At 38.9% G+C, this 72089-nt stretch overlaps 1 protein-coding gene across 1 annotated transcript; it reads right to left on the bottom strand.

The window, feature by feature from the left end:
- Positions 1-20508: 20508 nt before the first annotated feature.
- LOC120226015 (succinate--CoA ligase [GDP-forming] subunit beta, mitochondrial-like) lies at positions 20509-51523 on the bottom strand. Its single transcript, XM_039224206.1, has 3 exons — positions 51504-51523; positions 39073-39193; positions 20509-20816 (listed from the first exon to the last, which is right to left on the bottom strand). Exons 1-3 carry the CDS (start codon positions 51504-51506, stop codon positions 20701-20703), a joined length of 240 nt encoding a protein of 79 aa, XP_039080137.1. The 5' UTR covers positions 51507-51523; the 3' UTR covers positions 20509-20700.
- Between the last annotated feature and the right edge of the window lie 20566 nt (positions 51524-72089).

The raw sequence follows: 72089 nt of genomic DNA, 5'->3' as shown, positions 1-72089 counted from the left end.
CTGTCCCATCAGATTCACCAGTCATGTCCATACTCGAGGGGAGAAGATTACAAAGGCTATGTGCACTAGAAGGTGGAAATCATAGGGGCCATCTTAGAATTCTGCCTGTCATATTTTGCTCTCTGATTCATAACGATTTACAACCTTCCCAAATACAACATTCACTCACCCTTCCAAGACTCCCCAAGTCTCATCTCATTAGAGAATCGGCTCATAGTACAGCAATAGGCAGAAAAATAAATAAATACATACACAAACTTTTCAACTGAAAAGGAGAAATAAAACTAATAAATTTTAAACATGATAAAAAGATATAAAATACTGTAGAAAGAAATACAAGTAAACCAATTACCGTAATAAATATAAATAAATAAAATGTTTAAAATGAGGAAAAAACCCCAAATAATCTAGGCCTATGTTTTTATACAACAGACAAACTAAAATAAAACATCAAAAAGTGAAAAGTAAGGAAATGAAAAAGCTATGCCAGTAAAATGTAATGCCCCGAATCTGGGGCTATAGTTTAGACAAAATAGAACCTAAGTTCAAAAATAAAGCATTACTAGAAATAAAGAGTACTATCAATGATTACACAAAGAATAACTCCCCCAAAGATATAACAATCATTAATTTATACATATCTAACAATAATACCCAAAAATATATAAAGACACATTTAAACTGAAAAGTTTTAACATAGCTCTAGATCAAGCTAAGAAAAACTTAAGGATAGCGAAGACCTGAAAACAAAATGATTACTTAATAGCGATATACTGAATTCTGTACCACTATATTCTTTTCAAACACAAATGTGCCATTTATAATAATTGACTATGTCATAAAAATATCAAGTGACTTCAAGCCTTCACTAGTACAAAGTTCTCTGATAGTAATTAAACTAGATATCAAGAATCAAAAGATAGCTAAAAAGACCACACATTTAGAACATTAAAAAATTTACTCTTATGTAATTAATGAGCCAAAAGGAAAACTACAGTGAGAGAATTATAAGATATTTAGGACAGAAAACCAATGAAAAGGCAATATAAACTAATGGAATACAGATTTTTTAAAAACTTAACTATTGAGAACAAACTGGTAGTTACCAGAGGGGAGGTGAATGGAGGGATGGGTTAAATAGGTGATGAGGGCACTTGTGATGGGCACCAGGTACTGTATGCAAGTGTGGAATCACTGATTTGTACACGTGAAGTTAATATTACACTGTATGTTAACTAACTGGAATTAAAATTAAAAACTTAAAAATAAAAATACTTAGAGATATGTTTAAATTCATAAAATCATATCAAAAATGCTAAATATAAATGAATTAAGTATTTACACAGAAGATATAGAAAAACATTTTAGAAAACAACCCCCAAATTTGAGAAGAAAAAGAATAGTAAACATTATCACAAGAAATGAATAAAATAGAAAACAAAAATATAGTAGGAAGGATTACAAAAGCAAATACTGACTCTTGGAAAAAGTGAAAAACCTCTAGAAAGGCTAATAAAAAAATAAAAGAATGCATAAACAAAGGATAAGAATAAGAAAAAGGAGACATATGACAGATATCAAAAATTTATTAATCTGAGGATTAATATAATTCTATTCCCTTTGCGAGTGGTTGAGGTAGGGAAAGACATATGACAATTCCTTGTGAAAAGGATGAGAAAGGGGAAATTTCACTATAGTTCCTCCAGGAAAAGTCCCCCCACCGCCAGCCCCACCCCGGGACCTGTCACACAAGAAACTTCTCCATCTTGTCTCTGGACACTGGTGTCTGAAGAAGTGACAGCACACATTGGTGCTGTGGCAGCCATACTAGGACATGAGGACAAAACCAAGGGGATCAGAGGAGCTAACAAGAATATTGCTGAGTCCCCAAAGAAACCAACACCAGAATTAACTTCAGATTCTTGACATGTGAAATAAATACATTACTTATTGTTGAATTAGCTCTTATAATAGTATTGTATGAGTTGAAGCCAAAAACATTGTGATGGACATAGCATTCTGAAAGCAGTTTCTTAATCTTATTTACAAAATGGGAATTCAATGCAAAAGCCACAACTTTTCTTCCCAAACAGAATGGAAGAACCTGAAGGGCCTTCTTTCTTCAACAGCAACTGCACTCTAGGAGCCAGGCATGGAGAGAAGCTGCTACAGAATCAAGGCTGTAGAAGCTTCTTAACTCTCTGCCTCCTTCTCAGCTCAGTCTGAACAACGACCAGGATTTACAAGAGATGTCACATAAGATGTCTAAAGAGAAAGGACCAATGGCCTAATCTCCATCTTATTAAGAAGCCAACACTCTTGGAAAATCTGGTCATAGTCTTTGACTACACTTTCTCTTCCTTCCCATGGTTCTTCAAACGCCTAAATCAAAAAAGTACATTCATTCCACAAATTTCCTACCTAGACACAATCCTAAATATTCTTAGGAAACTGAATAAGTATAATCCATGCTCTTCAACTTTCCAATTACTTTACCAGGTAGTTGAACTTAAGCGTTAAAAAATTTTTTTTACAATAGTCATTTATTTATGAAAGCAATTTTAGCAAAGGTTTCCTAGCAAAATTAACCATTAACATAAAAAGATGCCCAATGGCACACTTGTTCAGATTTTGTTGAGTGACATGCTCTTGAAAAGCAATTACATTCTCATCTGAGTTTTCTGCTTCTTGCTCTAAGTACATACAGCTTCCTTGTTTTTCATAACAGTATTTGAAATTAGAACCATAGATTCTTATGACTTTTTCTTGCAGTATATTTAGACATACAAGATTATGGGATTTATAATGCCCTGTTTCTCCCACTCATTGATGGAATATAATATTTTGCTGGCTCTTCTCTTGCTGGAGAAACATGGTATGAAGACCACACTTTTTCCCCGTCTCTCCTTTATTTGTTAGGAAAACAACTCCATAGTCCCCTCAGATTGCTGACATTTATTTATTTAAAAATTTTTTTTAATGTTTTATTTATTTCTAGGAGAGAGAGAGAGAGACAGCATGAGCAGGGGAGGGTCAGAGAGAGAGGGAGTCACAGACTGAAATAGGCTCCAGGCTCCGAGCTGGCAGTCAGCACAGAGCCCGACGCGGGGCCCGAACCCACAAACCGCGAGATCATGACCTAAGCGAAAGTCAGACACTTAACCGACTAAGCCACCCAGGCACCCCAGACTGCTGACATTTAGATAAGGCAGCATGAAACAGATGAATTTTCTTATCTCCAGACAGAAGTAGAAACTATATACAAGACTTTCTTTAAAAAATAGAATAGAGTGACTGTAATATAGCCTAGACTGGAAGACAGGGCTCTTGAGTCCAACTGTTCAGTCGTAGACTTATGAGATACTAGGGGGAAAATATCACTCAAGAACCTCTTGGTACCTCTCTGGGCTGCACCTATAAATGGTAATTATGCTTTTCTATTATAGAGCTCTCTAACATCTATTGTGATACATAACTATCTCAAAGGAGTAGTTGACAGCTTAGTTAATGCATGGAGTATAAATCACTTTGAGCTTCTGAGAGGAATGCAAAATGTACATTCAACTCCAAATCAAGTGGTACAGGAAAGGAAAAAGAAACCATGAATCATGAACAAGGAAGGCATGGACAGATGTCTTAGGATAGGGATTCTGTGCAGTAAATACAACTGCAGCTTATAGCTGAAAAAGGAAAATGATGCAATTGATGGCATGGATTAATTCCTAAGACAGAACTGAGGAGATAAAGAGGTCAAACTTCTGCTACAGATTTGCAAATGGGCTATTGTGTGGGCTATAGCAACCGTAATACAGATTGTAAGGTCCAAGATGGTCTGGCCACTGCCCGCTTCTCTATTACTCGATTGATTCCATTAATGACCCAATTCTTCATGCTTTCCTGTATCTATTCCTTTTGTTCATGGGGTTTGAAGCAACTCCCATCAAGAAGTGGAGTTTATTTATAGTATCCATAGAGTCTGACTTGGGTCCTGTGACTTGCTTTGGCCAATGGGGTGTTAGCAGTTGTGATGCAAACAGATGCTTAAAAACTGCTTGAATATTTTTTGGTTTTCCTCTTGCTCTTCTGTGATTGTGAGGAGGATATGCCCCAGTAAGGACGCTGAAGGATGAGACACATGGAACAAAGCCAATCTGCCCAGGTGTCCCAGCCAAAGTCAACCTAGATCACCCATCAGCCAGCTTTTTCCTAGACACATGAATGAGCCAAATCAGCAAGAGTACAATCTAAATTACTGACTCGGCTCAGGAGCAAAATCTATGCCTATTATTTTAAGCCATGGAGTTTTGAGATGATTTGTTATACAGCAATCTTGTGGCAAGTGACTGGGTAGAGTCAGCAACACTTCCCCTTCTCACTGAACTTCAGCAACATAAGACTTACCTATTGAAGAGAATGTGTGAGCATAGAGTCCTTGCAAACACTGTTCCCTCTGTACCTAGAACTGTCTCCTGTGCTTCTCTCCCTCATCCTTTACCGTAGTCAGTTTCTTAGTTGAGTATATTTATTCATCAGTTCTTGGCTTAAAAGCCTTTCCTTGCACCCCCGGGGTAAGTAAGGTTTCTTTACAATATATTCATGTTACTTTATATCGGAGCACTTTTTACTTATATGCCTTCTGCTTATCATTACACACAGACTTTTGTGATATTGATAAGTCTGTCATCTACACTAGATTGCAAAGTCCAGGAGTTTAGTGGACACAACTGTTATTTGGTTCTCAAGTGTGCACTAATGCAGTGGACAATACCAAATACTGTGACTTTGCACTAGTTTTTATGAAATAAAGAAGCTGTAGAAGATGCACCTATCTTCACCTTCTGTGGGTGGTGACAATTAACTAACATCTGTATCCTTCTCCAGAGGAATGGCCTTGAGTGACAGGAGTTACTTCATTCAGAGATACCTTAGTGACTGCCCAAACCAGCCTCAGGAGAAGCCAAGAACCAGTGACTGACCAATGCAGGTACTGAATACTCTAGCCTGCTCCCTTCTGGGTGAGACAATCTCTGTGGTGCAATTTATTATGCTCTAGAGCTCCCATGAGACCATGCTAAGCTAGGCTTCCCCTGACACACATCTTTGTCTAGTCCCTTCCTTTATACTACGCCACTCCTCTCAGTGCCCTTATCCTTCTCTGGAGAACCTGACCTCAATAAATCACTTGCAAAAGAATCTTTGTGTCAGGTTCTATTTCCAATCAAATCCAACCAAAGACAGGAATTCAAATTGAATATTTCTTGCCCATCCAAGAAGGAAAGCTAAGTTAGAACCCTGAAATATTATCCACTGGGATAAATTTTTGGATAGAGGAAAGTTAAGAGCTCACTTTTCTCCAAGGATCCAGAAATTCACAAATGTCTAATTAATGTCAGGGTGCATTAGAGCCTCCATAGTCATTAATACTGACTTCTTCAAATATAAGATTTTTGGGGGTGCATAGGTGGCTCGGCTGGTTAGGTGTCCGACTTCAGCTCCTGTCATAATCTCGCAGTTTGTGGCTTCGAGTCCCACGTCAGATTCTTGCTGACAGCTCAGAGCCTGGAGAGTGTTTCAGATTCTGTGTCTCCCTCTCCCTCTGCCCCTCTCCTCTCCTCACACACACACACTCTCTCTCTCTCTCGAAAATGACTAACATTAAAAAAAATTCAAATATAAGATTTTATTGAGTAAATAAATGTATGAATGTATATAATGCTTTATTCTTTCCTGGAAATGTATATTCCCTTTACCATACCACTAATAATAAATGTATTTCTCCGTAGAACTAGCCAGGTAGAGAGCATGCTCTACATCTGATGAATAGGAGTTTTGTCTCACTTCTATAGGTGAATTGCTACTTGCAAAAGGTAATTAAAGAAGAGGTGATGGTGGCTACAAAAATGCTCATAATATAATGTTAAAAGAAAAATGACACAAAGCTACACATAGTAAAATCCTAAATAGTAAAACAAATCTATTTCCCTAGACATTGAAAAACTAATGAAAGGAAGCATGCCAAGATGTAAATATTAGCAGGAGAATTACAAAAGATTTTAATCTTTTTACATTTTTTTTAAATTTCAAGTTTTTACTATGAGTGATATAATGGGCAATCTGGAAGAAATGGACAAATTCCTAGAAACATATAAACTACAAAAAATGAAAGAGGAAGAAATAGAAAATTTGAGGAGACTCATAACTGGTAAAGAAATCAAGTTAGTAATCAAAAATCTCCCAAAAAAACAGGAGTCCAGGGCCAGATGGCTTTCCATGGGAATTCTTCCAAATATTTAAGGAAGAGTTAACACCTACTATTTTGAAGCTGTTAAAAAAAATGGAAGGAAAACTTCCAAACTCTTTCTATAAAGCCAGCATTACCCTGATTCCAAAACCAGACAGCCTCCACTAAAAAGAAGAACTACAGAACAATTTCCCTGAAGAACACAGATGCAAAAATCCTCAACAAGATATTAGCCAACCAGATCCAACAACAATACATTAAAAAAAAGTCATTCACCACAAACAAGTGGGATTTATACCTAGGATGCAGGGCTGGCTCAAATTGTGCAAAACAATCAATGTGATTTAGCACATCAATAAAAGAAAGGACAAGAACCACATGATCCTCTCAATAGATGCAGAGAAACAATTTGACAAAATACAGCATCCTTTCTTGATTAAAAAAATCTCAGGAAAGTAGGGATAGAAGGATCATACCTCGAGATCATAAAAGCCATATATGAAAGACCCAATGCTAATATCATCCGCAATTGCGAAAAACTGAGAGATTCCCCCTAAGGTCAGGAATAAGACAGGGATGTCCACTCTTGCCACTGTTATTCAACATTGCATTGGAGGTCTTAGCCTCAGCAATTAGACAACACAAAGAAATAAAAGGTATCCAAATCGGCTAGAAGGTCAAACTTCACTATTCACAGATGACATGATACTCTTATGTAGAAAACCCAAAAGATTCCACCAAAAAACTGCTAGAACTGATCCATGAATTCAGCACAGTTGCAGGATACAAAACCATGCACAGAAATCGGTTGCATTTCTACATACCAACAATGAAGTAACAGAAAGAGAAATCAAGGAATCGATCCCATTTACAATTGCACCAAAAATCATAAAATACCTAGGAAAAACTCTAACCAAAGAGGTGAAAAATCTATACACTGAAAACTATAGAAGGCTTATGAAAGAAATTGAAGAGGACAAAAAAAAAAAAAAAAAAAAAAAAAAAAAAAAAAAAAAAAAAAGCTCCTGGATAGGAAGAACAAATATTGTTAAAATGTCAATACTTCCCAAAGCAATGTATAATATTCAGTGTAATCCGTATCAAAATAACACCAGCATTCTTCACAGAGATAGAATAAACAATCCTAAAATTTTTTTTTAATATTTTTATTTATTTCTAGGAGAGAGAGAGACAGCGTGAGCAGGGGAGGGTCAGAGAGAGAGGGAGTCACAGACTGAAACAGGCTACAGGCTCTGAGCTGGCAGTCAGCACAGAGCGCGACACGGGGCTCGAACCCACGGACCGCGAGATCATGACCTAAGCGAAAGTCGGACGCTTAACCGACTAAGCCACCCAGGCGCCCCTAAACAATCCTAAAATTTGTATGGAACCACAAAAGACCCCGAATAGCCAAAGCAATCTTGAAAAAGAAAACCAAAGCAGGAGGCCCCACAATCCCGGATCTGAAGCTGTAATCATCAAGACATCAAGTATGGTACTGGCACAAAAACAGACACATAGATCAATGGAAGAGAATAGAGAACCCAGAAATGGGCCCACAAATGTATGACCAACTAATCTTTGACAAAGCAGGAAAGAATATCCAGTAGAATAAAGACAGCCTCTTCAGCAAGTGATGCTGGGAAAACTGGACAGCGAATGCAGAAAAATGAACCTGGACCCCTTTCTTACACCAGACACAAAAAGAAACTCAAAATGGATAAATGACCTAAATGTAAGACAGGAAGCCATCAAAATCCTCGAGGAGAAACCAGGCAAAAACCTCTCTGACCTTGGCCGAGCAACTTCTTACTCAATACAACTCTGGAGGCAAGGGAAACAAAAGCAAAGATGAAGTATTGGGACCTTACCAAATAAAAACCTTCTGCACAGCAAAGGAAACAATCAGCAAAACTAAAAGGCAACTGATGGAATAGGAGAAGACATCTGCAAAAGACATATCAGACAAAGAGTTAGTATCCAAAATCTATAAAGAACTTATCAAATTCAACACTCAAAAAACAAATAATCCAGTGAAGAAATGGGCAAAATACATGAATAGACACTTATCCAGAGAAGACATCCAGATGGCCAACCAACACATGAAAAACTGCTCAACATCACTCATCATCAGGGAAATACAAATCAAAACCACAATGATATATCACCTCACACCTGTCAGGATGGCTAACATTAACAACTCAGGCAACAAGAGATGTTGGTGAGGATGCAGAGAAAGAGGATCTCTTTTGCACTGCTAGTGGGAATGCAAACTGGGGCAGCCACTCTGGAAAATAGTATGGAGGTTCCTCAAAAAATTAAAAATAGAACTACCCTATGACCCAGCTATTGTATTACTATGTGTTTATCCAAAGGATACAGGTATGCTGTTTTGAAGGGGCACATGCACCCCAATGTTTATAGCAACACTATCAACAATAGCCAAAGTATGGTAAAGCCAAATGTCTATCAATGGATGAACGGATAAAGAAGATATGGTATATACATATGATGGAGTATTACTCAGCAATCAAAAAGAATGAAATCTTGCCATTTGCAACTATGTGGATGGAACTAGAGGGTATTATGCTAAGCAAAATTAGAGAAAAACAAATATATGACTTCACTCCTATGAGGACTTTAAGATACAAAATAGATGAAGATAAGGGAAGGGAAGCAAAAATAATATAAAAACAGGGAGGGGCACAAAACATAAGAGACTCTTAAATATGGAGAACAAACAGAGGGTCACTAGAGGGGATGTGGGAGGGGGCATGGCTCAACGGGTACGAAGCATTAAGGAATCTACTCCTGAAATCATTGTTGCACTAAATGCTAACTAACGTGGATACAAATTTAAAAAAGAAAAAAAAAGCTCCTCAAAAACAATTTCAAATTTTTAACAAAGCATGACTGAAATTTATTTTAATGGTTAAAAAAACCCCAAATGAGTAACTTAGCAAAAAATCATAGAGAACAATGGCATTTTTTATTCCCCTAAATGAACTCAGTTCAAACATGTAAGAAGGGGGTCTTCTACTTGTGAAGTAAATGGAGTAGATGCATGTTCCTCTTTTTCTCCCAATAATTACAACTATAAACCTTTCACATTATGTATTAAACAAACATAAGGTGATTCTTACAGGTGACAATAAGGAGATCTTCTAGAGATCTCAGGAAATGAAGAGCAAAAAGGTAGTGAGTTTCCTGGAGAATTTTGCCCCCCATATTCTAAACTTGGAGCTGGTGAAGCTGGCAACCTGGAAATTGCCAGTGACAAGAAGCAACAGTCGTCTGTTCTCCCCAGAGAAAGGACAAGAAAAAGAGTAGCCTACCAAGTCACAAAACAGTCAAGACAAAACAACAGTGCCACTTGTTGACTTCAGCCAAACACCACAGAAATATTCTGTGACCGACCCCCAACCAAGGCAGCAAAGGCTGAGCACCCTTACAATGACCTCCACCTTCACGAGGCTGTACAGAAGTGTCTCACCCTCCTGTGCCCAGGCTGAAGCGACTAGCTATTACAACTGTAGCTAACACAAAAAGAGTCAGAGGTAAGCAGAGAAATATTTAAGACACTCAAATGTTCAATACTTTTGTGTAAAATGTGGTGTTTTGTGCACTCATCATGTGTAAGAGATGTTTACATTAAGAGGTCAGCATCATGTTTCCAAACTAAGATGTGTGAGGGAACACTTGAAAAATACACAAGATTTTACATTGAAATCTTACTAAGTATACAAACAATATGAGCACATTTTCGATAATTTAAGAATGACTATTTTTAACTTTATTAGATTAAGGGAATTACTTTAAGTAGTTGGGATGGCCTGTTGCAAAATTGAGAACACTCAAAAATAAAATCATATATATTAAATTTGCACAGTTTGCAGGTTTAAAAGAATCTAAGTTTAAAAACAGATTGAAGCATAAATCAAGTACCCATTAAAAGTGAATTGGATATATTAAATTGGATAGATTTAGAAACAGAACAAGAAGATCTATAACTTTAGTTAGCAGGCTTTTAAAATTTATAATTTAACTATTAACTTTCATACCAATTTAAATCTTAAAAAAAAATCTTTTCAGTGCATAAAATCTGCCCCTAAGAGGTAAAAACCCCTTACATTTCATAATCTTTACAAGAACACATGCCATGATTATCATCTGTGGGAAATTCTTGTCAGGCTTCTCTAGGGTTTTATTTTCCATCACGGCTAAAAATTGTGTCAAGTTCCAGTGAGTGGTTCTAAGGACATCTGGATTATCCACTCCTTCAGTAGAGGGTCTGTCCTTATCTAATCTGTTTTCTTCCAGCAGCTGCCATCTTGCCAGCGAGGAACAGATGTTAGACAAACATTTGTTTGAATTAAACTTAATTAGCTACATTTTTCAAGCTCTATTTTAAAATGGCGTATGCTGGGACAGTGATCCTGAACAGGTTTTGTGTTCATGGCACACTTTCAGGTACTAGAATTTTAGATACAAGATTAACATTCTCATAAGAACCTGAAACCCATCAGCCATATTTACGACATGAGCACCAGCAGTGAGAACGTCAAGCAGTACTGGGTCCTGTCCAGGACTCTGTTGCAATTTGGGAAGAAGTGCTGACAACCTAGGGCATGCTTTTTTGTACATAGAGGAGGTAAAGCTCTGCTATGTTCCCTTTATCCAGTTATGTTTCTGAGGTTCTGGCTGGTACCTATACTATGTTTCTTCCTTTTTTTTTTTTTTTTTTAAATGTTTTATTTATTTCTGAGAGAGAGAGACCGCATGAGCAGGGGAGGGTCAGAGAGAGAGGGAGACAAAGAATCTGAAGCAGGCTCCAGGCTCTGAGCTAGCTGTCAGCAGATAGCCCGACTCGGGTCTTGAACCCTGAACCGAGAGATCATGACCTGAGCCGAAGTCGGACGCTTAACCGACTGGGCCACCCAGGCACCCCTATACTACGCTTCATCCTAAACTGCAAGTTTTACCCCCAACTGAATGCCTCAACAGAAATCCACATACTGTTTGACGTTCCTCGCTGGGACACTATGTGGCACAATTTCAAATATTATTATTTTATTTTATTTTTAATGTTTATTATTGAGAGAGAGAGAAACAGAGCATGAGTGGGGGAGGGGCAGAGGGCAAGGGATATACAGAATCTGAAGCAGGCTCCAGGCTCTGAGCTATCAGCACAGAGCCCAACAAGGGACTCGAACCCATGAACCGTGAGATCATGACCTGAGCCAAAGTCAGAAGCTTAACCAACTAAGACACCCAGGAGCCCTAACAAATACTAGAATTTTAGATAACACACTTCAAAGATGTAAGGGACCTCAAACAACATGAAACAATACACCACAACTCATATTGTAGCAAAAAATAATTTAACATACTGAAAAAAATTGGGGGGGCATATCCATGAAATGTGTGCTTGTTGAGAATCACTAATTATTCCAATTTTAGGCCTAAGATTAAAATTAGCATTTATTCTGTGACACTATAATGTAAAGTGAATAAAGAGATTTTAAAATGTTATTTAAATAGACCATTTTAGAAACCAACTCTTACTTAAGGTCTGTACTGACCATATTTTCTTTTCTTTCATAATTTCATATATATATATTCTCCCTAAAGAGACTGTTATTTAAAAGAACAGTATAACCTACGTAAGTTTGTACTCTTATAGATGATTTGCATTGCAAATTAATCCAAGATCCCTAACAAGAGACTGAATAAATTAATTTATATCCTTTTGAGTTGAATACATTCATCTATTAAGCAAATTCTTCTCCAGTTTCACGTTATATAGTAATTTTCTCTTGGTAAGTTCATTTTTATTATATCAGTAACTCATACTTACTATAAATTCATAAATACAATGAAACCGACATTTCTCAATCTCAGCATTATTGACTTGGGGCTGAATACTTTTTGTTGTTGTGGAGGGCTGTTCTGTATGTGAGGTTTTGCTGCATCCTCAGTGTTATTAGAAGTGACTGGCATTCTCCTAGTTGTAACATACAAAAATGTCTTCAGATATTGCCAGATGTCCCAAGGAGATCAATACTGTTCCTGGCTGAGAAGCACTAAGTTAAATGAAAAGAAAACAAGACACCTATTTTTCTGGCAAACTTAGTTTATATCTTTATGATCAATTTTCTGTGTGTACATATATAAACACAAGGATAATGGATAATTTTTTAAAAAATGATCATATATATTGTTTTGTTACTGCTCCTCTGCAGCATAGAATATGTACACTTTTTCACAAATAAGCCTTCTTCATCATTCTGAATGGCTACATCGCATTCCATTGCTTAGATAGAATACAGTTTATTTGTTCAATTCACTACTTTCAGATACTGAAGTTATTCCCAGTCTTTCTATCTCACAGACAATAATGTGACAAAAGTGCTTATTTCATTGGTTAAGATATTCTTGGGCAATACTTTCTTTCCCTAAGAATTTTAAAGATTTTTGTGTTTCATTGTCTTCTGATATTAAAAGAGGCTGCAGAGAAACAAAAGTCCATAATGCTTTCCTCTGTGTTTTCTCATTTGCATGTGCCCTCAGGAAACCTGAAAAATTCTCCTTTTTATCCTGAAGTTGAATATTTCTTTTTTTATTATTTCTTTTTATTTTTTAATTTACATCTAAGTTAGCATATAGTGCAATAATGATTTCACAATAGAGTCCAGTGATTCATCCCCTACGTCTAATACCCAGTGCTCATCCCAACAAGTGTCTTCCTCAATGCCCTTGCCCATTTAGACATCCCCCCACCCACAACCCCTCAAGCAACCTTCTGTTTGTTCACTAAATTTAAGAGTCTTTTATGTTTTGTCCCCCTCCCTGTTTTTATATTATTTTTACTTCACTTTCCCTATGTTCGTTTTGTATCTTAAATTCCACATACGAGTGAAGTCATAGGATATTTGTCTTTCTCTGAATAATTTTGCTTAGCATAATACCCTCTCGTCTAGTGTTTTTCATGTAGTCTCCGGTCTCCATTCTCTCTTCACAAACAAAAACAGCTCCACACCCTCCAGAGCTTCTCTCTCCCCCAGGTCACCTCTCGATGCCTTGTACCTGCTGAGTTCTGTGGCTGAAGTTATGCAGACTGTTGTGTTGGTCCTCAGATCAAATTTTCTAGGTGCGCAAAGTGGTTTGATGCTGATCTAGCTGCGTTTCAGGAATGAAAGAAGCAGAGGATTTCCATGCTGCTCTGCCGTCTTGGTCCCTCTGCCACTGAGAATTTCTCTTTAAATATTTAGGCACAATTCCACATTCTTTTCAATAAAATTTTCTATTATGTCTTTAAAATAACTCATTTTCGGTTGACGGTTTCTCTACTTCAAAGGCACATGTTATCCTTATGTTGGGTTATCCCCTATGATTTCCTCCTAATTGCTTTTATTTCTTCATTCCCCATCCTGCAATCATTGTGAATCATACTTCATTGTACGTTACTCTGTTTGCTTGTTTTCAAATTGGAAACTTCATTTTTTTCCATTTAATTATACCAATAATCCACAATTACTATGGTAAATTACCAAATGCAGTTAAATCAGGTTTTTCAACCTTGACACTATGGACATTTGGGGCTGGGAAATTTTTAACTGCAGGGGTAGGGTCTCCTGCACATTACAAGATATTTAAAATTTACTGACCCTTGTGACTTATTAGTTTTTTAATACTGTTCTGGTCCTCATTTGGTTTCCTCAGCTCTCTTTTACTCTTCTGTTTGTATGTCAGTCTGAGCATGTTTTTGTTTGTTAACTGAATTAATATTCTTCTTAAGTTCTTCTATATCATGAAGGTCTTCCAGGGATTTTTTTCCCCTACTTTTTGAATAGATGCTTTTCCAAAACAGGTCATTTGTTGTTATATGTGGCTCCTCTCTCTCTGTCCTTTACTATGTGGCAAAGTCACCATGTCTTTCTTTTTTTCTTGTTCATGATTAACACCAATCATTCCATGTTTCTACTCTTTGTTCTGATGTTGTACATGCAAATTCTCCTAGGTTCTCTGTCCACCTGATCAGAGAGCAGTTGTCTACCACTCTGAGGACTAGGAAGAGACATTCCAACTTGTTTCCTGAGTCTGTGTGCCAGTGGTGGGAATGCTAGAGGGGAGGTCCACAGAAACTGGGTCTATCTGCAGTCTCGGTTACAAGAACTAAACCATATGCTCTCTCCTCTGTGACTTTGTTACTCACCCCAGGACAGGGCTACCTTGAGCTAACTGGGAGTGTATGATGTCCCCATTCACAATGGTGGTGAGGAGAGATACCCTCTCCTTTCTGCTTTTGGAATGGAGCTTCCCACTTTTGTTTCAGCCAGACAGCTCAGCCTTGGTGTTGTCTCTTCCTGTGTCACCCAATGCCACCCAGCAGCCATTTCCAAATCCCGAAGAGGTGCAACCATGAACATTTTTTTTTTTTAATTTTTTTTTTTTTTTTTACAAATAGTTTATTGTCAAATTAGTTTCCACATAACTCAGTGCTCATCCCCAAAGTGCCCTCCTCCATGCCCATCCCCCCCNTCAGTTTTTGTCAGCATTCAAGAGTCTCTCATGGCTTGCCTCTCTCCCTTTCCCCCACCATTTCCGCCCTTCTTCTCCCCCTTGTTCCTCCGTCAAGTTCCTCCTAATCCTCCTATACGTGCAAACATATGATATTTGTCCTTCTCTGCCTGACTTATTTCACTCAGCATAACACCCTCAAGGTCCATCCATGTTGCTACACATGGCCAGATTTCATTGTTTCTCATTGCCATGTAGTATTCCAACCCATGAACATTTTTAAGTTTGTTAATCTGTACCAAAACACTGCCATCCAGCAAGGTTTTCCTGATTACACAGCAATTGCCAAACTAGAGAGAAATATCCATTTCCCTATATTATTGTCAATCTTGCTTATTAAAATGCTTATTGTTAACACAACTGGGTTTTTGTAGAAATTACACTATGGAAAGGTGCCATTCCCACTGGAGTCCATACAACTTGTCCAATTGCATAAGATTATTTTGAGCTTTTAAATTTTGTTTCCCAAGGTATGGGATACACTAAAAAGGAAACAGATTCAAGAACCTGTCTTTGCCTCACACATTCTTTCAAATTTTCTATGACTATAAGCAGCACAAGTATACTGAGTTGGGCTTTAAAACCAAGAGCAATGGCTTTGGATTCAGAAGATCAGAATTTCAATCCTGACCAGCCAAATACCAGTTGTGTTCCTCTTCCTGGTCATGTTCTTACCTTCCCTGAGATACAAGGTTCTCATCTGTAAGTAGGAATGACAGATTCACAGAGTTGCTAAGAGGATTAATAAAGGCAACAAAGGTAAAGTTTCTGGCTGACAGTAAGCAGTAAATCAGCGTGAAGTCTTCTGATGTCAAAGTGATGCATCCTAAAACCCATTAGATTTAGACTACAGACCTATATTGTCCAATATGGCAGCCACCAGCAACATGTGGCCACGAATTAACCGAAATTAAACAGACTTTAAGATTCAATTCGCAGTGGTCAAAAAGTCACATGTGGCTAGCAGCTACATACTGGACAGAGCCAACAGTTATCAGTGTCATCAATGAAGAAAGTTCTTTTGGGCAGGGATACCATAGAAGTGACAGGATTATCAGAAGTCTAGAAGTCCAAAATTTTGCCATTAACTATGTAATGTTAGCAGAACAACTTTTATCTCATTATGTTATTTCCTCAGTGGTAAAATGGAATAATGCCTCTGCAGCAACATTGTGGTCAGCAGGCCCACCTGAAATGACTTTTTTCTTGCTTTCTTATCATCTTTCCAGGACCCCAAGATTAAATTATGTACAACAGTGTCTAACAAGGACCACTCTGAGGATGACTCAATAAGTACAGCTCTTTGTGAGCTCAACATTCAAAGCCATGATTTGATATTATTCCAACACACCTGTATGTAGTGGAGAATAGCATATGTTCAATAGCACACTAAGCTACCTGCAGGCAATTTTTGTGGTGATGAAAAGACACAAATTAGTATAGCTGTGTAAGTTTTCATTGGCAAATGGGCTTTCATAGACAACTAAGTTCTCCCAAGGTTTAAAATGGAAAGATCAGAGATCGTATTTCCTACCTACTCATTGGTTTCACCTTAATGTTTAAGTCTGCCTATTCCCTTTTTGTAAATCATAATCTGTTGCTGTCAGTTGTGAAATATTATTATGTTTTTTATTTATCTAGCTAAATAGATTTTATCTATTTATTTTTTCATAAAATACTAAATAATAAATATTTTATGGTCATAAAGTCTCTTATCACAACTAGCTAACCTCTGCTCAACCACTGATAACAGAAGCATAAATAGGCATAGCTGTGGGCCAATAAACCTATATTTACTAAAATTGCCTCTTAGGTCCTAATTTGCCAACTCCAGATCTAGAAGGATATGTAAGAACATCTATTTGAAGGACATATCTATAGAAGAATATGTTCTCACATACCCTTCCTTGCTCTTTCCAACATGGTTTCTTTTTTTAACCACTATTATCTGTTTTCCATTTATTTTAATTTTTTGAACACAGATTGCATCCTGCAAATTATCACAGGCTTTTAAACGATTAATTTAGAAATGTCAAAACATAAATTTTTCTTCTCACTTTTATTAAGATCTTGAATACAAAAACAATATAATTTTTTTTCAATGTTTTTATTCATTTCTAGGAGAAAGAGAGACAGCGTGAGCAGGGGAGGGTCAGAGAGAGAGGGAGTCACAGACCAAAACAGGATCCAGGTTCTGAGCTGGCAGTCAGCACAGAGCCCGACGCGGGGCTCGAACCCACGAACCGCGAGATCATGACCTAAGCGAAAGTCGGAAAGTCGGACGCTTAACCGACTAAGCCACCCAGGAGCCCCAAAAACAATATAATTCTTAGGATGATTTTTCCCCTTTGAGACCACAAATTGAGGGGGATGTAGACAGCATATAAATCATGAAAGAACTAATTAAAAATGATTCACAGATCTAACATGTCATTTAAAGTTTTCTGGCTATTTTACTAATTTACAAATTGAATTACAACTTAAATGCAAAACCAAAACTGAGCTAAGTGCCACAATGTCATTATTTCTTTACAGACATTACTGTCACAGACAAATCAATTAAGGTCAAATATTTAGATGACTCAAGTAACATCTATACACAAAAATCTAGCAACTTGTATACAGAGATAAAAATATAATTCCAAGAACTGGTAAGAAATTACTAAAACAGAATCATGAAATTCTAGCGTTAGAAGCATCCTTATGGAATAAGTTTTTTTGGCCTCAGTGCTTTATAGTTGATAAGTATGGTTCTCATCTCTTATTTTTCCTTCCCTGAATACACTGTTCTTACTAGATCTTCAGTTTTCTTTATGGGGCTACTCCTCCCTCCCAGCTCTGGCAGTTTGGGTCAGGCTGGTGTCATCCTCAGGCTAAAAATGTGGGTATTTAATCCAGATTCATCAGAGTCCTATAAATTCCTGGCCAGAAGACTGGCCAAAGGATTGTTTCCAGGTCAAAAATGGTTGGTCATCCCCATTCTGGGATGCTTTCCTTCCTCTTCTCTCCCTCCCTTCCTCAAGCTTGCTCTCTCTCTGTCTCCCCCCACTTCCTTTCATTCTCTCTTTCTCATCCCCTCCTTCTCTGTTTCTCTTTCAGGGATGCTAAACCTGAGAACATGTTCCAGGTGTGCATAGCAGCCATTCTGCCAGCTTGTGGAAATGGTCTGCCTGGAATGAAACCAACATAGACACAAGCTGGTCTGAGTTGCAGAGTCCAGGTTCTGAGGTTTTGAATCTCTGGATCCAGGCTTAACTGAACCCAGAACTCCTGTCTTTTGTAATCAAAAGAGCAAAATAGTTCTCCTCTGTTTTTCTTAAGTCTGAGTTGGGTTTTTGTCATTATAGGAGTCTGGACAAACACCATAGGTTAATCAACTCAAAGTGAATGTTGCCAAGCAGGAGGGGTCAGGATTTTAATCACCTCTAAATCTGATGTTTGTTTCAAGAGAAGGCTGAATAGACTAACAAATTCTTTAAAATCTTGTGTGCAAAGAATTTCATGTAAAAAGTGTATCCTAGTCTGTAAGCTTTGCACATACTGAGTACTATAATTGGATTGTTACCTCCTTTCATGGATATTCTTGCTTAGAATCGCTTAAAACACACTGATCTGGGGCTGTCTGCGTGGCTCAGTCAGTTGAGCATCTGACTCTTGATTGCGGCTCAGGTCATGATCTCAGGATCGTGGGATACAGCCCAGCATTGGCCTTTGTGCTGAGCGTGGAGCCTGATTCTCTCTTCCTGTATCCCTCTCCCCTGCTCGTACACACACACTCTCTCTAAAACAAAACGAAATAAAACAAAAACAAAAAAACCTGATCTGATATAAAGAAAATTACTGTTCACATTCTTACAGTTCAGGAAACAGACTTGAAAGGGATGCTGGAAGGTCAGAAATATAGTGAATGCTGGTGTAGGTAACATATGGAGGATTTTAGATACACTGTCAACACCAACTGTCCCAATTCTACCCTGTGTCATCAGTCACAATAGCTGGGTCAACACACACATACCAGTAATTCTAGAAATATTTATGGAAACTATGCTGTGCTCAGCACCAAGATACTATGTGAACGACATAAACTCAAACTTTAAATTTCCAAGAGAGAAAGAGGAACTTAATTCTGACAACAAAATCACTTATTTGAAAATAAAGAATTACTTGTTTATTACTAAGCCTTTTAGAAACTCACCACATGAATGACTTCATTCGTTTATCTCCAACTCCATACCGGATTCATTAGAAACAACAGTACATACAGCTACGTGAACATAAGCTTTTACAAAGGGCAAAAATTTTAAATATGATGATTTTTGTCTAATTGACACTGTGTATGTCATTTCTTTAACCTGCTAACTAGTTATTTAGCAACAAAAAACTAAAACACATCTAAAAAGACGTTGTTAATATTTTTCATTCACTGCATAACAATTTAAAAAGGACGTAAGACTGATCCATTCAATGGTTTGTTCTCTGCGGCAAATATGGAGCTATAAAAAAATGACATTTTAACTGCTGTCCATATGTGAAATTTATGAGAACAGTGTAAACTGACAAAACAAACATACAAACAAATGTTTGGTCTTCTAAACATTCATACAGGAAGAGAAAAACCTTCAATGCTGGCAAATGAACCTCATTAAATAGGACGAGTTTTATGTGTGTATTTCCTTGAGCGCTATGCAGATGGAAGTCACATTTTAACTTGTTAGACTCTGTAACACTTACCTGGGCTTCCGGTTTATATATCATTTTTATTCTTTCACTGCATAATCTGCTAACAGAAATGGTTGTTGATAAAGCTGACTGAAACTGAAATAACCCTGGAATTATTTTGGAATAACCCCCCAAATTCTCTAATTTTGGATTCTTGTCTAAGACATACAAGAAAAATGGTTTGAGGGATGAAACTAACATGAGAAATACACAGATCTTAGAGCTTACAAAACGTAGGATTTTATTTAAATTTATGTGCAGATAAGAATTTTACCAAAATTTAAACAAAGACCTAATTCATTATTTCCCACCAAAAAAATGGACATTATGAGAAAAAGCCACATTCTCTCAATTACATTTTCCCAGCTGGTAGATTCTGGAGGGGAAAAGGAGGGGAGAAAAGATGCTGACACAACATAATTTGATCTTCAGTGCTGTCTCGTCTTGAAAGGACTTAATTATGGAGGTTTCCCTAAGAATCAGCATTCTTCGGTTTTGACGTTGAAATAGAAGCTTCTATTCCAAAATCATAAATAAGGCTTCTGGCTTTATTTTTAGTGTGAGGTAAACAGTATATTCAGTATTAAGGCAAATGGTAGAATATATGTGTGGGATATTAATGTAGATCTTCCACTGTAAAAATAACATATTTTGGAACATTCATGGATTTTCTAAGTGTGTTGGAATTAGAAACTTGTAAAAGCTGTTGCAGGGTATAATAGTTCTGAATGTCTTAGCTGTGCCTTTTTGAAAGTTAACCTGTTAAATGTAATCTTGTTTGACTTTTTAGAGCATGTGAATTTTTTATTACTAAAAATTGTTGTAGAATTGGTCTGATCTCAAATTCTGTATATACACACACTGCTTGGCCAAATAGACTGTTCCTCTAAAGTTGGCAACAAGCAATGCCTACTGAGCAGGCTTACCATGACCGAAAAGTATGAGAATAGAATGTTGAAGACTGTAAGTGAAATCAGATGACTTAGGTGGGCTATATATTTAAGAAAATGCAGATTCAAGATTTTTCAGAGAGTGATTATGGGTCATCCCCTCAACCATTTTTTTCCCCAATGGAATGACCATTTCCTTCACAGTGATGAGAGAATCATTCCTTTGTATGGGACAATGGACTTTTTCCTCCAAGGGTCAGGACAAAGCTGTCACTTTTTAGCCACGCTGGCCACAGTCTTCTTGGCTGCATCCTCCAGGTCCACAGCTGAAGTAATGGGGAGTCCACTGTTTTTGAGGATGTTCTGAGCCTCTTGGACATTGGTTCCTAGAAGGTGGGCAGGGGGTACGGAGAGTCACTGAAATGAAACCGGAGGTGGTGCCCTGGGAAGTTTCATACAACCTGAAATCGTGCAAGACCTAGGTCTCACAAACACAGTTTAATTACAGCTCAGGTTCAGCTTTTTTATGATACAGATTTGGCTATTTAGACATATCCACAGAAAAATATACTCTCTTCCTTTTATCACCTCAAATGTCTGATATTACAAAGTATATACTATACAAAAATAATAGATAAAAATAAGTACATATAAACATATAGAGACTTTTTACACATTTATATAATAAAACTTCTAGTTATATAAATTTATATAAAAATATAAATATATAAAATATGTCATACATAAAAATATATTACCTATACTTTTTTCTGGCACTTAAAAAATGCAGATAATGACATTCTTATAAGACTATGAACGAAGAAAGACTAAAAACTACTTGGTCAAATGATATCAAAAAAGAAAATCTGAACTGGATGTGTCCCTTGCTTGAACAATCTGAATAGGGAATCTAAAGAAAAAGCTACGTGTAAAATATGAGCAAGAGAATGGAAAATCGGTATAATGGGTTGGCATACATAGAACATAGAAAGTAACCCTGAAGATGCACAGGACTAATTCCTATCTAGCTTTGTGCCAGGAAATTAATTAAATATAGGTTCTAATCAACACTACTGACAGGGAAGATTATGTGGCAAGATCTCTATCATGGTGGTCTGGCTAGTAAACAAGATGAAAGACAGGAATTGCCTGAGACTAATGAACATTTTTTTTCTACTGATAAAAACTGACATTTCAGCTGCTAATCTACAGTCAAGTGGATTTAATGTGTTCTGGCCCATACTATAAGTCAAATGTCCTAAAGATCTCATGAAACTAATGTTATGAGAGTCTGTCCAACTATGGCCACAAATCTACCACTTTGGGAACAATGACAGTATTCAACACATGTATTTTCACTTCCTCCCTGCTCCATATGACAAAAAGGGTAGAGTCATTCAAAATGAGCACTGCAGCATCTGATGGTGTATCTTCATCTCCCATTTCTGGTGGATTTCAGCATTTATGGGCCAAGCTACCCCACCCAGAGGTGTGCTTCTGCAACCTGTTTAGCAAAGCAAAATGCTTTTCTGTTCTTTCAGAGTAAACAAGCCCATAGGAGAAATGTGGTAAAATTTAAGACTCTAATGAAATACCTCATCTTACATCATTTCCTGTGCTTTTATCTAGTTAGCAAAGCAGAGCCTATTTATATACAAAGACCTTGAAATATAGGACTTGGAGGACCTAAGAGTACAAACAAAAGGGAAGCACTTAGTCGGCATATTTCATACAAAAAGGCAAAGGCCAAGTTCAAAAGGAACAGTTGTGCTAACAAGGTGATGTGGTGTGGATTCTCCCAGGAGCCTGGGGCCACCACAGCTGTGGGAAAGGGGACACTGGGCATTGCGTCTTTAGTTCAAGGCTAACTCATTGCTGTATTCCAGAGGAAATCTGCTAAATGTCCTCTATGGAAAGCAACAGTTCAAAAGGTAAAGAAGTTATTACCTGGGTGGCCCAGTTGGTTAAATGTTGATCTAACACCTCATTTTGGCTCATGTCATGATCTGACAGTTTGTGAGATGGAGCCCAGACAAGGGCTCCTTGCTGACAGTGAGGAGAGATTCTCCCTCTCTCCCTCTCTCTCTCTACCTCTCCCTCAGGTGCTCTCTCTCTCAAAATAAATAAATAAACATTACCAAACAATCCCTAGCTTCTTATCCTGGCTCTGTTGTAGATTAGTTGTATAGTTTTGGGTAAATTATGTATACCTTTAAGCCTCAACTTCTTAATCCCCAGACATAACATTATGATCATCTTCCTCATAACTAAAACACATGCCAGACATAATGCTAAGTGACTTCCATGCAGCATATGAAATCTTTATGATGATGATGCCTAGATCTTACTGTCCCTATTTCACAGATGAGGCAACAGAGGCACAGAGAGGTTAAAGAACTTTTCCATAGAGACACACTGTACCTGGCAGTGATGGGAACCTGCATTCTGTTCTCTGTAATAATACAACCCTAAATGTTCTAAAGATATGCTGGTTTGTTTCTCTGTTTATAAAATGAGGATAATAATGCTGACAGCATGGGTTGTGAAGAGAAGCAAGTGAAATAATACACGCGAAAGGATTTTGTAAATGTCTACAATCTGTGGCTGACTTAGCTTGCTGTCAGCCAGAGTCATGCTCCTCTTCTACAATGGACGTGCTCCTCTTCTACAGTGGACAGCTATTGCTGGGAAGCAGCTGCCCAACTAGGAACTACATTTCCCAGGTCTCCCTTGCAGCTATGTGGGGTCCTGTGACTTAGTTCTGGCCAAGAGCCTGTGAGCACCATGAAATACATCACCATAAAAATTGCCATTGAGAGCTCCTGCAGTCACTTGGTTTTCCCTGGGTGCCTTCCGGAATGTCACCAGCCAAGACAACTCTGGAAATCATCTTTCTGAACATGGCAATGCCTCCTTCAGTATGGTTACCAGCATAATTCTGTAGAGCAGAGCACCCTACTCACTCATGCTTTCAGACTTTATGTGAATGAGAAAGAACCTTCTATTTACATTAAGACTCACATTCCAACATTTATCTGTCACAGGAGCCAGCATTACTTTAACTGACATATTACTTTTTAAGTGTGGTGCTAAGCAGCTTCCAAAATGGCTCTCGCATGGTCAATTCCCACTTCCTGGTGTTCACAGCCCTGTGTAATCCCTTTGGCTGTGGGTGGAACCAGCAACTTGCTTCTCATGACTAAGAAGAGCAAAAGTGATAGAATGTCATCTCTGAGACTAAGTTCCAAAAGCCCATGACTTCTTTCTTGTTCCTTCTGACTCTGTTCACTCTGATGCAGCAAACTGCCATTATTGTGGACTGCCCTATGGAGAAGCCCATGAGGCAAGGAATTTAGGGCTGTCTCCAGCCAAAAGCCAAGGAGCAACTAAGGCCTTCATCCTGACAACCCACGAGGAACTGTATCCTGCCAACAATGATGCTTCTGGAAATGATCCTTCCCCAGTCAAGCCCTGATATGACCCTATCGCCGGCTGACACTTTGACTGCAGTTTTGAGACCTTAAATCAAAGGATCCAACTAAGCCACAGTCAGATTCCTCACCACAAAAAAAAAAAAAACCTGTGAGATCAACAATGTTCCTTGTGTTAAAGCTGCTGAATTTCAGGGCATTTTGTTGCACAGTAGTTACCTAATGCAGATGTGAAGATTTATTATTTCATTAATCCAATCTAAGTGTTCATTTTGATTCATTTGGAAAGTTTCAGACAAGGTCCCAGAGGTTGAAAAGTGGAACAGAGGATCTGACTGTGGCAGGTGTGAAATACTAGGCTAAGGAACTCTGACATTAATCTGTAGGTGGGGCTTTCATGGAATAATGACACAGTGTGCAGCAAAGTCCTACTGACACCGAATGGAACTGGTCTTTGGGCCAGAAGGTCAATGAAAGTTAAATATGTAAATTTCTATCTCCTTCAACAGAGACATAGAGTTCTCTGCCTACCTGTCCTCTTATCAACCAGGGAAGGAATCTAAATTTGGGTCAGAAAGGCTCTTCTCCCTCTTTCCTTTCTCTCTAGGGCACCCTCCAAACTTAACAGACAGCTCCCAGGAACCCCACGCATCAAGAGGCAGATTCATCTGCCTGAACATTTCCACATCTGTGACTCTACTTTCTTTGGTGAAAGTCCTCCTGTGAACACAGATCATAGCCAAGCCTGTCAGGTTCTCTCTGTAACCGAGATGGTACAAGAATTAACAGCACCAGTAGCAGCAAGAATTAGAAGCACCAGTAGCAGCACTGTTACAGTGGTAACAGTAACAGAAGCAATAACAGCAGCTACCACTTAGCAGGCGTCATGCATTGTTCAGTTCTATTAGTTCATTTGCTACTCAATAGCAACGCTGAAATGGCTACTATTATTATCTTCCTTTTACAGGAGGAGGACTGAGGCACAGGTAAGTTTAAGGCTAAAGGCTAAGTAGCATGGCTGGGAATGGTTAGGAAGTAGTTGAATGAAAATTGAACTTGATCTCTCACTGGTTTGAATGATTTCTGGAACTAATGCTTGAAACATCCATGCTGAACCATGGATGACGATTTTTATAAATGCATGATGTCATCATAATCACAATGACAATAATAATAATTAAAAAAGCTGTTTTCCAGTCTTCCCGCATTACTTATTTGAGCTTTTGAACTTGTGAGTTTGGTGTTTCTAAAAGACCTTGTGAGTCTGGTCTTTATAAATGAGTGCTTTTTATTCATTTATTTATTCTTTGGTCAAGAGCACTGAGGCCTAGTGATTGGCAGGGTGCAGTCTCAAAATTCTTTGGACTTCCCACTCTATTTTGACTTCCTGGTGACTCCTGCTTGAGGAGTCAAATTTACAATTTGAAATTTGTAGCACTTTCCCACACATGAGATCATCTAAACTTCAATGATGCTATAAATTATTTAAGAGCAAGGATCAGGTACAACTAGGTATCTGCTTTTTTGCAGCCTCCCTGCCTAGCTACACCCACCCTACCTACTGTCCCCTGCTCGAGGAGGGACCATATAGTGATCTTCGCCCCAAGGGAGACAAGGACTGTTCCCAAGTTGACTGTATCTCATCCAAGCGTGGTCCAAATACAGATGCTGGTCATTAGCTTATGCAATGTCAGGTTTGCTCTGCTGAGAATCTGAATGGGTAGTTTATACGAAATGGAAAATACCATGACAAGGACTTAACCAGCCGTGAGTAAGCAGGTGAGAGAAAGGCAGTGCAAACATGCAGAGAGGAGTGGAGCGAAGTGCACAGGCTGTTGGAATGATGCTCCTGAGGTTGTCCTCCATGCCTTCTCTTCCTGGGGACTGGCTTCATTATGGCTGCTGTCCATTCTGAGAACTGTTTATTCAGTTTTACCTGTGATCCTTTCCATGGGTATTGATCAAATAGGCTCTTAACCATTTTAGGTTTCTGAGACTACTTGATCAAGTCGCTCTTCCTTGCAACCAAGAAACCTAACTAAATCAGTTCCTTAATTAACATCTTCAGGACTTAACTTAGCATCAGGTATTCCCAAACATGGAAATGACTTATGACTTAGAAATCTGTGAACTCGCAGACATGCTGGACCTTTGGCCTTGAGTCCTCCAGAACTCTGGTCTTCTCTCTCCTTGGATGACACTCAAACATTCATGAGATATTTGTTTAAATGGCATTTCTTGGGGTGTCTGGGTGGCTCAGTCAGTTGAGCATCTGACTTGGTTTTGGTTCAGGTAATGATCTCACAGTTTCGTGAGTTCAAGCCTCACACTGGTCTCTGTGCTGACATCGCAGAGCCTGCTTGGGATTCTCTCCCCCTCTCTCTGATCTTCCCTATCTCACATTGTCTCTGTCTCTCTCAAAATAATTAATTAAAATAAAAATAAATGGCATCTTTGGTGATGCCTTCCTTTTTACTATTCCTACAGCCCCTAAACTAGAGCAGGGGCTTATAAATGAGCCTCCAGAGAACCTTGTAGCTCCGGAAGCACAGCACTATTGGACTGCTCACTGACGTTTCTCTTATCCTCACCAAACATAAGCTTCGTGAAGGCTGACATTCTGTCAGGCTGGCCCACCTGGATCCCCGCGCTCAGCACAGCATCCTTTACACAGCATGGACTTATTGATGGACTGAATGACGGTGGATGGACTCACACATACCAAAGGTGCTTGAGGAGGTGAGGTGTGGGAGGGGGCTTTCCTGATCACCTTGCTGGCTCAACACTCCCAAATACCCCCCCCCCTTTTTTTTTTTATAGGACTGAAATAGAAGCCCCAAACCACCTAAGGGAAAATAAGGAGTGACTGTTCCTGACTTTTCTCGGCTTCTCCAGGGGCTTTTCTAGTGGTCTCTTTCTCTAAGAAGGGCTGAATAGCAGCTGGCTGTGCGCAGTGCCTTGGACGACTCCAAGTTGCCATCACTCCTCTGTCCCTCCTGGCCAGGGAGGCCTGGCTCAAGGTTAACAACCATGAGTTGGGGCCAGAAGAGAGGGGGTAGAGCAGAGCCCAAGAAAACGTGCTCTTCTCTCCTTCCAGCTGTGCCTGCAGGGCCATAGCAAAATGCCTAATTGTTTCACAATTCCAGGATCCATTAAAGTGAATTTTAATTATGCTTCCAGTTACACTTTAATTATAGCCTTAATTATTAAGCACAGGCTAGGCATACTCAGAACCCCAGCATGAGACAAGGAAGGAGAGGGACAGGAAGGAAAAGACAGAGAAAAAGGAGAGAGAAGGGCGGGGGGAAGGAAAACGGCTTGGTGGGGGTGGGGTGGAGAGAGAGAGAGACTGGGAGATAGAGATAGAGAGAGATGAGGAATAACCTAGAGGGGGAAGACACATGAAAAGAAAGAGGCACGGAGAACAATGGACACAAGGTGAGCCCGCCCAGTCCCACCTCGCCGCGGAGAAGCCAAGCCAGGGCAGGTCTTGCTGCCCACAGACCCTGCTTCCTCTTTCCTGTTGAGAGAGAAGCTGGAAGGGGAAGGGGGAACGCACAGAGGAGAGGGTCAAAAAGAAACCCAGCAGCCTGGAAATGAGGTCACTGGAAAAGAAAAGAGAAACAGGGGAAGCCTTGGGCGAATGCTTGCTGTGTGTGGATTCCTTTCATTAATTCTGTTCTTTGAATATTCAAGGTTGGTTTCTTCTTGATTCACCAAGTGGCTGACACCTGCTCCCCACCCCCTTCCTTGCCTCTATTTTTAAACAGTAAACCATCATAGCTGCTTTAAACTCCGACCCGGAATTGGGAGTTCCAAAGACACTGTTTATGCCTGTGTACCCAGTTACAAAGGAAATTGAGCTCTTCCCCACATTTAAATAGTGCTGCTGACATGTTCTAAATATTATTAAATACTGCACTGCCTTTTAATGAGGCTGCAGGACAACAGTTTTAATAACCACCTGTACAGATAACTGATTGACTCACGCTGGTTCAACTTCAAGCACTTCTTAACATCTGCTTGCTTTAAGCTGCTAAGCTAAGTGGTTACCTACCTGACGTATGCCTTAAAAATGGCAATACACAGACAAAGGGGAATGATTATAAAATGAAATCTTGCTCCGCCAACAGAGGATATTATCAAAAGAATAATTATGAAGTTTTTAAAATTCTCCACTTGTGCATGTTTTACCAGACTTCCTGCCAGCAGGTGGAGTGAGAGAGCTATAAAGAGAGATGAAGGTTAATTTATCAAAATTTGTTCTTTGCTTTCGAGACCTGGGAGACAAGATCAATGTAGTGGACAGAAATCACAAGGTTTTCTTCAAAATGTGGGTCTGTAACCACCACCACCGCCCCCCCCCCCCCAGGCCAGTCTTTTTTCACTGGGTTGTGAAGAAAATTACTCTCTAGTCTAACAGTATATAGAAACTGAGCTTTTTAAAACAGCATTATTTGGAGGACGCCTGGGTGGCTCAGTTGGTTAAGTGTCTGCGTCTTGATTTTGGCTCAGGTCATGATCTCTCAGTTCATGAGACTGAGCTCCGCATCAAGCTCTGTGATAAGCTGGAGCCTGCTTAGGATTTTCTCTCTCCCTGTCCCTGTCCCCTCCCCTGCTCATGCATGCCCTCTCTCTCTCATTAATTAATTAATTTAAAAAGTAATACTATAATAGGAATTGTTTTTTTTTTTTAAAGAATGGAACAGTTAGCACTTATTGTATATACACTAGGCACAATAAATATGTGTTGGATACATGAGTTAAGGCGTTCACAATTATCATAGCACTTCAATCTTCATAGCAACCCTAAAAAAAGACATCATTTTTATCCCCATTTTACAGGTGAGATGACTGAGGTACTGGGAGGCTGAGGAACTTGTCCAATGTCCCCCAGCAAGTCAAAGGCTAAGCCAAGACTAGAACCCAGTTTTGCGTGACTGCAAGGCCACGTGACAACCATGCAACTTGGCCTTTTAAGTGGTAGGAGGAATCCTAAGGATCCTTTAGGATGAAAGTCTCTTGTTTTTACCAGAGGAAACTGAGGCCCAGAAATGTCAGGTGATTTGCTCAGGTGAAACAACCAGTGAACCATGTATAGGTCTGACTCTCGGTCTGGTGTTCTAAATCAGGGCTATTCTAAGTCAGCTAAGAATAGTTGTTACATTTCTTTCTAAATAGTTGGAAAAATCAGAAGAATAATATTTTGTGATACATGAAAGTTACATGAAATTCAAATTTCCGTCTCCATAAATAAAGTTTTCTTGGAATGCAGCCAAAGTGATTCATTTACAGATTGTCAATGGCTGCTTCTGTGACACAAAGGCAGAGCTGAACGGTTGTGACAGAGTCAGTATGGCCCATCAATTCTAAACTACTCCGACCTCCGCTCTAAGTAATCGAATCTTTCCCCCCTCTGCCCCGGGGAGAAAGGAGGTCAGTGGAAAAAAACAAATTCTACAGAGCAGGAGATTCCTCCTAAAACGTTCAGTGTCCTTTTGCCCTTGCTCCTCTTCCATTATTCTCAAGTGACAACCAGATAGAAGAGGTCCATTTTCTTGGTGACATGTAAATTTAGATAACTTATCACATCTCTTTTGTCTTGTTATTGTACTGCTAAAAATGGAATAATTCATTGAGAATCGGAGGTAAAAGTCCTGCTGCATCAGCAATCCTTGCTTGTCAGAGATGACGTGCACCCAATATCTAACACCTTGCTCGGCACATCGCTCCCAGCCTACAGAGTCCCCCCTTGGTAGGGTTACAAACAAGAGCTCGAGTATTAATGGCAGCCAACACTTATTGGCCCAAGGACTGTCTAGGTTATTGTAAAACTCATCTGCTCCTTGCAACAACCCCATGAGACCGCCATAGTTTTATTCCTACTTCACAGATGACGAAATGGAGATTTTAAACCTGGCTGTCACCGAGAAGCTGAGCGACTTTGGGAAGTTACTGTAGTTGGAAGAGTATCTTATAGAAATGCCTTAGATCCCTCACATTTTAGAAAAATTAAAAATGATAAAAGACATCCTGTGGGGCTATATCCTGTGCACACCTATTCTGCTTGGTGATTTCTCCTCCCACGGTAAGAAGAAACTACTTCTGAGGGTGTGAGTGTGACAGTTATTCTTGTGATGCTCTTTGGGAACCACCAATTTAAGTGGCAGGAAGCTGATGGCCAGGGTCTTCTCAACAGTGTTTCCAAGAAGGGTGTGCAAACCAGATTTAGAACAAGTCTAATTTATATTCACTGAGGACTTATGCAAGGTGCTTATACTTTTGCTTTCAATCATGTAAAAACTCAAAAAGGCAACATCTATGTTAACATAAAACAAATGTACGGAATGGAATGAATTCTCTGGCAAGCAAGCATGTCCTACGATTCTGTACCTGCTCAAAACAGGGCTATTCTCATAAAGAATGGGAGTTCTATGCTCCTAAACATCTGGACAGACTTCCTTTCATGCCTTGCTTAAGTCTACCTCATGGCTTTCAATTCATGCATATTCTAACTTAGGCATGATTTCAGGAATTTTCAAAGGTAACTTTGGCAGTGTGGAACTTTTGTCTGAAATCCTGACCCTGGCACTCCCATGCTGCTGAGAAGTGACATCACTGCATCGCTGCCCGTGATTCTGTACTTATGTGGGGGAAGGGCCAAGTGGATCTCACTGCTAATCTGTTCCTTGAGAAGAAAGGTTCTCAGAACTTCCTATCACCATATTTTTTTTGATCTTTAAAAAATCTTTTGGAGCTGAGGATGGAGGAGGCTTTAGACTCAGGTACCATGGGTAGTTTCCAGAATTCTAGGCTTTGCTGCTGGTCTCTTCTCTACACCAGGCTGCAAATTATGTCCCATTGTCTTTGCAACAAAGATTTATCCGGGCACAGCCATGCCCATTCCTATACTGTGTACACTGTTTCTGAGCTACAACGGCAGAGGTGAGTTACTGCTACAGGGAATACATGGCCCACAAGGCCTAAAGTTTGCCCATTTATAGGAAAAGTCTGCAGACCTCTGCTCTATACAATTCAAAGTTTTGGCCCCATGGCTGTAGAGCATAAGAACCCAGCCTCATCGAGAGCTTTTCCAGCTTGCGGTTCCCTTGCTTCCCACTTCTGATACAGCAGGCAGTTGTATTTCCAGGACAGAAAATTCTACCCACTCTTACTCTCTTTGAATCAACAGTGGCTGATACTTGGCTCAAGTACCCCCACTTTCCTTTCCCACAAACTGCGGAAGACAATGACCACAGAGCTCTTTTCCACTGAGCTGGGATACGGTCTTAGCATCTTTCTTGGCCCAGCACTGCAGGCAGCCACCATCAATAAACAAAAGGCATGAGATGAAAGCTATTTATATGTCCTGCCTGTTCTAAACCATTCTTGTGGAGTGTTTCCTCCTAGATGGCTCTGCCTTAGGACAGCCTCAAGGTGGCACTCTCTCGGAGAGTCTTATTCACAGGACACACCTGTCGCCTGTCAAGTAGGACAAACAGAATCTACCAGTGTGTCCCCTTTCTGAGCAACGTGTTCTCTCTCTTTGGTGGCTGATCAAATTTGACTTTCAAGTGTTATATAAGGAAATTGAGGCATGGAGACATGAACTGACTAAATCCCTCAGAAAACACCCACAAAGCCGAACGTGGTGTCGTGATGTGCAGGACTTAGGATGTGTCAGTCCACAGACCTGCCATTCTCTAAAACCCCTCCTGATTACAAGTGTCCCATGGAGACAACAAGTGTCCTTGTTTTTGAAGCAAGGACTACCGCCTAGACTGAGGTGGGCACCTAACCAAACAGCAGCCCGTGGCCAGGCAAAATGAGGAGTAGAGGGGAGGTGTGCTTAGGGAGGTTGGGGGTGGAGGTGGGCAACAGGTTCACCTTGCCTTGCAAGGGAATAGAGATTGAGAACAGGAGAGAAGATGAAAACTCGGTACAGAGCACATGCTAAGAAATGTGCTAAGAGGCCAGGGGATGTTAACAGGCACGGCTTCAGCCCCTGGCCCTGCTGGGCAACCACGTTCCCTTCACCCAAGATCATGCTGTCCCTTGGCCAAGACTCCCTTATACTCTGATGACTCTGGGGTTCGGCAGCAAACCTACAGCTCAAATACCCTGAATGAAAAGTCCTTCCAGCAAGTCGGCTACAGTCAGTGTGCCAATGCTGCTTTTTACGATGGGAGTCAAAGGAATAGTTACTGCCCTCTTCTCTTGGGTCTCATACCCTAGCATAATGGAAGACTCGCAGAATGGACGGCTGCCAAGTGTGTGGACGCAGCTGAAATCTGTAATGCTGCCACTGAACGCTTTCCTCTACTTCACATACTTGAGGCTTCTTTGCCTCTTCAGCAGACTAAAGCATCACATGGCAATTTTACTGTGTCTGTGCTAGGAAGGTACTAGATGTGCATTGCTCTGCCTGTGGCTCCAATGTGTCAGTATTTCAGAGAGCAAGAATAAGGAAGTATCCACAGAAAAGAGCTGCTGGTGCCTCGGTCAAGAAGTAAAAGAAACAAAATATGAAATGTCAGACTTGTAGACATTTATGTTCTCAACAACTATAAACAAAGTCTAGGGAACATTAGAGATTGATAAGAATAAGGAAGGGAATCACAGGGGACTCTTGTTTTGAAAGATATTTGTCAAAAGAGAAGCAAAATGTTTATGTTGCGGAAATAAACCTTTAGGTACAGAAAAATCAAACTGAACGATTTGACTAAGAGAAACAGGATCTGATTTATCAATTATCTAGGCTCATTATATTTATAGCTTAACTTGCAATCATAATGAGCACCTGAGAGAAAAGCATACTCCTCTTCAGGTTATTTAAGCTATAGAAGATGATTGCAGATTTAAATGCAATAACAAGAAAAAATGAAATTAAAAAAATTCTTTAATGATACTGGCAAGCCTTGGTCTAGAACAGTAAAACTACCTGAGCAAACCCAAAGCTTAGGCTAAAACATCCTTGCACAGTGGAGATACAAAGCTGTTAACAAATGTCTGTACGTTTTTCTCAACAGTACTGTGGGTTGGGCTCAATTAATCATCTAGGTAACTTTTGTGCCAAGTATATATATTTTTCAGAGACGAAAAAAAAAATAAACACCTCAGATTATTTGTTCTTTATGCCAGAAACAACGGTGTTAAAAAACTAAACTCCACCACCAAAATATGATTGCTCAATTTACCAAGGAGTCTTTTAAATAAAAATAATCTATGTCTCAGCTGGTGAGTTGTGTTGTGAGAAAGCAAGTAAATACATGTAATTATGAAGTTACCATTTTCAAAGAGGAGAGTAATCCTTTCCTTATCTGCTGGTAGAACAGCTTGTACTTATCATACAGCTGAGAACAAAGATTCGTCCTCAAAATCTCACTAAATCAAGGCTGATTGATTGATTAAAACTTTCCTCATCAAGCTATTTCTAATACACTGTGTGTGGCAATGGAATCTTGAAAATGTGGGTCACAAATCAGTGAGAATAATGGAAAGGATCTTGGATCTTCCAAATGGGCACATAACAATCAAGAGGGATTACCTTCTTTATTTATAGGAAGTAGACACTTCTAACAAAATCTGTCATTGGCTTTTGAAATGCCTGTTATCTTGGTCATTAAAAGTGTGACATTTATTTAGACTATTATAGCCATGTATCAGAGTATCTCAAACTTAGCAAGTTAACAAATGTTAGCAATAATAATTATTTACTACTGCAATTCAGACTCCAGTAAAATTTTTCTACCACACTTAGTTTTTATGGGTCGCTAAGATTTATTTATCACAGATGCTGGCATGATGGACATCTTTTCCCATCTCCCTTTTACTAGCAAGATGATGGTGTGCATTCTAGGAATGCACACCAATTTGAACATTAACATGAATAAATATAATTGAAAAATTCATCAGTTAAAATGAAAGTATAGTGTGTTATCAAGTTAAATAGCAACTACCACTAGAATTATCCACAAAGTTCTTGCCTCTTCATACCACTCTGTGGTCCTACTCCATCAGGACAGATGATGAAAAGTTGCTTAATTAGAAACAAAGAAAGGTCCGTACTATGCTCTAAGGTTGGGTAAAATATAACTGAATGCACAGAGATTTGTGGGAGGAGCAGAATCTGTATTCCAACCTAGAGGAAACTAATGGAAAATTTATATTAAGCATAAGAGAAATTCCTCAAAAGGTCCCATAGTTAGCAACTGTTTGCCACTGGAAGCACTGAGAACCAGACTTCCTGTAATAGGAGATTTTTGGTTTGGGTTGGTTTTTCCTTTTAACTGAACTGTACTGCAGGAGACCAATCTCTAATGGAGCAAGATCTGAGTGGGTTTACTGGGGGACTTCAAAATGGGTTGACTTTCCCATTTTTCTATGACACTTCTTGGATCATTCCCTGTATTCCTCCATCTCTACCTCAAAAAATAAATGTCCCATCTGACATTACAGGTTCACCTCAACTAAGGATGATTATATCCCTATGTCACATTCTCCCCTGTTCTCTCTAACTAGTTCCCCCTTCTGACTTTCCCAAGTCTGTCAACCATGGCATCATTCATTCTCCAGCCATTAGGTTTAAAATCCAAGGTTCTTTTTTTCCCTTTCATTCCACCCCCCCCCCTTTTTTTTTCTTTTTATAAAGTAGGCTCCATCCCCAGCATAGAGCCCAGTGTAGAGCTTGAATTCATGCCCCTGAGATCAAGATCTGAGCTGACGTCAAGAGCCAGATACCTAACTGACTAAGCCACCCAGGCACCCCCTCATTTCCATTTCTATCTTTGTTGTTGTCTACTCTACTTTTACCTCTATGTGGCAATCCTGCTTAGGTTTAAGATACTACTTAATGTTGCAGACGTTGGTTACTGACATGATTTTCCCACCTTTTTTGTTTTTTATTTTTTTTTTTAGCCATAACATGTTGCTGCAAAGCCATTACTCTCCCCAGGACAGCCTTCTGATCTACCCAGGTCCTAGGTATCAAGTTTTACCACTATTATGGTCTCAGTACCAAAGGCCAAGTATGGAACAGATCTGATGACTTGCTTCTGATCCTATACCAAATTCCCTCCCCCTTCCTTTCCAGTGATTCAAATCTTACTTATTTCAACTTATGCTCAACTTGGAAAGTCTGCTTTTATAATATTTCTCTAACTCACATCTCTAAATGTGCTATAATTATAGTAGTCAATGTTGAGTAAGCTTAAAAAAGAGAGTATGCCAAAGAAAGTGGGCTGAGCTACACAGGCACTCAGCTTAATGGACACATATTTTACAGAAGTCTACATTTCCTTAACATAAAGAGCACTGGTTTGATTTTTATTTATAGTTATTTTTTATAGGACCTTTATGGGTAATACCATCACCAATTTTCTGCATTTTGTTGTCTATGAATAGTGCCGAGAGTAGGGTTAAAACAGAATTCTTAATCTTTCTATTATTAATTACGTAAGATGAACACAACTTAGGGACTGGTTTGATCTTGGTGTGGGGCTGCTGATCTCTAAGAAATCACATATGGTAAAATATTACTGTCCTTGGAACAAACCGTGTTGAGTGTGAGAGGCATTTTTCACACAAGAGACTAATTCCTATAAGAAGAAGAAAAGAACACCAGCTAGGAGTCCAGAAATGTCAGAAGCTTTCCTGCTTTTTCTCTCTTGATAAAAGGCCCTCAAGGCTTATTATGGGATACAGGCCATTACAGTGAAGAAGAGTAGTCGCAAAGAAGGTCACCATGGATATTTTTAGCCTATGTAAATTTGGGGGACAGTATCCTTTTTGAGTTTACTTTGAATCATCACATTTAATTCTCCATGATACAGTGGACATTGCAAGGTATCAACCGTTGCAAAGATTCCACTGGCCGTGCTGGTGACTCTCTAGGATGCCTCAAAAGCTACTGCTACTGAGATAGAAGCAGAGTCTCTTAGGGCAAACACCTGTTAATATTCTGTACTGTTGATTTTTCTTTTTTCTTTTTGTTGTATTTCCCCATTTATTTAGTAACTGACATTTTTTTTTTTTACATTTCTATACATCCTAATGTCTCAAGCTCAATGACCTGCACGTAGTATTTATTAATTAATGAATTAAAAAAAAACACAAGCATATATCTTGGAAGTACAGTAACTTAAAAGATGCACATCTGACTGTCTAACAAACAGAAATTTCAAAGCTTCTTCCTAGGATCTCAGAGAGACCTCTGATACAGCCAACAAAGATACTGGGGAGAAAATGCTGTAAGTGGTATTTATGCATATTTTAGCATGTGTATTTTCCAGATACACATGATAAGGATATGTTAAATGATAGGGATCACTTAATATGTCTGGAACAATAAGTGTGGGGTGAAAATAAAAGAGGTGCTCCTCTAAAGGAAGTAAAGTAAAAAGTAAAGTGGGGTAATCTTTTTTTCTATGAATGTACTCATGACTAATAATTATGGGCCTCTGCTGACCACACAGGCAGAGTGAGGATCACTAGAAGGGAATGAGCTCACCATAGTACACACTTATTTCTAGTCATTTCCCCAAGGAACAGACATGAGTCTAATCTGCTTATAGAGACTTGCTCCCCTTTAAAAACACAAGGAGAGCTGACTTTGAGAACCTGAGGGTCAGTGGTCACTTAAATCCTGAAAACACTGTGACAACATTTTAATTAGAATTATATCTACACTGATGAACCCACTAACTTCTTGACCAATTTCTTTTCATTGCAGCCTTGCCACTAATTTTCCTTTTATTGAAATTATTTCTATAAGGATGAATTAGGTCACATTTACATTTTTAAGAAGATGTAATTCATTCATATGTTTTAATGTCCATATTGACCTCTGCCAACTGGTGCTCCAGCTATTTCCATTTTTATTTGTGATCATATTTCTTTCAAGTCCATATGGTGCAGATCTACACTTGTGAGGCACAGAGGCTCAGGGTGAAAGGAGAGTGGCAGAAAGTGAGAGAAAAAAGAAACAGAAAGAAGTAAACAGAAAAAAAAACCCCAAAAAACCCCCAAGCTGCAGTTCTTCTGGAATCTTGACCTCAAACGACCTAGATACAGAGCAGGGTCAAAATATCCCCGGACTTTATCTTGAGGGGAAGGAGATCTCTAGGGAATTATGGCACCAGCTCAGAAGTTGGGGAAAATGAGCTGTCTCAAGCATAGTGCTGCAGAAATTTGCCCAGGGGCCAGCTTGATCATTGTAATCTGAATATGTTGGTCATGTGGATGGGCATTCTGCGTAGTTCTCACATTAAAGTCCTGTTTTTGCTTCTCTACTACAGTGGTTTTCAAAGTGTCGTCCCAGAACCTTGGGGAAGTTCCTGATGGAAAACTATGTCTATATTAACAACAATAATAATATCCTGCTGGCATTTGCACTGATTTAGCAAAATGGAAGAGGGTGAAACTACTGGCATGTTACTGTGGAATCAAAGCAGTAGCACCAAGCTATATTAGTCACTGTATTTTCACCACCACAAACTTGTAATAAAAAGTTGCCATTTTCAGGTAAGAATGTCCTTGGTGAACAGTAAAATAATAAGAACTTAGTTTATGTCTTGAGAGAGACAGAGATAGGGACAGAGCGAGCACACGAGCAGGGTAAAGGGGCAGAAAGGAGAGAGGGAATCTTAAGCAGGATCCAGGCTTAGCACGGAGCCTGATGTGGGGCTCAATCCCACAAAACTGGAATCATGACCTGAGCTGAAATAAAGAGCTGGATGTTCAACCACCTGAGCCACCCAGGCGTCTCTTTCAAAATATTAATTTTATTAAATCTCAGCCCTTGAGCACAGGTCTCTTGAGTACTCTGTGACCAAATGGCAAACACACAGAGAGCAAGTCTGGGGCATACTGAACTCTGATGGCTCTTCTGCAACAATGTGTTTGTGCAGCTGTCTGAGTGGCAAGCCAAACCACCCTATTTCCCATGGAACACTGGATTTTCTTAGAAGGATGACGGACACACTATGGTCATCCTGACTTCATGATATGGTGGACATTTTCTCAATTATGAGTTAAGTCAGGCTGTTACTTCAAGGAAAACAACTGACCATTGTGTGACTGATAATAAAATTCATGCTTTGAAGTGAAAATTACAATTCTGGAAAAGATACATCTACCACCCTTGACAACATCTCAATATTTAGAGGTCTTTCCAATGAGAACGGTGTGATACAAACAAATGTGAACTTTTTGATACTGTATATTGAAATGTGCCAAACTTGGGAAGAGCTACATAATCCAATATTTTTAATATGAATCAGGGCCTGATATTGCAAATCATACATGTATAAAATGTGCAAGACAGATCAATGGATTTTAATATAAGAGTATGAAAAGTCCATTGAAATAGTGTCAGATTTCACCCAAAACTAATCTTTAAAAAGAAACTACTATCTATTAACTTTAGAGTAGTAACAATGAAGAAAATTCACAAGTATATGAAACGGTTATTAGGAAATGGCTTCCTTTTCCAAACAGATATGTCCATGAGGTCATATTTTCTTCATGCACTTCAACCAAAACAACATATTCCAACAGCTATAACACAGGAGTGAATACTAAGCTAGATGCTAAAGGGATTTGCAAAAATTAAAACACTCCTGCTATTCTCACTAAAATTTTTAAAAGATATTTTTTATAAAATATACAGCATATATATTTATACATAAAATACAGAGTATAAAAATTGTTTAAAAAAAGTGTTCAAAAAGCTCCAAGTTGTTTTACCTCTTACCAAAATAATTTGTAAATTCAATAATTTAATTAGTTAGTTAATTAACTAACACCAACAGTTATAACCCAGAATAAACCTGTGCTCTTTAGGGTCCTTGATTTTAACAAGTAAAGGAATCCTGAGAGGATTCGACAGGCATTGCTCTCCCATGCCGAATAATTCTGGGAGCAGCCTTTTTCAGCCTGTTTTTCCCAAAGTACTCATCTTACGAAAGGATTCATAATAAAATGGCTCCCCCTCGAATGAGTTTGGAAAATCTGGAGAATCATAACATATGCCATTCTTGGAGAGTTGCAGTCCTTACTAACCTGACAGAGACCAGGGGAAGCATTGCTGCAGAGCCTCTGTTTCATCTTATTTAATCCAAGGTTTCTTTACGTTGTCTTAGGAAGTTTGTGAGTACAAACCATGCTGGTTGCCTGGTCTTGGAGAAGGGGTATGGGTGCTGTGGAAACTCACCTTCCAGACGGACCACCAAGGGCACCTTGAGTTCCAACTCCCGACAGGCTTTGGTGATCCCATTGGCAATAATTGCACAGTTGACAATTCCACCAAATATATTGACAAGGATGGCTTCCACCTGAAATAAAAAATAGGAAGGTCTCCATCAAAATGTTGCTAGGTGACATTCTCAACAATAACTGCCTGAATAATAGAGACAATTAGGATAAGACTCCTCATTGTTGTTGTTTTAACATAGAATATAAAATATAAAACAGAAGGCCCACAAAATGTTAAGAAAGTTAAAATTTACTACTGAATTAGTAAATGTCAATACATACCATTACCATATTAACCCATATTTTTCCATTACTCACTTCTCTCAACTCAAAGTGAAATCAATCCCCATCCATTTATTACATACCATTCTGGTTTTTCTTTTTCTTATGTTGTTGTCTAGAACTGTGTATTGATGAGTGGTGTCATTTAAAATTTCATGCACTTATTTCTTTTCCCTCCATGGTTTTCACTCAAAGTTTTATCTGTCGGGGTACCTTACAGAATATTTCAAAACTAAGGGCCAATTATTTGCTGTTTTGTATTCATAGGTAAAGATTCAAGCTTTTCCATGCCTCCTTACTATGTCTTTGATATGCTAAAGGTATATTCTCAAAAACCAGAGATAGTTTAATTATCTTAGATAACAACTTTTTTGATTAAAAAAAAAAATGAGTCCTAAAAGAATGAGATACAAGTTATCACAAGTAAGAATCCGAGTAAAGTCAAGCCAGTGACTGGAATTTTTCAGAAATGTAAATTTAAACTGATTATGTTAACCTGTTTGTATGTATTCCATATTCAAAGGCATGTAGGAAAAAAAATATCCTGACTTGATAAATAGGTTTAAGAAAATCCTGTATAATTAACTTGAAGAACAAGATAATGAAGAGAATTCATTACCTAGATTAATTGATAACACCCAGAGAAAAAGGCTATTCATCAAGCTGGAGGCATCAGAATTCCAACAATGTCATCACAGTTAAATTAGGGTACACTAAAGCATATACATGTGTGTTGCATGCCACTTTAAAATCCTATTATTTAAATATGCTAAATTTATTACACAAAACATATGAGGAAACGCTGCCTGGTATTTGTTCAGCACTTAACAGTTTCAGAAAGTACCCATTATATCAACCTTCACTGAAAATTTTTATTCTTGCCAGAACCCTATTCGGTAAGTACAGTGAACATTAGCCCTCTGTAGTTGAGAAAGCCGCCCCCCCCAAAAAAAATTCACATTATGTGCTCCGAGGTTACATGGCTAACAAGTAGCAGTGGTGAGGTTCAAAGTCAGCTCTCTAGCTTGCATGCTGATTCTTCATGAATGGATATCCTAGAACCTGAATCTTGCAAGCGGCATACCCAGTCCTGAACATGGTGTCCTGCCAAAAAATGGGACTAACAGTACTTTGTCTACAAGCTTATTGGAAGGCCTAAATGAGATAATACATGTAACAGTTTAGTACATGACAGCCAAGTACTTAAAGTATATTTATACATGCATTTATTTTCAACAAAGCATGATGAGAATGAATAGGTTACCTAGATAGCACATAAGAAATAAGAAAGCCTTGTTTGGTACACAACAGCTACGCTGAATTGGAAAATAATGGAAGCACAAACTTAGTGAAGTTCAGTCAAAAGGTAACGTCTTAAGAATAAAATAAATGAGCAATATTTTTCAAACCAATTAGAGGCTGGGGCCACTCCCCCATCAGAAATCTCCCATTAACATTCACAGCAGGCTGACTGGTAAGCAGAAGCTTGCTTTCTAATGACAGCTATTAAATGCTGTTAGCACTGAGCCTTGGTATAGCAGCAGTTTCCAAATAGCTGTGGGATGGAGAGGAACTTGCCAAAACAATGAAATGAAAAACACTCAAGAGCAATAATGACTCCACGGGGTCCAAGAGAGAAACTTAGTAACTGCTGAGGCTCACTCAGGTCTATGTAGGAAAACCAGGCTTTTCTGGTAAAGCACAGGCTGGCATTTGTAGACCTCTGCCACGTTTCAACCTGTACATTCTTTATGGATGAATTTAGAGGTCAACAACTTCTGGGAAAACTTTTCCTCCTTCATTAGGTTAGGGCGAATAGCTGCTGGGTTTCACCCATCTTTATAGACTAGTTGCATCTCACACAAACTTATGTGAATTCACCTCAACAGACAGGAGGTGGGCAGCAAGAAGAGAAGATGGTCATGACTTCTTGTCTCAGGGCTGTTCAGGGGGTGCACACCCTGCAGTGAGTGTCAAATGTGAGCTCTGGATCTGGTGGTGCTCATATTTCCGTGAGATTCTCTCAAATGGCAGCATCTCACAGTGTTTAATGAGCATCTAGTATTATAAACAGATACTCTTTAAAATACATAAATACTCTTCATTTAACAACTTGTTGCTAAAAATAAGCCAAGCATGTATACTGGTAATGATCCCAAGAAAACACCCTCTTTTCTAACAGTGAAGGAATGATTAATTGCCCTTGTTCTACTCATGTTTATTTGCCCCTCATTCTGCAACCACACTGCTAGCATGCAATTCCCTTGGGGGGCAGGGGTCACCTTTGTGCTTCTCTACAACAGGGGCCATGCAGTTTTTCCATCAGCGCTAGCACAATCCATGTCGTAGCATAATCACCTAATAAACAGTGTTTTCAAGAATGAATGAATTAAATTAATTTCAACAGACACTTCATGACCATCTTCCTTATACTGGGTACAGAGATAAATGCTTAGGATGTGGAGAACAAGATACCTTCCTGGTCCTCAAGGAATTCAGAGACTAGTCTGAGAGCCACATCAGTAAACTGGTGATTGCAGTCCAGGGTCCCAGAGCTAAGGTGAGAGCAGGGCCAGCGATGCAGACTGCTGCTACTCCAGAGGCTTTCTGAGAGGTGATGTCTGGTCAACAAGACACGGAAAGAGTAGGAACTCAGGTAGAAGGGAGCATCCAGGATGAAAGCAGAACTACCACCAACTTAGCTCATTTAGGACCTACAGACTAAATGGAGAAGGAGGTGTACATGCCAGACGTCAGGGATGAGTACCTGGCTCTTTTTCTTAGTCCTTCCCTTTCCAGAACAGGGTGAAGGCAGGTGTTGAAGGCAGCCTCTCATGAAAGTAGTGAACATGAAATGAAAGCATAGCCCACGTAAGAGAGAATAAGGGGATGAGAGAGAGAGAGAGAAGGAGAGATTAAGAATGTGAAAGGGAAAGTGATGAAACAAAGGAGAAAGAGTCTGACCTATACTAACAACTCAGGGCTTTTAAAAGACTGACAAGACACGGAAGTACACAGGCTGCTTAGCCCAGGGAAAGGCGATTGTTTAGACCACATGGCCTGTCACAGAGCACTGGGAGGAAAATCACCCCCAGGGGTGGTGGCAAGACCCCAGTCCACGAGAGATGATGCCATTTTCTTCCACTATATGTAATTTGCTATAGTCATGCACTTTAACAGAAATCTGATTCCAGGTTTCACTCTGGACCAATTTCTATAATTAACTACTGTAATCTGCAATCTCAAACTGAGAATGAAATTAAGACAGTTTGCAAAGGAAAGCCTCATGACATCACTGTTATTATTTAGCATTTATAAAGCATGTCCAATTTTCCACGTGTGCCTCACGTGTCCATTCATTATGACAACCACTAATTGTTCCATGACAATACCAATAGCAACATGTAGTAGTCTTTTTGTTTTGTTGTGTTTTCTTGGCAAAGAGAATGTTAAAAAAAAAAAAAAAAGAGGCAGGGGTTAGGTATATTTAAGTATCAAGAGACTTTCCTGGAAGATTCCTAAGTGCTTTCACAAACAGGCTTTTCCAGATTCTCAGGTGAGAATTACAAGGGTTGCTATTTACTGTTTTGCAAAATAAAGATCATCTAGTGAGGCAGTTATGGTATGAGAAACGGCACACAGGTCCCAGCCCCCAGACAGCTACTCCCACAGCGAGGTCTGCAGCAGCTGCCGGCAGGTGCACAGGTGGTCAGGCAGTCCAAAGGCAGGTCTTTCAAATATCTCTGTGTGTCTGAATTTGCAAGATATACTTTGGCTGCAGACTTTAGTCCGCAATTAAAAGTAAAGAATGAACTTCAAAAGAAGAAAAGCTATATAGCCTTTGGTTTTTATCAAGCTTCTTTCAACCCTAAATAAACAAAGAAACCAACAGAATCACGACTAAAACCCTTTTTGGTAATGTAATTTCTTTGAGTATCTGATGAATATGAAGGAACCCCAGTCAGCTCAACTCACAAACACACTATAGTTTTTTGGGATAATTTTAGATTAGTTCTATACCCAACTCTCCTTTAGGATTTGGTCTCAAAGGCAGATAACGACAAAGGATACCATATCTCCTGTGTGTGGAGGATAGGGGTACACATTTCAGGGGAATTGTGAGTTCTCTGCAACTACTTATAAAATGTGTGAATGTATACTTTTCTGGGAAAAGTGTTCATAAGAATCAAAATTAAGAATAATTACAAACAATAAGAGCTAATGTTTACCATGCATTTAGCAGATGGCAGACAGAATTCTAATTATTTTATGTGTATTAACATGTTTAACAAATGAGTAGTATATGAGGTGGGCATAACTATTTTCCCCACTTAACAGATAAGGACACTGAAAGTAGTGAAGATCTGGAGAATCAATGGGGCTACAGCTTCATTTACTGTCAAATATCTTGCAAAGTTGCAAACCTGACCTACAGTATGTACTGTGCTTACTCCTTTCCCATTCATTACCACAGTGGACTCCACCACAAACATGTGAGGCAGGTACTATCCATTCCACTGACAGATGAGAAGACACAGGCTCAGAAACAACCTATACCAATTATGTAGCCAGCATGTCATCAGGATCAAAAATTCAGTTTTCTTCAATGTTATCCAGGTTACTTTTTTTTAAAGTTTATTTTAAGAGAGAGAGAGCACAAGTTGGGGAAGGGCAGAGAGAGAGGGGGAGAGAGAGAATCCCAAGCAGGCTCCATGCTGTCAGCACAGAACCCGACGTGGGGCTGGAACTCACCACCTATGAGATCACGACCTGAGCTGAAATCAAGAGTCAGATGCTTAAGTGACTGAGCCACCCAGGTGCCCTATCCTGGTTTCTTTTTATGAAATGCAAATATTGCCAGATTGCTCAATGAAAAGTGAGTCATTCAGTCAAAATATATTTTTGAGGGTCTACTGCTTTCCTAGGTGCTCTTTTTAAACCATTGTGTGTAGCCAGTAGCTAAGCTGTCAAAAAATATTTAAAAAAATAAAAAAATTCTATATTATATGTAAAATTGCAAAATGTAGTAACAGTTATCAAGGGGAGGGAAATATGGGGGACTCTGAGCTCACAGAACAGCACCCATGTTACACTGGGTAGTCAGGGAGGGTATCTGGGACAGTCAGGAAGAGGCTATGTAGATTATGAAAGGGATATAGAGTAAGTAACTCAGACAAGAGAATACAATATTAAAGACAGAGAAGCAGAAAAGCACTTGGTGCATTTGAGAAACTGAATAGAACCCAGGGTATCATGTACCTGGAAGTTGAGAAGCTGAGTGGTGGAAAATGAGATGGACCACCCTTGGCTGGGGTCAAATTATGCAGAGTCTTAACAGAGTAAATACCATGAGAAAGAGTCTGAGAAGCCTTTGGTTTCAAGGCACCTGTACAGACTCAGGGACACTGGGAAGGGAACTATCAGTCATTCAGCAAGCACATTAAGTTTATAAGACAGGTTTAATGACCTCCATTTTATGAGCTGACTGAGGCTCACAGAGTTTAGGGTCTCCTAGGCGTTAAGAGGTCACAAGTTCAAACCGAGGTCTGTTTCACCATACAACATACGAGGCTGTCTGGAACAGATGCCAATGACATACACCATACCCACTGGGGCTGGCAAACTTATTCTCTCAAGGAATAGTCAGTAAGTATTTCCAGCTTTGTGGACCAGTCTGTGTCCCAACTACTCAACTCTGCGATTGTAGCATGAAAGCTGTTCCAGACAATATATAAATGAGTTAGTGTGTTTGTGTTCCAATAAAACTTTATTTACAAAACAAGTGGGCCAGCATTGCCCTATAGGGCAAAGTTTGTTAACTCCTGACATAAACATGATTTGATTCATGATTAGCCTCAAGGCGACTGCAACCACCATCCCTCCTTCTTTGCATCATTTAAAATCTCTTTGACAGAACTTTCACATTGTAAGTTCTCTTCCTTTAGTGCACCATTTCCTTACCATCATCATAGTAGTAGCTGATTAAATAAATGTGTCCATGCCAACGTTAATATCATTTCCCTGAAACAAAGTCTGTACCACTAACAAGTTCATAAAATGTCTTGCATGTCTTTTATTTATTCTCTTTCTCTCCCTAACATTGGCTGGAAGCGAACAAATCGCCTTCACCAATAAGTAAGCCATTTTGTAATGGTGACTGCAAATGAAGTACTGTGCTGCATTTAAAACACACTGTAGTGTCTACAATAAGCAGTCAGTGCAGCCAGTGGGTTTTGCCTCTGCTTACTCTAATTCAGCATGCTACCATGGTCCCGTTACAGTAGGCAAGGCTGATAAAAATCAAGCAAGCATGTTTATATTAGGCAAGATAAGGACATTTTTAAAATCACAAGTTATTTTAATTCTGAATGTTGTTGTTCTTGTTTAAGCATCTGTTTCTGTTAAACTGCTTTTCTCTTTTTTGTTGTTGTTTTTATTTTCCTGTTGAATTCTAATCATGTCTTCTAATCCACTGGCAGCCAACGAAGGAAAATAAACAGTGAAGGAAATTAGATGCAGCTTGGATAATTGATGTTTGTATGCCTGGCTTTAATAAAAATACTCTGCTAAATTAGAGGGGAGTCTAAATGGATTCAGTCAATAAGGAAGTGATTCAGGTGAGGAATTCAATCTTGGGTTTTGTTGTAAAATTCTAAATAAGCCCACAGCTCAGTTCAACTGGGATGAGCTACTCTGGCTTGCTTTTCTACTTTTGGTTTTTTCTTGAAATTTGAAATTATTTTCTTTTGTGAGAATTTGTGCACTAGGATTGCTAGGTTAAAGCAAATGATACACCTTTCAAATCCCAATGGATGACATGAGAACAAGAGTATTTCTTGAAAAACTCACCCTCTCACTCTGTCCTTTTAATATTTTCCATTTCTTAGTAAGTTTACCCAATGCATCCTGAAAAATCTCAGAATCACAAGAAAATATCTTTATATATCATCCTTAATTTCAAACATTTAGCATTTTTAATTATTCATTCAAGATAAACACAACCATTTTATTCCAACCCTGGAATCAGTTATTCCAAAACTGATAGCATGGAAACAGCATCTGTACATAAACAATATTTGGAAGGAGAGCCAAGTTTCCATTGAGCACGACCTCTGAGAACAGCTAGAATAAACGGAGGGAAATGTGTCTAATTTGTCCTTGATTTATTCTCTTCTTCCTGAATTCCTTCCCTAGTTATATCCTGCAATCTTCTCCTCACAAAAATAAGTAAAATGGTATGGAGGATTAATATGTATTGCATGTTGATTTTCCTAGGTGCTGGTAATTAGGTACTACAACTTCCCCAGTAAGTAAGCTGAGGCTCAAAGAGCTTAAAATAACTTGTTCAAGGGCACAGAGCTAGGAAGCAATGGAGTCATGATTTGGACCAAGCCAGTCTTACTTCAAAGTCCATTGAGGCACCTGGGTGGCTCAGCTGGTTAGGCATCTGACTTCGGCTCAGGTCATGATCTCACGGTTCATGGGTTCGAGCCCTGTGTCAGGCTCTGTGCTGACAGGTACCTCAGAGCCCGGAGCCTGCTTTGGATTCTGTGTCTCCCTCTCTCTCTGACCCTCCCTTGCTCATGTTGCCCCTCTCTCTCTCTCTCTCTCTCCCCCTCTCTCTCAGAAATAAATAAAACATTAAAAAAAAAAAAGTCCATGGCCTCTCTACCCCTCCTAGATGACTCTCTATAGCCAGTGACTTCCACGATTAGTCCAAAGCCCCAACTCTACTTTGGCTCTATTCTAAACATTAAGGGCACATGTCTGAGTCCTATATTCTGGTGCCCCTGTATTTCTTTGCTTTCAAATCTCAATCCCCTATTAAAATAGATCAGAGATATCTTTTACGGTTTTGTGGACCAATGAGTTTCATTTCTTTACAATCCTATGTTCTCCTGTTCACTGATAAAAGAGTTGTCCAGACCCTGTTGTCTGTAATCCTTAGATGGGATTGCAGAGTGATGATGATGGTATAAGAGTGGATCCTGGCCCTCAAAATCTAGAGTCTGTCCTGAAAGAAAACAGTGGTCCCTATGAAACCCCTCTCTGCAGAATGATAAGTCCTCTTGCTCATATCTGTCATGCTGAAAATTATCCCTTTTCCACTGTTACTATTACTAGAATATGGAAATATTAATTATTTCTAATTATGATCAGTAAAATTCTAATGGAGTATATGTCATTTGAGACACCACTGTTGATACAGATTTTTTAAGTATTAGGTGATGGAATGGTCAGTGCAAGGTGCAATAACTCTGCAGGGTAATTTGGAGTACTGTGTTGAGAATGAGTTTAGGGCCATCACCTGGTTCAGGGGGAGGGATCTGTGACCTATAAGCAATGCCTGCCATGGCAGTGGAGGAAAGAGCCAAATCAAGTGCATTATAGATTCGTCTCCCTAACTTGGGAATCACATAACACAAATTTTGATAATTAGAACTGAAAGATTAAGTCTGTCAACACTGCCCTTCCTTTACAAAGAAAATATTAGAGAGTGAGGAAACCTAATTCACATGCAGCGTAATCACTACAATCTCATTAATCATGTATGTTTAAGTAAATGAAAACCAAAAAAAGAAAAAGAAAAAAAAAAACCCAAAAAACAAATGGGTATAAAGTTCCAACAGGACAAAGGCACTTTCCATTATGCATACTGGTTATTTTAATAGGTTAAAAATACTATGAATACTGCACCATAGAAATTATTATACTACACTTCCTCTTCAGATGAGTGCCTGTTAGAAAGCGAAAGCTTTCTAATGTGCATCCTGAGAAGCTCTAGGCCTATATAATGCTTTATGAAAAAAAGTCATCTGGTCAAATAGTATGGATTCTAACTTAGGAGAACGTTAGTGGATGATCTGTATTCTAACTTATAACATCCTATTTTACTCATTTTCTACAAGAGTCAAAGGGTTGGAAATTAGATCGAATAAATTCAGGAGCTAGTGTACTGAGTGTCTGGATGGCACAGGGACCTAGGGTCTTTCTCCTTAAGGGCACCAATCATGTCCCTATTTGCATTGTATTTCTAAGTGGTAAGTATCTGCAAAACTAGCTTTTTGTCCTCAAGAACACCAGGCATGAATGCCAAGGCCACTACAATAATAGGATACACATGTTTTCCCACTTGCCAGCAAACACTATAGCTGGGGTTAAGTCAGCTATTAACAAGAAACAGGAAAAGGAAAAAAAATCTAAAGATGAAAATATCGGTTGGCATTATGAGCAGGCACAGGAGACAAGAAGTTAAAATGACTGAAGAACACTGATATTTGAGGGAACAGCACAGACATGTTTTTTTATCCTTTTCAGAGACATTTCCCATATCCTTTTGAACTGAGACTCAGAACCATTGTCAGGATTACAAAAACCACTTGGACATCCAGAATGGCAAATGCAAGGTTCTTATTTTGAGTGTCATGTGCTTAAAATAGCTCTTGCAAAAACTTTTATGATGTATAATTTGGCCACATAGCCATTTCAAACTAAAAGAAAAGAATAAAAACGAACAAGGAGATTTTGGTCTTACCAATTAACCAGGATACATCAAAAGCTTACAAAAAAAATGAGGCATACAATTCTCACTTAAGAACTCAGCTATCAGAATTGACTGTTAAGAAATATTTTGGTTACAAAACTGCTTTCCCAGCTTAACAGATAATTGCTTTATAGGCAGGATACTCACTGCTCATAAGGCAATATCTATATATTATTTGTAATGAGAATTACATTGGCACAGACTAAGAATATTTATTGGCACATTCTTTCTGAGTAGTATTTTGTCCAATCATCTCAGATTTATGTCATCTTGATGAATGTGAATATGTATACTCCATCATCATTTGTTAGAGAGTGAATATAGAAAATACCCATAAAATTGGCAACTTGGCGAAAGACCCATTTATTAATCTATAAGCAGGATTTCTATCTATTGTTGCAACATAATAGTCTCCACAGGGTAACTGTTACTATAGGAAAGGTGGAAAAATGCTTCTACGGGCGATTTGGTTGCCTATATTCATGACCGACATCAATTAAAAAAAAATTAGCAAAGCAGACAGAGCCAAAACTTAGGACCACACAGATTCATACTTCACACCATAGACAAATGAAGATAAATTTAGTTAATAGCAAAACCCACTGCTTCTGTAAATAACAAGTCTAGTGTAAGATGAAGGTGGCATGTAATGATTCTGTGATGCTTCATACATCTGTTCAAATACATATATTAGATTATTTAGTTTTCTAGAGAAACAAAGGATTGACAAAAATTTGTATCAAACCCCCAATGCATAAGTATATAAGTCAGAAAAGTCAAAATATAACCTTCAACTAAGATCTTAATAGGTTACAATCTATTTATTATGCCTAAAATTTATATTAAAAATTTAATTAAAATAATTTTAAAAACACATGTGTATGTTTCTTCTCATAACAGATCTTTCCCATATATTAGTGAAAATCAGTATACTGCCCAAAATTTTCTCTGTAACATGATGCTTCCAGTTTTATTTCCTAAAATCCCACCCTTTGTCCATTTCAGTAAAATGACCCCACCTCCAAACTTCACACCCCTAATCTTAGAGACCAAAATAGTCATTGAAGATGCTATGCCTTAGCATCAAAAGTTTAAATTCCTGTACATTAAGCAAAACAAAATGAAACAAAAAGCCTTCAAAGAAAGTTACCAGTTAAAACATCTGTAATTACAAAAATCAACAGCCCACTAGACATAGGCCTCCTCTAAATTGCCAGGCAGAAATGGTCCCCTGTAATATTTAATAGAAGGAGGAGAGGAATCTACAAAATTCATTTTTCACCTACTAACAGCATCCGATGACACTGTCACCAAAAAACACCCTGAGCTATAGACAATATTCTAAAATTACTGATATCACTGTCTGACCTTGCTGTAATCTATTGTGTAGAAGTCTGATCTATTTATTTAGCAGTTCAGGAAATGTCAGAATACCATGTCTGGAGCAGATTATTTCCCATAGCCTGCTGGAATGAAATTTAAAAGTTTTTACCTCAAGGTGGTCCAAATCATTGGTTGGCCACACCCCCTCCCACCCATAGTTTAACCTTTTATAGACCTCAGTGAAGTTTTCAAGTTTTTAGACTTTCTTTACAAAAGGATTCCTGAATATTCTATTACTTGAGGCACAGGCTCAAGCAACTATCATTTAGGGGCACTTGGTTGGCTCAGAAGGTTGAGCTTCTCTCTCTCTTTTTTTTTTTTTTTAATTTTTTAATGTTTGTTTATTTTTGAATGATAGAGACAGAGTGCAAGTAGGGGATGGGCAGAGAGAGGGAGAAACAGAATATGAAACAAGCTCCAGGCACTGAACCCTCACCACAGAGCCCGATGTGGGACTCAAACTTGAGAACAATCTCTGTTTGAGAGTCAAACAGAGAATCAGTGACATCATGACCTAGGCTGAAGTCGGATGCCTAATGGACTGAGTCACCCAGAGCCTCATATCTCATTTTTGATTTCGGATTAGGTCATGATCCCAGGATCGTGGGATCAAGCCCCACATTGGGACCCATGCTGGGTGTGGAGCCTGCTTGAGAGTCTCTTTCTCTCTCTCTCTCTCTCTCTCTCTCTTTCTGCCCCCTCATCCCCCCTTGTGGTCTCTCTTGCACCCTAAAAAAAGTCATTTGGGACCTAGCTATGTTATAAATCCCTGAACCCCTCCTGATCCATCCCACCTTTTTCTACCTTGCTCCTCTTGGTCCTGGAAGGCTGACTCTAGGGACTACATGAATGGGCTCCTTTCTCAGACTGGCATCTGGGAAGCCTCTGCTGGAAGAGGGGAGACTCAGGGTGTTTACATTCCTCCTGGTACCTCCCAGTGAGGTTGTCTTCAGTGGGTGTGTCCTTCCACCAAAGGTCCCTGATCATCTCAAGAAGGCCTTCCATTATAGACTTTTTATTCTAGTTAAATAACTACTCCCTTCTCTCTTCATTTTGGTTTAGAGACCTAAGAGGTCCCAGGCCACTAGTTCTTAGTCTCTGAGCTTTCTCTCATGGTTCCTGTATTCCCTTCCCCCACCTTCACTATCCATCTCTCTGTAAATCAATTCTCCACCATATACCATGAGTTGAATGAGTCATCATTTCCTAGTGAGACTGATAACAACACTCGATTTTGATCAACCCAGCTGGAATTTGAGAAAGTCCATTCATCTGAACCTTCTGGAACTAGAAGGTTAATTGTTTAGTTTTCTTTGCTTCACAACATATCTGTGGTTAAACAATGAAATAAAAGTTAAAAAACACTGTGAATACTCTCAGCTCAAGCCATTTTAATGACTATTATCAAATACCTTCCTTCTCTGGTTCTTTTTGGGAGATGGCTAACACCTAAGAATCTGAAATTATTGCTCATTAACTGCCTGGATCTACACCCAAGGTAAAAGCTGAAAAAGGAAAACAAGCCAAATGCTTTATTATCTTGGGTCCTGTCCATTATAAATGACAAATGATAGCTTGTTAGGTGAAAACGAGCTTCTCAGCACTAAAATGGCTTTATTTGGTTTATTAGCTGCAAACGGAAACTAAGGATGGCCCATCTAGAAGGTGACTTGCAAACCTTATTTTCAGCATAATGAAAGATAGGTTCAATAAGTCCCAATCCCCATGTGGCTTCCCAGTATGTCTAAAGGAGGAATATAAGTAACATGAAGACAAACCTGAAAAGATGGTTAGTAAGTAAAAATGTAGGTCTGCAGCCTTAGAAAAAGATGATGTTTAACTTCCATGAAACTACAATGACCCAGTTGTAAGCAGTGGTCTCATATTTATCTCAAAAGTCACATTATTCTGCTTTATCAAGTAAATAAACGGTGTCATTGAGCTGTTAATAGTCAACAATAAAAAGTACCCCAAGGGAATACATACAGGATGGCTTAACAACCAAGAAGAAATATAGGAAAGAAAACAGAAGCTCTCAAACTACGTAAGATCTATATAGCTTTTTTGAGAAGTAAGCGTCCCCTGGCAAGGCCAGACATGCACATATACTACTGGAATCCATCCAATTTAGACACGTATTTGTTTTTCTGACATGTTAGAGATTCTTCTTCTCTTCCCTATACCTGCAACTGCCCTTTATACTCTGAAACACCTGGAGAAAAAGAAAAATCCCTTTGTTTGCAGAAGTCTACATTTTCTGCTCCATATCCCTCAGGGTGCATTTATTTAATGAATGTGTATATTCCTATGCACTAAATCTAAAAGGTAGGCTTGAATCTATTTGAAGCCTGTTTATATCTTACCAAAGTAGAAGCTTCCTTGGATTCACAGATGAATTTTTGTAAATGCCTTGAAGTGGCTCCTTTTTGTTTCTTTTTAAAATCATCCTGAAAATCGTGTCCGAGTTTTCACTCTAGAAACTTAGGAATAGTCTTCTGACTTGCTGAGGACTGATTGCTGAAGACTGAGTTGGTCAAACTGCTCAAGTTGACTACGGTCAACGCCAGTTTCCTGTCTGTCCTGACTGGGTGACAACTCCCATAATGTCCATTCCTGCCACAAGTGTGGCCTGTAAAGTTTCCTTGCACACCATCTAGCTACCCTCCAAAGTTCTCATCAGCTAGTTGGGAAGACTATAAGCTCTACCCAGTCAGGTCTGTGAACAGGAATTCCTGCTCAGATTCATGCTGCAGTTATTTCCACAGATGTCTTTACAGATGCATTGAGTATCTTGAAGGTGGAGGCCCTTCCTAGGGGAGATTACACCATGTCACCAAACCGCAGAGTGCCAGCCTTTAACTGGAGAGAGGGATTGCACACTCAAGGCATTCAAGGGCCATAGAGGTTAATAAATGAGTCAGGAGGGCCTGGATTAAGACAAAAGACTTTGACATACTGGAGAAGATGTGCCTTTCCTAAAGGGGCCGTTGCTACATAATCCATCCAATTGTTGCCATGGGAATGTACGCCTAGTGTGCTAAGATCTTTGCATTTTCAAAAGCCAGAAATATGGATTTTGGAAAACACTGAGCTTATGAGACAAAATGTATGTGAGAGCTGCATGTGTCCTCAGGGCTTACCCACTGAAAGTGCCTCAGCAGCCAGGCAGGTCAACAGCCTGGAAGGTCCTCGCCAAACCTCCCTGCTGCTGTGCTCACTCTTTGCAGCTTTCTGACTCTTCTTCCCTCCCAAATGATTTTAGAATCTCTGCATCTTAACAAATATTCTGGGGGACAACTGTTGAATGGGTGAATGGAGGGATGTAGAATAAGGCTGTAAAGGCAGAAGAAAACTTAGCAAGTCTGAAGAGGCAATCCCAGCAGCAGGACTTCTTAGGCGAAGGAAGAACGGAATGAAGAGTTAACAGTGTGAATCCCACATATGGTAACAATACTGCTAATGCCAGAAGCAGTTTGGCCAATGCTTACTGATCACTTTTTAAGACGCCAAGTGGTTTTCTAAGTGTGTTAGATGGGTTCCTCACTTTTATCTCACTATGATCCCATGAGGAATGTAATGGTTTTCCTTCTTTTACAGACACCACTCAGCACAGAGATGTTAGGAGGCATCCCCAAGGTCATCCATCTGGAAAGTGGCACACCCCTAGCATGGCTCCAAAGCCACTATGCCATACTTCCTGCCCTGTACTCTGTCCCCAATGTAGCTGTCACCCCACCACAACGTCCTGACTCAAGTCCTTGCAAGTAGCCTGAAACATCTTTTCTGCGCATATCAATCCAACTTGAAGGGCCAAATTCTCCCATGATGATTATCTTTGGTGGTGGCTTTAAAAATCTGTCCACAAATTCCTTAGTATCTTCTCTTCAATGTGTAGAGTTTTACCTCCTCCTGAATGTGGGCTAGACTGAGTGACTCACTTCATATAAGAGAATATGGTAGAAGTAAGTGACTTCCGAGATAAGGTTATAAAAAGCACTGGGGGCTTCTTCCTTTTTGCTTTCTCTCTCTCTCTCTCCCACTTTCTTTCTCTCTCCTTCTCTCTCTCCTTGATCACTCACTCTGGGAAAATCCAACAGCCATGTTCTTAGGACACTGAACGGGCCTAATGGAGGCTCGTATATAGCAAGGAACTGAGGACTCCTGCCAATAGCTTGTGAGTGAGCCATGCTGGAAAGGGATCCCCTGTCTAAATCAATCAACTATATCAACATAGTTCAGATGACAGTAACTTGGTTTCCTTTTTTATTACAACCTCATGAGAGACCCTAAGGCAGAATCGCCCTATAAATAAATGCCAGTGCCATGTATCAAATACATGATTGATTGTTGGCTCATTCGTAATCAAGAGTAGATTTCAGTAATGATATTAAGCAGCTTTATTAAACATAGGATGAGACTGAGTTGTTTCAATAGAAAATGCATAACACTTGAATTTATGGCAGATCACCAAATAAATACGAATGTAATTTTACCATTTACTGACTGTGTATTAAAATGAAGACTGTCATCCTTTGTCATACTGAGATATACTTATTAAACTGCCAAGTCTGAGAAAGTGACATGGATTTATACTTAGTAAGAGGATGTTTTTCTTAAATTTTATATGAGGAAAAACTCTACTGTGATGATGTTCCTTCTGGAACATGTCAGCTATTTCTTGTTTAATAGATATAAGATAATTCGATGTCATTAATATCTATTTGAAAAGAATATTTTGGTTGTTTTCTAAAAAAGATGTTACAAATGTCTTAGGTACAATGTGTGTTAAATGAGAAATACTGTGGCATTAACATCACAATTCCACCTTACAAAATTCCAGCAAATAATCTAAATTTTTTAAGAACATTGACAAGTATGGGACTATCCACATAAAGTTTAATCGACTGCATGCTGAAATCTCCTACAAATTTCTGATAATTCTGACTGTGCTGCTTAATACAGATTCCTGAAGATTATTAAAATATGTGGTACACTGTTACAGTACGTGAGTTAAGGCAAGATCGATATGAAACATAATTGTGACAGGTATCCACTAGAGGCCAGTGTAATTCAGCAGAGTAGGAATTTATAATCAATCCCTGTGGAAAAACTAACATTATTTCTTCCACTTAAAAGTGGAACTCTTGTGAATTAGAGAAAAAAAATGATGAAGAAAGCTTTTTTGATTCTCTGAAGAGGAAGTTTCAAAGGATAAGAAAGATGAGTTGAGAAAGGATGAGTCATGAAAAATTGGAGAAAAGAGAATTGTTATCTCCAGAAAAAAAATAGCACTACCATAAAATTTTGATGTTTCACCAATGTAAGCATAAATTTTCAACATACCTAATTTAATTGTAAGCTTTTCCATAAATGTTTCATATGGCAATGATTTCAGAAATAATTAAAGATATGGAATACCTGGAAAGTGCCACAGGAATCTTATTTTCAGGGCAATCACCATTACTAGCTGCCCAGACAATGCCAAGAGCTTGGAAGAGTGTGGGAAAAACTGTACATTTGCAATTTCCTTCCCATGAACAATTTTACTCGGAACAACTATCAAATAGTTCCTTCTTTCTCAAACATGGAATAAGTCACATAAATTCATCCAAGACTACATTTATGCTGTATTAATACATTTCTCAATAATGGTGCTACATCATGTTTATAACACTTTTTAACAAGGGACTAAATCAGCTTCTCAAAACTAAAAAAGGAAGTAGAAATGAGAATTTGCTTCTTTAGTAAAGCTAGACAATAACAGCTAGTAGGATCCCATGTAGGAAACTTAACTTTGTAAGAGTGAAGGCTGAACCATTTATCACATAACCCACAGACATGTTCTCTTTCCCCTCTCCTCCATGAAAGGAAGGTGCCTTATGTAATGTGGACATGCCAAGGAGACTAATGAACCATAAATGAGCCATTAAAGTCGACGGGACCTGAGAAGTCAGCCAGCCACAGCTTGAACTTTTTCAAAGATAAGGAGTTTTCCTCCTTTGCGTGGTAGCCCATTACATTGTCAAGACTATCGCTGTTTCCAAATTATTCTTTAATCCTTATATTAAGGGATCTCAATCCAATACCCAAAAAACTGCGGTTTTGGTTCCAGAGGTCAAAAAGAGGAGGCAAGATACAAAGATACATAATATATAATCCTGACCTGAGGAGATATAAAATTCCACCTATGAGATTCTGATTTAGACTTCTGACCCACAAGTACTGGTTCTATCAGTTACTAGCTATGTGAATTACCTAATTTCTGTAGGCTTCAGTTTCTTCATCTGTAAAATGCAGATAATAATAGTGCCTACCTCACTGGGTTGGTACCAGGATTACATGCGGTATTTTAAGTAAAACACTAAACTTAGCATGTGGTACGGTAAGTATTTAGTAAGTGTTAGCTATTATTGCTAGACATTGTTTACTTAACAAATAAATCTTTACGAAATTCCTATGAGGTATGATTCATTTGTTATTTATTACACTAGTTTTAGAGACAGGAGAACTGATTTGTAAAGCAGCTTACAAGGACCTGCAGCTAGTCAATGGCCACACCAAGGTTTCAACATAGGTTTGTCCTGCTACAAAAGCTTTATTCTGCTACAAAAGCTTTTAATCAAACTGCTTCAATGAAAAGGGAGGTGAATTCCTATTCCATGTGATAGTCAACTTTACCCTTCTCTGGTCTAAATATGATCAGTGCCAAAAGCTAACCACAAGACCCCTCCCTTCTGATCCACAGTACATCAAGGGATGCTGGAGGTGGAGATGGTGGCAGACTTTGAAATGTGAAGCCCCAAGCCCTGCTTCCAGTGGACAATCTCCCTGCTGCTCAGTCTTCTCCTCCTGGAGCCCCCATTCCTGGTTAATTGCCACTTCTGCAGAGGCAGGACATCCCTATGCCTTCAACTGTTCAGTGGAGGAAGCCTCAAAAGTTTCCATGCTACAACATGACCTAGATACATGCTAAAGAGTTCTTTTTATATTTCAAAAACCAACCTTCCTTTAGGTAAGAGGATATAGTAAAAACCAAGCAACCATAGAAATAGCCACACATACACATATACATGCTTATATGTTCCAACTAGAGAGTAATAAGAAAGAAGGCTATTAATGCTTCTCGTTCCACTGAAGTAAGCCTGATTTTATCTTCAGATGCCTATGGGTTTGTCAATAATCCATTAACTGAGATAAACACGTAAGTTAACTTTTTGTTAAAGGCATGGCACTGTGTCGGGTATGACACTAAGCACATCACAGGTATTAGGTCCTGTCGTCCTCACCGAAGCTCAGGTGTTGGCACTGGAGGGCCTGGAGGTCAGTACCTTGCCTAAAGACCAATGACTGTTTGAGGTCTGAGCTAGAGTTTGAATCCAGTTCTACTTGACCATAAAGCTCCAACTCTTACCCAACATGGTACATGGCCTACTACATTTAGAGCCCCACTGTCCTGCCACCATGAGGGTACCTCAGATTTCACTACTATAGTTCACCAGGACCCCAAATCCAGGCTAAAAGGAGGCCTTTTTATATTTCCCCAAACAATCCTCTTTTACTTAAAAAACAAAACAAAACAAACAAAACAAAAAGAGCACAAAGAAGCAAGCCTATAAGACATTTCACTAGTAGTCAAGTGGCAGACTTGGGTCTTTGCTCCATATTAGGTATGGGACCTTGGAAACATCTCGTCATCTGTCATGGCCCTAACTGCATCATCTGTTTTGGAAACCCCAAAGAAAAGTTCTTGCACAAATGCACTAAATGTATACTCGAGTAGTATGCGCCAGTCACGGTGACCATGGCCAGCACCAGGCTCTCATTGCACTGCATCAGGTTTCTGTAAACTTTTTAGTACCACAGCAAGGAAAGAGGATAAACAACATAGAAAAGAATGGGGATTAGAAAGTCAATGTTTGGTCATCCACCACTACATGTCTAGGTCAAATCTGGCTCTCATGGATACATAAAGATTGAGAAAAAGAGCTGCAAATTGAAAGAGTTTATTTAGGGTATACAGACACTGTCAGAACTGAATTGCATCTTTTGGCATAAAAGGGACTGGAAAATAATTAAAATGGGCTTTCAAAAAGCCTATTTTGGGTTATGTTTAGGAGCTGAATATTTCAATGAGAAACATTTCCAATTCTTAGAATTAAATCAATGAAGATTTACACATTAATCAGCTTAAATGTATGTATGATTTCTCCAAGGTAGGGAGTTACTCAAATGAGGCAGGTAAATGCACAACAGGAATGTCTATCAGCTCCACCTGAGTCTCAAAGACTTAGTTTCAAAACTTACTTTTTTATTTTACATAGCCTGGAGAACAATAAAGTATGACAGGGATATTAGGAGAAAGAACACTCAAAAGAAACTTACTAAGCTCCTAGAATGTCCCTAGCATTGGGCTGAGATGTGGGGAGAGAGCAAGGTGGTGGCCCAAAAGTCAGTTTGCCTTTACTCGTTTTGTAATTCAGTGGTGAACTTGACCTAGAGAGTGAGAAAAATTTCAAAGGTGTAGGTCAACTAAGAGTATCTCCTTATAAAGGCTAAAACCTCCATTTAATAGCTACTTCACCACCTACTTAGAATGATATGTACAGAATGACCATGTTCTTTTTACCGTCTGCGTATCTTATTAAAGAGGATGGCAGTTGACACAAATTATCTGTAGTGTTCACAATGCTTCATTTATACCATAAGGTATAGTCAAAAGTCAAAGGTTCACAAAGACATTCATCATATCAGTTTGAAGCTTCTAGAACTGAGAATAGGAGATAGGATGATGTGGCCATTGCCTTTGGAGACAGATTGATTAGGCTGAAGAAGGTAGGTTTCCTTTGAACCAGGCTACCACAGCTGATTGAGTCTTATTTGAGGATGGTTAGTGGGTGTGCCCTAAGGAAGGATTTAAATGCAGTCTCCTGTAAAAATTTTTTTAGGTTTATTTATTTATTTTGAGAGAGACAGAGACAGCTTGAGTGGGGGAGAGGCAGAAAGTAGCAGAAAGAGAGAATTCCAAGCAGGCTGTCAGCACAGAGCCCGGCACAGGGCTCGAACTCACGAAATCACGAGATCATGACCTGAGACAAAACCGCGGTTGGATGCTTAACCAATTGAGCCACCAGGTGCCCCTCATGCAGTCTCCTTTAGAGTTTAGGATGAACTGATAAGAATACTCAAGTCCACACACTAGAATTCCCTTTTCCTTATATCCACTTCATTTTTATCCTTGCTATGCCTGGCTTTTGATGGTCTTCCACATCTCTCCTTCACCTCTCAAAGCCCAAATACCCACAAAATATACTGCCTTTGCCACAATGTGCCTGGTTTTCTCTCCTTCACCCACCACAAGATTTTGTAAAGACTTGGGTGGAACTTCCTTCTGATTTCCTCTCTTCTAGGATAGAATCCTTTAGGTACTTGAACATTTCTGACATCAGAATCCATCTTGGAACAGATGTCCTCCTACTGAAGGGTGTTTTGTCCCTGAAACACTACTATTAAAAAAGTGGTATATCTTAGAATAGTTGAGAGTCTAGAACAGGAGAAACACTGAATTTCTATTGTTTAGTTCCTGACCAAGAGCAGGACTAATACAAAGAGTAACCATAAAGCAGCACCTCCTTCTCTTCCCCTACTTCTTGAAGGCTCTAAAGCATCTCCAATGTTTGGCTCACAATCAACTGTAGAAGCTGATAGGTACCATGATTTTATTTCCTCTGTTTTCAATCTTCACGAATTGCTTGAGTGGAATATAAAAGCCAATCTTATCTCATTCAAAAAAGACCACTGAATAAATTTCTTAGGAACTCTTTTGTCACTGGTAAACACAGTCTCACCCATCAGGGATAATCGTGTGATCTGTCGAAACATTTCTACCTAATTCCTCAATCTCTATAATAAGTAATGTAAGGGAACTCCACCAACTGGGACTAATGAAGAAGCAAACAAAGAGTATGTATTGAAGGCCAAAAATTATCATTTTTTCTCACAAACTGATTATCTTCTTGATGTCTCTTTTCTATTTACAAGGATTCCAGGATTCTTTATCATCCCAATTGCTCTCCTTTAGATGGAGTCCAGATAGCAACGTCCTCACTAAAACTGTAAGATGGTACCTCTGAACTGCCACTTTCTGCAGATATTTGTTGGCCAGATGGATACAGGGAAGTATATAAGAATGTGAACTACGGTGTAAAATTGCCTGGGTTCAAATTTTGGCTTTGTAACATACTAGCTCTGTGGTCTGGAGTAAATTATGAACCTCTTCTAAGCCTCCTTTCCTCAACTATGAAACAGATCAAAATAACAATGCATGCTGGTAAAATAAACCATACACAAAAAGCAAGAGCCTGGCATATAATAAACTTTCAGTAACTGTTTGGCATTGCTAATACCACTACTACCACCTCAGCTCTATCACTGCCCTTGTCTGATGGAAAACTCCAAATGAACATCACTTCAGTGCAACAGCAGACAGGAAGGTGACGCAAGTTTTCCTTGGCCTCTGTGATTTGACCCCTTCTTACTCAATGATCTTACTTATCACTCTCCTGTTTTTCTAGTCTGAACAATCTCTTTACTGTCCTCTCCTGCATGATCATTCAGTCTTAAAGACCTTATTCTTTCTTTTCCAACCTTCCAACACCTATCCCTGCCTCCAAGAATATGTTCATTGTACCCGCACATAATCACCGCTCTTTCTTCCTCACCTTGAGTCAGATAATCATTTCACATCTGATTAAGTGCTCTTTAGTTTTAAATTCAATGCCATATAAGATTAGTATGATCTATGGCTTCCTAATTGACTCATAAATTTAACTTGTCTTTTTAATTACCTGGTGAAGTATTTCCTATTCTTATTTGGTATTGCCTTTTTGCAGTTAGCAACATTCTGGGAACACAGAATAAGACACAGTGACTGTCACTAAACTGACTCACATTTATTTTTCAAGTGTATTAATTATCCCTAGAATTAATATCAGGAACCTTCATTTTAATGAAGTAAATCTTCACTGGACAGCAAGGTAGCGCTTAACTTATGGACTACTGGGGTTTCATACAATATAAAATACTAGACATTTAGCTTCAAGTTGAAACTGCAAAATGTTACTGTAAGCTCAGAGTTTGATGTGCAGAGAGGCATTCTAGTTCGGGAAGATCCTGCCTTCTTGTAATCTAGAACACAACACATTTATTAAATGACTCACTTAAAATAACCAACACACAGGTGCTATATGGAAGATTCCATACTAGAGGGTAGTAAAAATTGTTAAGGGGGGTCTACTTGAAGGGAGATGGAAAAGAATAGAGGATTTCCAAATTAGTATTTAGAGTGCATTTTCCTGAGCTAAAAAAACAAATAAACAGAACAAGCAAGGGAGCAAACAACAAAACTTCATCATCATGGTTATTTCACTACTTATTAAACCCAGTATTATTATGTTTGGTTTATACAATTAAAAACAAAAGTTGATAGCAAACAGACATACAAGAAAAGACTTGTTGGCTGGAAGACTCCTCTGATTATTACTCAAAATGCTAATAAAGTCCCTGTGCACAAATAGCTAAAAGTCATTTCAAACTCCATTTGTTCAGAATGTAGATGTGGACTTATCTGAAATTTACTTTTGTATTATCTAAGAGCAAGAATTTGCTGAGTAAAAAAATATTGAAATAAGACTGTGAAGAACAGGCTTAACATACTTAAGGAAAAAAAACTTCTCTCTAGCATCAAAACATCTCATTTATAAATACATGCCTCCTTAATAACAAGATATTCTTTACAGTTAATTTGATTGATTGATTGATTGATTGACTGACTGCTGTTTGGGATGCTTTATTTCACTGCAATAGATAAACAAAATAGGCCATTAAAGGGAGCATAAGAGATTATTTGTAATAAAAAGGGTTATTAAATCTGACATTATTGAGAAACACTATCATAGGTAGTAAATGCTTCATAATTAGAACTTATTTTATTGAAGTATGCTTGACATAAAACATTATATTAGTTTCAGGTGTACCTATAATGATCCAGTGTTTATATATACATTGGAAAATAATCACCAAAAGAAGTCCAGTTAACATGGTAAACATACATGGTTATAATTTTTTCTCTTGTGATGAGAACTTTTAACATATACTCTCTTAGCAACTTTCAAATATGCATTGGACTATTATTAACTCTAGTCACCATGATGTACAGTACATCCCCACGACTTATTTATAACTGGAAATTTCTATCTTGTGACCACCTTCACCCAATTTTATCACCCCCACCCCCAGCCCCAACCTTGGAAAACTACCAATCTGTTCTCTGTATCTATGAGCTTATGATTCTAGGTCTTTTTTGTTGTTTTGTTTTTGTTTTTAGATTCTACATATAAGCAAGGTCATATGGTATTTTTCTTTCTCTTCCTGACTTATTACACTTCTCATAGTGCTCTCAATGTCCATCCATGTTGTTACAAATGGCAAGATTTCAATCATTTTCATGGCTAATAATCCACTGTGCATGCATGCGTGTGCACACACACACCAGTTTCCTTACCCATTCATCCACCAATGGGACACTTAGGTTTTTCTATATGTTGGCTATTATAAAAAATGCTAAAAGGAATACAGTGGTGCATGTACTTTTTTGAACTGGTGTTTGTTTTCTCTGGATAAATATCCAGAAGTCGAATTACTGGATCTTATGATAGTCCTATTTTTAATTTTGAGGGGAATATTCGACTATTCTCCCTAGAGCCTGCACCAATTTACATTCCTATCAATGTGCAGAAAAGTTCCCTTTTCTCCATATCCTTGCCAATACTTGTTATTTCTTGTGTCTTTGATAAGAACCACTGCAATAGGTGGGAGGGGATATTTCACTGTGGTTTTCAACTGCATCTCCACTAATCTTATGATTAGTGGTGTTGAGCATCTTTTCATATACCAGCTAGCCATTTATATATCTTCTTTGGAAAAATGTGGTTTTCTGGTCCTCTAACAATTTTCTAATTGGATTGTTTGGGGTTTCTTTGCCATTGAGTTGAATGAGTACTTTATATATTTTTAATATTAACCCCTTATCAGATAGAAGATTTGCAAACATTTCCTCCCATTCCGTATGCTTTCATTTTTTTCATGGTTTCCTTTGTTGTGTAGAAGGTTTTTTGTTTTTGTTTCTGTTTTTTTTTTTTTTTGATGTAGCCCCACTTGTTTTTGTTTTCAGATTCAAAAAAAAAAAAAAAAAAAACATCAGCAATACCTGTGTTGAGGAGCTTACCACCTATGTTTCTTCTAGGAAGTTTATAGTTTCTTATGTTCAAATCTTTGATCCATTTTTAGTTAGTTCGGTGGGGGGTGGAGAAATGTGTGAAATGGACCAAAGGTAAATAAATAAATTAATGAATTAAACTAATAAAACCTCCTCTCTATAGTAAATCAAAAGCCAGGACTCTCAGATTACCGCAGTCACTCATTCAAACAACAGTAACTGAATATACATTAAATGCCTGGTACTGGTATATACACCATGATTCTTGTCTTCCTGAAGCTTATACTCCAGTTGTGGGGGTGAGACATTAAAAGAATAAATACATAAAGACAAGTACTCTGATTAAATCTTACTAAGAAAAAGGGCAGAGCACTAAAAGTGCTCATGGGAGTGGTAATATTATAATTTAGCTTGGGCAAATACGGTAATATTTGAGCTGAGTAACAAGTAGGGGAAAATTAAAATTATATAAAAATACATAAATAAATGAAAATAAAATAAAATAAAATCAGTAGCAAAAGATATCTACTTGACCAAGGATCATTTGCCCACTTCAAATACATCAGAAATAATAGAATGACATTAGGGGTGTAATTCACAATAGGCTTTATCATAGTAAGACTCAACAAAAAGGTTTTGTCTTTTATCAAAGAAGATAGGATTACTTTTCTCTAAATAATACTTTGATGACAAGTAATGGGTGCAGTCACCTAAATCATAGATATGTGTTTTATGTTTTTTGTGCTTTTCTCTTTTTAGCAAAAATAATTTTCCTTTAGAAAAAGGAAGTAGCCCACCAAATTCACATGTGAAACTGAGTCTATTGCTGTGAGATCAGATTTTAAAATAACTTCAAGGAGGAGAAGGCCCTTGACAAGAGAGTTAACAACAGAAACGAGGTCACCAACTCAAGACCTAGACTTTCTCTATTGTTCATGGACACAAATGCTTGGTTTCAGACGTGTATTGTTATCAAGGAAGCAATTGGACAGAGCTATTTCTTTGGGAAAATTATATCCCAGACATTAATGCAGTCAGTTCAGCCTTCACTGTGAAATTAAACATAAACAAGGAATAATCACTTAGGGGTTCAGCAACTGGTTTAGCTTCGTTGGGCAATGGAGACCAAGTTTGTTCTCCCTGGGTGGTATACACTGAGGGCAACTGACCTTAACAATAGCAGGAAGGGATGATGGATGGTCTGCTCAGATTCCCTTTGTCCCAGTAGCATTTTTCAGCTGTCAAAAGGTGCTCTAGCGAGGACCAGATTTAACAATGGGAGACCATCTGAGGGGCGAACTACCTGTTCAACTATATCCTTGGCAGATGACAGCACCACCTTCACTTTTACACTTGGCAATACTGCGTTGTTAGTCATTGTTTTGTTGATTTATTAAACTGGTTTCAATAAACAAGCAGCAAGTAACTGGCTACATGGTACAGTAGGCTGAGAATTCCTAATAGATAACAAATGATCCTAGTAAATGACAAGTTTCAGGTGCTTATGTCAGCACTGTAGGTGATGATGCTAATTTTATGATCACCAAAGTCTATCTTTAGAGACAAACTTAAACACACTGATAAACTATGGGCAAACAGCTGTGAAGGAAACTTTCTGTGGTCATCTGTGAATGCTCAGCTACAGTAGTGATTTATCTATTTCAAATCTGTCTAAGGGCAGAAATGGAACCCTGGTTATTTTTGTAACACTTTCACCTGGAAGCCCCTTCCCAAAACAGCAAAGGCAGAGAATGAAAAGGAATGGGAGCTTGGTACACATTTACTGAGTTGGATTAAATTACAAGGAGTGTCTAACATCTCCTGAGTTTGCTTCTTAAACCTTCAAGTGGGTAAAAAATAAAATCGAGGTGATGCCTTACTATGTTAGGCAGCTCTACTTGGAGAGACAGGGCAGTCTGTGTACAGTGTTTCTACGAAAGCCAATTGCTTTCCAAAATATCACTTTATAACCATATTAAAAATCTGAAAGTTGACCTCTAAGGAAAACCACTTCATATGACTTCCCCAAACACTTGCTTAATGAGTTTATAAAAACACTTAGCTGAGATGTTACTTGAGTTTATTTTCTCATTCCACTGACCAGTTGTGATCTGATCTGCAGTTGAAATCAGGTGAAAATGCCACTTTTATTCAGTTAAAAGACATTTCAAATGGGATGTGTGATGACCTTTCAACAATGAAAGGTTGGGAGGTAGAAGACAGGTGCTAAGGGTGAAAATATTTTCTAGGTGTAGAAGAGAAGAGAGAAGGCCCTGGGATAAAGTTATCAAGTGACATTTCAGTACTTAGCCACCATGTTGGGAAAAAAGGTTACTCCTTCCTGAAGAACTGAGAAGTGAGGTAAAATTGGGTAGTGACATGAAGTAAACTTAACATAAAAGCTGACTAAGCAAACCGCTCAAACGCCCAGAGGGACAGACTGTTCTTCAGGGAATTAATAATAAATACGGAGAGTGGATAAATTAAATTTAAGGTCTAAAGGACTAAACTAGGGTCATACTAGCCAGGGACTGTGAAGTGCAAGATTTAGCAAAAAGGGAACTAATTTGAGGCTCCTGAGTGTTTTAGTCAGTTAAGCGTCTGACTCTTAATTTCGGCTCAGGTCATGATCTCACAGTTTGTGGGTTCAGGCCTGCGTAGGGCTCTGTGCTGTCAGTGTAGAGCCCGCTTAGGATGTGCTCTCTGTCCCTCTCTCTCTGTCCCTCCCCTGTGCTCTCTCTCTCTGTCTCAAAAATAGGTAAACTTAAAAAAAGGGAACTAATTTGCAGTGAGAAGCTCAGTGAAGTCTAGCTCTATAAAGAAATCTTTAACCTACACATTTGTAACTGTAGATTTGCTAGTTTCATAGTTAGTTTGACTTCTGTTCATAAAAAATAACTGTCAAGAAGAAACCTTTCTACACCTATGGGAAGTCTGTCTAATTGAGCAGTAAGACCAAATCCACAAATGCCACTACAGATCCAGAGGCTGACAAAGTACATGGGAAAACACGGGTCTCAGGAGCGCTGATCTCACATCCCTAAATCATTAAAGTGAAAATAACTGCTACATATGCAGATTGATCGCATGAAATAATCAGTTAAAAATCTCTTTGAGGGGCGCCTGGGTGGCTCAGTCGGTTAAGCATCCGACTTCGGCTCAGGTCATGATCTCACGGTTCATGGGTTCGAGCCCTGCGTCGGGCTCTGTGCTGACAGCTCAGAGTCTGGAGCTTGTTTCAGATTCTGTGTCTCCCTCTCTCTCTGACCCTCCCCTGCTCATTCTGTCTCTCTCTCAAAAATAAATAAAACATTAAAAAATTTAAAAAAAAATCTCTTTGAAAGGCAACAAAGTACACATACATGCGCGCATGCACATACACACACGTTTGGGATGACAGTCACTACTGCTGAATTACAAAATCATGAAACTAAAATAAGTTCAAAATTGCATACAGGGTACCAAACAAAGAAATATCTAAATTATTTTTGAACACTTGGGACGAGGGGAGAAAGCCAGCATGGAAATTTCATACTGGCTGGGGAGGTGGGAGATGGAAGATGGTGAAATGTGTATACAAAGCAAACGCTTCATTTAAAAACTATATTTCCTTCTTTATTAGTTTTTGCATATATGTCCACCTACAGGCCACATGTGAGGATGAGGTGCAGAGGCTTCCTTTCTTTCCTCTTTCCATTCCAAACAAATGGGCAAGAGAACTATACACAGGAAGAGCTGAGTCAAGTCTGAGGTCATATGCTATACTGTTCTCAAACGTGCATTCTTCATGTGTCCCATCCATTGTGGTCCATCACAAGGAACTTATAATAGTTAAATATAAACCTATGAATGATTCACTTGTGCTTCCAAATGAAGTACAAAAGATCCAAGGTCAACCCTATAATGGTTTTTCTGTCACTTACTTGTGTTATCTATAAATTTGCTGGACTGGGGAGCTATAGTAACCTCTCTCTTCCACTGGGTGGTGTAGCTACAGCTGATGCACACTGAAGACCTGCTTGCCTAGAATTCTCAGCAAATCACAAGGGTACTTAAATGAGCACAGTGCACTACCTTGTAATATTGACTTCAACCCAAACAATGTGCTTGCGGGATCTTTTAACAATTATTTTCCTTTTGAACAAAACATTGAGAGCATAAGCTTAAAAGACTGTAACTTCAATCTTTTGCTTCAAATGCAGGTTGCAGTGGGATGAAGCAGAAAATATGTATTATTAACACCAGCAGTTGTTAATGGTTGTAATGATAATACGTTATCTCCACCATACGGCGATAATGGGTTTTTTTTATTATTAAAGTAAATTTCGGCCTTTATTTATAGACATCAGCTAAATCAGAGAAAATGAAAATGCAAAATTACTACACAGCTCAAATTGAAGCAGCTCTTAAGACTCAGTGGGGAAAATGTATATGCATCATTGTATAGATGAAAAAGAATACAAGTATTTTAGCCCATTATAATGTCCACACATATAGGTTCTAAGGCTGTAGGAAGAGAAAAGCTAGTCAAAATAAAGAAAATACTCTTTTTATGATGTGATTTTTTTTTTACAGGAAAATGGATTCTAAAAGCAGTTTTTTTTAAACTAACTTAGTACAGACAAGAGAACATTATATGCTCTTTTCAATTATGACTCTTCCCCCTTAAATAACCTCACTTAGAAACAAATATGCACACAGCCAAATGGAATTTACACTGACCATTTAATAGTTTCATGTTCCCTTCCTCTTGAATTTTAGAAGCAAAGCTCTACTAATATCATCTTAAACATGTGTATTAAAAATACTATCCCTCAAAAGTGGCCTCTGAAATTATATTTGCTGTCAGAAAGATGCATATGTTTTAGTATAGACACATTTGTGAAAACTTGTAATTCTAGTAAAGGTAGTACTCTGGAGACTATTCCATTTGGTTTGATCAATTCAGAAAATAAAATAAAATACAAAGAATGAAGGTTAGTTGTGAGTATCACAGAAATCCATGTAATGAACTCCTACCTTAGCAAAGTGTTTATAAAGGTAATTTTAAGAACAAAAGGCTTAAAAGTGGGAAAAGATAAACAAACATATTTTTCCAATGTCAGCCACTACTAACAACAAATGAACAAGGATAAAAAACAAAACAAAACAAAACAAAAAAACCACACCAAACCCAAACTCTGCTTTGTTTTACTTCTTGCAGGAGAAAAAGTATCTGATCCTAACCAACCTGAAGCAATATAAGATCTCTGCTCACCACCCCTTGTCTAGACACCCATAACGCAAGGATGTGAAGCGGACTCCAAAGGAGAGCCCCATAGGAGATTATCAACCATCGTGGATGGTCTCAACATGTTACAGAAATGACTGGTATAGAGAAGGTACACCAATAGTAAGAGGCAAGGCAGCAAAGCATCACTGACTACCATTTGCAAAAATCCTATCACCAAATAAGACCAACAACTCAAAAGTCTTCACTGGTTAAAGTTCAGATCTGGTGGAAAAAAAACTAGAAAAGATGTGCTAGTAGTCTGCTGCCTAAATTATTAGAGGACTCAGACTAAATTGTTATCAGTAACATTACTATGGATTTACAGGGTGCACTGCCACTGCAAATACCTGGTAAAAACTCACCAGTACTTTTCTACAGACATCTCACTTAGTTTTTTTGTTATATTGATATCTGATCATTATAAAATTCTGAATATTACATAACATTAAATCAAATTATATATTTTCCTTGGAAGTATTTAATTAGACATACACAAATTCACAAGTTTTTCTTTCTAAATAATGAAATACTTCTCAAATGCTAACCATGTTTAAACACCTACATGCACCTTATCTTTTTCTTTTGTTTTTCTCTTGCTCTTTCTACATGTTTCTCCATTGTTTTATGGAGAAAAACATATATATATATATATATACACACACACACAGACACACACACACACATATAAACATATATATAAACATATGTGTATATATGGTCTCAACAGGAAATAGAAAAACACAAGAAGCAGACCAAATCACACACATGCCTAATACTCAAAGACTAAGTGTGTCATTACTTTGAATAAATCCTTCCAGTATATTTACAGCATGAAAAGAAGACTGATGTCAGGTGTAGTTAAAATCTTATTTATTGTGTGTGTTAAAAGAGAGAGACAGAGAGAGAATGGCAGCTACCACAACAGAAGCCACAGTGTTTTCATAACCTAATCTTTCACTTCTCTTTGGTAGAAGTGACTCACCAGTTCAGCCCCTGTGCAATGGGAGGGAAATACTCAAGAACACGAACATCAGAAGGATGAGATCAATTATAGCAGGCCATCTTGCAAGCTGTCAAACTCAACGCTGTCCTGCGCTAAACATCTTTCTGCATCAAAAATTTTGGCATTATTTTGTTAAGACAAAATTGCAGAGATGGATTATGGGACCCAATGGTATGATAATTTTTGTCATATGTTGAATCCTATTCAATGATAGATTATTATAGATGTTCTTATCCACGATCATACTGATATTAAGAAAAGCTGGTAAAAGCAAGATAAAAGGGGCCATCCAGATGTCCGAGGCCAGATACTCCCCTTGCATGCTTTTGGCTTCTGCCATCTTGCTTGCCTCCTGCATCCACCAACCACCTGCACAGCACCACTGATAAGTACCCTCTTCTATTCTTCTTTTTTTTTTTCTCAACCCCCTACCATCCTAGCCATAAAACAGGGCTGATACCAAGGTTTAGGGCTCAGCCTTTGGAGGTGACTCCACTGGGCCGGCACCAGTGTGCAATAAACAGTCTTTCCTGATTTGCTGAGTGCATGTGGCCTGTCTCTTCCTGGATGCCGATATCTGCTGTAACATTCTGGTACACTGTCCAGGAATCTGACAGCAGCACTGGCCCCTTGAGCCACCATTGTCAGAGGCCAGTGGAGAGGACATTCTTTGTAGGTGCCTGTGACAGAAAGGAAGGCACTCTGCCAATGATTTCACTGGACTCTGACCCTTGCCAGGCCCAACAACAGTTGGCCACCTCTGTGCTCAAATAGACTCCAGGGTGAATCAGAAAATGCTGCCAGGACAGGATATGGGCTTGGGTAAGTGTCCCTGGGGACCCAGGGCTATGTTCAGACCCACCCTAGAGGCAGAAGGGGAGCTTGATCACCTCCTAGGCAACAAGTCCTGGATGGAAGTCTGCAATCTGTGTGAATGTGTGTGAGAGTGCCTGTGCTCCACAGTTTTGGCTACGGAGCCTGAATCCTACCCTGGGATTCCGTGACGACCTCATACGGCTCAAGGCAGAATCAGGTCTGCAGAAGCCTGATCAGAGTCAGGGGTTTGTACTGACCTACCAATGCTAAGAAATGTCTAAGTCCCCAAGAGGGGAGTGGCTGAGAAGACAAAGTGACCTCTTCCCTCATGTTTGTCCTCCAACACCATACATTAGGAGGGATTCATCTAGAATACCAGGACGGGGGGAAATTCCTCAAAACCAACTGTTTTGGAATGTATTATTAAGAATTTTAAGGGCGCCTGGGTGGCTTAGTCGGTTAAGCGTCCGACTTTCGCTTAGGTCATGATCCCATGGTTTGTGGGTTCGAGCCCCGCGTCGGGCTCTGTGCTGACTGCCAGCTCAGAGCCTGGAGCCTGTTTCAGTCTGTGACTCCCTCTCTCTCTGACCCTCCCCTGCTCACGCTGTCTCTCTCTCTCTCTCTCCTAGAAATGAATAAAACATTAAAAAAAAATTAAAAAAAAAAAAAAGAATTTTAAAAGGGATTTTCAGGGGACTATGGTGTCAAATTGACCCCTGGGAAGTTATGAACCCTCTGTGAATGAGAATGGCCTGCATTTGGTGTAGGCTGGCCCACTGAGGGCACCCTAGATGTTCCCACAGTCTGAGATGTATACAAAGTAGTTAGTGGAGACCCTGGCCACCCAGATCAATTCCCATATATTGATCAGTGGCTGGAAATAGCCCAAGTCAAGCTTCCTTGGGTCTGGTTCTGCATTAACTGTAAAGGACAATGTAGGGTCTTAGTGGTACAGGCTGAGAAGACCTCACAGCAGAAAAAAACCACCCCCCCATCCTCCAAGAAAATTCAGAAGTCTCTCCATTTCCACCACCATATGCCCCCAGTGCCCCATCAATCAAGGGAGGGAAACCTCACCTGCCTGGCAGTACACCCCTGTAATTCTTGCCTCAGCCAGCAGCCAGCCCAGACCCACCAGGACACCTGAGTCAGTAAGAAGATACCTTAGGTCTGTGGCTCAAGGTCTCAGGCCAATGCAGATGCCATTGCAGGAAACTAGGGGTCTTCTGAGAATAGGCCCCTAGGGAACCCTACAAGAGAGGGGATCGGTTTTCTATTACCTACCGTTCTCTACTACTGACCTCCTCAACTGGAACACCACACACCATCACAGATGACAGATGACAGATCTCCTAGAATCCATAATCCAAACTCACCACCCTGCTTGGGTTGACTGTAAACAG

The sequence above is a fragment of the Hyaena hyaena genome, unplaced genomic scaffold, assembly GCF_003009895.1.
Source record: "Hyaena hyaena isolate Hyena2069 unplaced genomic scaffold, ASM300989v1 scaffold_1555, whole genome shotgun sequence".
NCBI classification, from domain to species: Eukaryota; Metazoa; Chordata; class Mammalia; order Carnivora; family Hyaenidae; genus Hyaena; species Hyaena hyaena.
The sequence above is the reverse complement of the archived record's forward strand: the minus strand, read 5'-3'. Positions and strand labels throughout refer to the sequence as shown.

Excerpts from the sequence above, each read along its gene's own strand:
- LOC120226015 (XM_039224206.1), bottom strand. Across the intron at positions 20,817-39,072 it reads CTTGGTGGTCCGTCTGGAAG|GAACCAATGTCCAAGAGGCT; the intron begins GTGAGTTTCCAC and ends CCCACCTTCTAG.